Here is a 72,089-nt window from a genome sequence, read left to right as displayed (position 1 = left end):
CTATCCTGTTCTAAATCACTAAAGATGGTACTGTATGCTCTCAGCCCGCTGTACTGCGTTTTGACCTGATTCAATTGAAATCTGCTTTAGGAAACTGCTTTTTAGCACACTTGTGATGTTTCTGTATAGTATGTATTACCCCTAATGACAACCATATTGCTTTTGTTGGCTGTGGATCTTTACCTGAACAGTTATTTCAGTTTAATAACAGAAGAAGTAGGAGTAGAAACCTTGAAACAAATTGTTTTATGTGGAAAAAGTTATATTTGACGGTCAATTTGGATGCAGACATTTTTTAGGCTTCAGTTTATACCTGTGCAATGGATTTGGTTGCAAAAACAGAAGCCCGTAGAGAGGAATAAATGAAGTGTCTGGAACACAGTTTATTCTGATCACTGGTAAACGTGTACCTCGATCAATGCAGCAGCTAGACTATGTAATGTATATGTAATGAATTGGCATCTCAGCCCGTTGAATTGAATGCTTAATATCCATGAAATCATTTCTGCTGAGCTCGCCTGCTCTACAGTTTTGTGGATTGTGTTTTATAGTGTATTGAACATTGTTGTCAGAGTTCATTAAGTAGTATAAGAAATGGATTGCAGCAGAGAGCCTTCAGTATGTTGTTTTACTTACTGCACTTGATGCAGAGACTCATTGGAAGTGATATCACAAAATATAATCCAGACCTTTTTCCTTCTTCTATAGGAAATAAATACAGTGGTGAATTGACACGGTAGTTTACCATGCTTTCTGCATGCCCAAGCTCACATTCTTACTATAGTATATTGCACTAACACCACCATAGAAACTACTGCACTCACAACACTGATGAAGGCATACAGTAGGGGAAATGTTTTAGTTTTTAATCTTTCAGTGCACATGCTGCCGTGTGGTCATTTCAATTGTTTTCTACATCGTTCCTGCAAACAGGTTTATGATTATTGGGATGACTCAAGATGACCACTGTGAGGGAGGATGGTGACACATGGCCCTCCATGCAGGATAATAAGAATAATTACTTATCAGTTAAATGACAAATACCAAGCACTTTTTGCCTGATTTGATGTAATTAAATGTTCTAGCTGATAAACTATATATATATATATATATATATATATATATATATATATATATATATATATATATATATATATATATATTGTAGGCTAAAACAAAACATAAAGGTCTTGCACAGAAGTAGTTTTCAAGAAAACATTTTCACTACACAAGGACATGGCTTTTTTTTATTTCTGATGTTCTGATAAAAGCAGGATTTTAAACTTTCTAATTACTCATTAGATTCCTGCAGTAGTATTTGTTACAAATCTGGATGAGCTATTATAACACATTTAGCAATAAGATTCCATGCATCGTAGTTTATCAAATTTGACACCTCAAGATGAATATAGTACATTCAACACTGGTATGTTTTATGTTCTTTTTTTTGGAACATTCAATGAAGAATGTACACATTCTACAAAGTGCAGGCTGCATTTATTCTGTAGCTCCAACCTAGTTTGAGCTTGCATGGAGAATCCTAATAAAAAGACTGCAATGTAGTCAATATTGACATTCGAAATGACTAACTCTTTCAGTAAAGATTAGATCATAAAACCAATATTTTACTTAACAGAATATAGAATAAACCAGGGGGGGACCAATACCAGCTGCTTCTCAGGACCTTCTGATATTGAATGTGAGTGTCTTGACTTTGCAGATTACTGTGACATTACAGATTATTTACAAAAATAAAAAATAAAAACAATTTTGTTAACAAAGGTCAATTTATGGAAAAAAAACAGCCGATTATAATGTGCCACGGTTATGTCCTTCATTTGAGGGCATAAATAAATCCAATTCATTCATTTTTTAGATGAGTGAATGGCATTTCTGGCAGTCATCAAATAGTGTGACTTTTATCAAATCTAAAGACAGGAACTCATTTAAAGGTTCCATAAACAAGGTTGTGGTTTCATATCACATGAGAATCAGAGTAAACAGCCCCCCCCACCCCCTGCCCCCCCCCCCCACACTTTCAAGCTATAAAGCATCCTGTCCATTAATCTCCAATCCCATAACGACTCCATTAAAACAGTCTTTGTTTAAAGCATTGATTGTTTCTCAGTATGCCAGTCTGCTGAGTGCAGCTTTATGTAAATACTCTAAAAGTAAAAGCGAAGGGATATGAAAGCAATTATCGGATTCTCCCAGAAGAATGCATTCTAATGAAATTAGAAAGATGCTTGTGAATGGTGCTGAGCTGTGACACAAAATCAGGCAGGGCCACACAGTGTGACATTTGTGGTGCAGCACAACGTATACAGTACTGCAAGCAAAGCAAGGAAATGCCAAAACATTTTTTTTTCAAGACCTGACAGGAAGGTTGGACTATTTTGTCAAGCTGTCAAAAGTCCTAATTGCAGGTTGTCAACATTGTCAATTTGATTACTACCTAGCAACCTACTTTTAAAAGGCATGGGTGTTGATGGGTTAAAATGGACAACAGGTTAAATCTTATATATGTGCTTATGTTCATACAGTGCTCTACTGTAGATAAATGTTCAGAATATCAAATTTCCTGTGTGACCACTGGAAAGTGGATCACTCCATCATGAGTAGGCACTTACCCGAATGGTTTTAGTTGTATGCCATTTAAAATAAACAATCATTATTCTTAGTTTGGACTCCTAATGCCACTTTACAGTGATACATGCCTTACCAGTATATTTTTAGCTGCTCTGGGTAAAGCTGAGTCTTTGGAAGCTTGTCAGGACAGACGATGCTTCTATGGTAAAGCATCTCTGAAGACCACAGTAAGAAGATCAGATTAATGGAAAATGTGAAAGATTGCAGCCAAAGCTTATTTAAAAAATGACATCTGGAGAATATCAAGAGACGCAGTGCATTTGCATGTGGGAACATCGTCTAGCGATTCACTCATAGGCACTGCTTATTAAAATCTGAATACAATCATCCCCCCTTCTCATTGGGAACATCATCTAGCGATTCACTCATAGGCACCGCTTCATTAGAATCCAAATACAACCCTCCCCAGGGTTTCCATGCTGTCAGACGCTGAAGAAGGGACAAGCCAACATGTTTGTCTACTTGACTTTCTCAGTTTAGTAAACAAATGCAACGTATGTTTTAACAGTGTGCCACAACATTTACTGTACATGTTGGTGTGTGTTCTGCATGGATTCTACTGTACAAAATACAGCTGAAGGATTTTTTTTATTTTTTAACTTACAATTAAAACTAAATATACAATAATTTCTTCCATTTGGTATATAGAAATATGCACTATATGCCAACTAACTATTTAACAGGGGAGACATTGTTTGAAGTTTAATATTAATATCATATGATTTACATTGTTTGTGACTCATTTGTAATCTGAACTCCTACCACCTTTTGTCGAGGTTATGAAAAAGTCATGGCAAGGGGATGACATCACAAACGGAAGAAAACTGACACTAATTTGTAAATCCACATAGAGGTGCATGTGGAGTTCTACTATATTACTAAATAAAACCATCTCTTTTGTGAGTCCCAGTAAAACATGATATCAAAAACCTTATTACAGATCCTCAATCTCTCCAATGTTGAACTTGCATGGCAATAAGTATTGCGCTCTAAAGAAATGTTACTATGAATAATGTTAAAAGCACTTTTCAGGACAGAGTCATAGTCCATCCCTTGCTTTTATAGTTAATCCAGAATCACACAACTACCATGCAAGTGTATTATCACTTTAATTATTATTCTATTTCTTATATAGTGCCAAGAATAGAGAACAGTGGATCCAGCTGGACAACTGCAGTGCATATTTTGGCCAAACACATTCTTTAATTTAGCATTTTGTTGGACTAATACTTTCACTATTGGATAGATGCTGATGTTCTTTGGTATTCAAAAGAGGTATATTAGTGGTGCACAGTGATTTGATTTTCTTCATCATTTGAATACATTCTTTCTGTTTTTAAATCCTAATCATTGTTTACATGCTAAGTTAAATTGTATACTGGTAAACCAAACAGGAAAAATTGTTTCCTTATTGTGAGACTGGGATAAAGTCCATCCCAGAGTCTGTCAATGCATACAGTGTGTTTCTAGACCTCTGTTTGTTTATCTGTTTCAGTTCATCTCTGATGGATGGAATTGCAGTGCTCAGGGGTGGCATGCTTTACTTGCTGCCATCAAGCACCTCTATAAGTTGACCTAATACTTCTGAATGTCTGACTGGGAAATAACGTGATTGTAAAAGACATTGAAATGCACTGACCCTTCCCCACCTCCTAAAGGAGCACCAAGGGGTTAGAAGTATTGACTTGTGCATGCATAGCAAATTTAATAGAATTATTTCAAAGAATCAGCTTTCTTCCATTTCTGAAGACCAACTAGTTGAGAACAGTCCTCACACATAGGGTCCTTTCCATGTGACTTTGGGCCCCATCTTCCACTGTGTTGTAATGATAAGGCATTACTCATTTCATTTTGTGATGCTTTAATTACACTTTCTCTAATTACACCTATTTAACATTTTCCTTTTACTCTTTAATTACATTTAGTTTCATATTGAATGTCCTAATAACTTCAATGAAGGGGCATTTCCAACACAGCTCAGTACATGTCTACTATTCATTAAGTTACAGAATAACACAGAATAAGTTACTGATACTGTATAAGACAACCCTTTATAGTGCTTCCACTCTCCACATAATGCCATTTCACTTGGACATGAGCTTGCTTTCTCACACATTAATTCCACTAACTGTTAAAATGAACACTGTAATACATGCATACAGTATTAGGATACAAAAATGTGTACTGTCAAGATCAAATGAGGTCCTGATCCTATGTCCTTTTTTTGTTAGTACTGAATACTGGATCCTAGTATTTCAACTGTTGTGCTGTGTGCTGCCTTTCACAGGTAGTTTGGTACAATGAGAATTGAGCATTACCTTGCAATAGTGCATCAGCTCCTGTCAAAAGCAACCTCGAGAAAGTAACCAAAATATGGATTTGTCATCACTTTAGCATGAAGCTGAAATTCCTGATATTTATGTTTGTGATTGAACAACGCTTGTCCTTAAATTATACAAATTAGCACAGACTAAGCATAAACATATCCCACACAATACAAAAAAAAAAGCCTTTTCTTAGTCGTATGCCACTAAAAACATTTGTTTTTGGAGTTGACCACTTTTGTTCTCATCTCTTAAGAGCTTTGAGACGTACCCTTCGGAATACCTTTTGTGTCTTGCCTTTTAAAGTCAACTTTTGGCATGACTTTGGAATGAGGCTATCTGCTCCAAAACATTTCCTCATTTATGATGTTCTCAGTTTGACCATTATTGCACAAAGTCGCAATTCAATCATGTTTTTTCTATTTACAGTTGATGCCAAATCCAGGCATATCGCTTGATCACAGAGCAGGAAAATCACATTGTCTTCATCAAGTTTCCTTGGAAACCAAACATTGTAGGTTCTCAAACATAATACAAGTCTCAAATGAGTGTAACTAATTAAAAACAAAAAAAATGATCTTGTAAGAAACGAAGGCTTATTATACTGTGCTTTGACATCAAGGCAAGTACTTGGGACTTTTTGAATACAGTACTTCTCATTGAAGATTTATGAATAGAATGCTTTTAAAATACTGAAGAGTTCACCAGTTTGACTATGCAATGATCTTTGAATGTATAAAGTTACATATATAAAAAATGTATTCTCTATTTTAAAATCATCAAATCAAAAAGTAGCATGATGCTGCCCTTTCACTGCAGTTGCACTGGAATCACCTGTGTAGAACTGTATTGTAGGAAACATGAATTCAAATTTAAATTCTTATAATTGAACTGTTGTAGTAGATGGACTTTTCAGTCATTTCACTGGTCACTTACACTATACAGGATCCAACTTCAAAACCTCAAGTTAAAACTATAAGAAACAAACCCACTTATGAAGGTCGAAATGTGTGTCTATTTAATTGTTTTCTTGAGTCTGTTATAGTTATTTCCTCTGGTACATGCAAGTAGTAAGGGACTGGGTTAGGCACATAGAGCCATCATGGGTATCGCCAGTGCTTTATAACTTCACCCTCAATGGAATTATGGAAGAGCACTAATGATCAAAGTTATAATACATTTACAAGAAATATTGGCCAAGGCTATATAAGTCAACATTAAAAACTGTTTGTATCCAATATAACATAAACATTTCCTGGCCTCGCATGTACTGTATCACAAATATTTGTCCTTTATGTAAATCTCTTTGATTAACACATCATGAGATTTTACATTTTAGTGTATTAGGTTACCAAGAATTCTGGCCCTGATGGAGGAACAGCTTAAATGTTCACTACTAAACCATTTTTTTTTTTACCAGGTTTCAGTGCGGCAAGATTTGTTCTCTTTTAAAATCAATGTTTGCATTAGATTTTAAAATGTACACACCATTTATTATTCATTGAATGTATAGCATTGCTGCTATATCTTAAAGATATTCCTCTAAAGTTTTGAGTGATGCCAGTAACTTGTCCTGGAGCACACTGTTCTCATTTTTCATAGCACATTTTGGTATGCACTATGTACTGAATTGCAGTCCTCTTTTTTTTGCTTTACTAAAAAGGCATTTCCTTTCTGTTGGCGTGGGGGAGACGACCTTCTCCTTAAAACATCCTCTTCCTTACTAGCAGAAAAGTTGCATGCAGTTTTTAATGTGTTATGTTAGAGAGAGAGAAAAAAAAACTGGAACATGATTCATTTTTTGTTATTGCCATAAATATTGCATTTCCGTGATTGAAATACCTTCAAAGACTTTTTGCAAAGGTTTCAGAATCCACCAGCAGCAATTCTTGTGTTCTAACCAGGATCGGTTCTGGTATGTGTGATATCCAGACATCACAGGATGTTCAAAGAACAGAGAAATGCTTGTTGGATGCACATATTTGCAGTACAAAAAAGTCTTCGGGCAGAGAAAGTTATCTTATACTTACTTTATTCATACTTTATTCATTTGAGTCGTAGGGCCTTCGTTAATGAAAGTTTAAAAAAAAAACCAGATGGTTTAGTGAAAACTTCATACGGATGCATGAGCACATTTAATTAAGAAATGCATTTTACAAGGACAATGTTAAAGGCAAAACATTACCAGTAGAAATGCATTTGAATGCAGTTGCTATAGAAACGCTTTGAAACTTATGACGTATTTTAAATGGAACTGTCAAAATTGGTTCAAACTGAGAAGCAGAACCATGAATTGTTACAAAGCCAATTATCTGAGTAAATGTCAAGTAGGTGGGAGATGCCTATTTTACCTCATTCAAACCACTTGATTGCTACATTTTTCCCAACCATTGCTAAAGATTTGAATGAGCTATGCGACCCATACTGTGCAGTTTTCCTTTTAAATTTGGCTTTCTCCTATAGTGACTGTCAAGATTGGCCATATCAGTTTTTGTTATAAAATGAATTCCAGATTTTCCAGATTTCATTCTACAGTCATACCTCCTTTGTTGTTGATGAAGAGTATTGTACATTACTTATTCAAATTTAAATTATACAGAATAACTGTCATTCTTTTGGCATATTCTTTTTGAACTGTCAAGCTAATTACAAAGTGCTAATTACTGAGCTACAGTATTACTAAATGCCTCCAATGTTTCTTTCAATTTTCTGTTTACTCTATATGCCATACTAGTACTGTAAAATACCACTATCAACCATCCTCTATACTAGAATCAGAGTGGTTAAATTATACAGCTATCTGGTCAAAAAAAATACATTTATTATACTGGGATCATATCTACTGTAATTGTATTTGTAAAAGATTTACCTTGGAATGGTTTAGAATAAGCAGTGTGAGTTTCTCTACCCTTTCCCAAGAATAAGTGAAAGCAGTGAACTTTATGTAGCTTATTACACAAAATCCACTCTAATTATTGACTGTACTCTAACCTTTTGTGATGCTATCAGACTGAAATGCCAGAAGCTGACCTTTCCTAGTTATTTGCTTCTGTATTAATGTTTTGCAGTACCCAAAGTATCAAAAGCTATTTGTCCATTAGTGAGACTTTTAGTCTTACCTGTTATCTAATCTTTTATACAAAGTCCTGGGATTTCCTCAGCAGTCCTCAGTTTCAGGGATTTTTACATTTGCAAGACTTGTCATGACCTGCAAAGAAATCAAGATTTGCATAGGTAAAAAGAAATAAGTACAGGGTGTTTATAAACCCAAATGTTCCCAATCTGTTTAAAAGGTGGTGTGTGACCCCAGTGAAAATGCTGCATTCCAGTGTTTTAGTGTGATTTCAATCATGAAAGTGTAAGCCTTGTTGGATTGCTCTGGCCATTTGTATATGGCTTTAAGAATCAAGCACAAATTTGTGTAACAAACCATTCCCCCAAAAAACAAAGCAAAGCAAAATGAGCATAATGAATTGGATATGACGACATGTACTATGAATTAGCTTATGGCACATTTCACTGCCCATGCCAATAGCATCAAGTGCTTTAGAATATGCCATTAGACTCACTAGCTACTGGGGGAGACCTGAAGCTTGACCAGTTTTGATCAAAAGTGTTCCATGAATAAAAAAAAACGCAGCTCCAAAGTCATGTGATGACACGGTGGCTTTTTGTTTTTTAATACTATCCCAATGAGTTACTTTTATTATTCTGAGTCATATGCCACATGACTCAAAAGCCTCAGTAAGTCCTGCGGATACCTGTATTGAAGAAAGAACCTCTGCAAGAAAAATCTCAATTCATACAGAATAAGACATCTACTATGTGGATTTCATACAGGATTGACAGGACTAGATTTGTGTCATGCTTGCCATGCATCTTCAGTAGATCTCTGGAGAGTTTGAGAAAGAACATGTTATTAAAAGTGCAGAAACAAGGAGGGATTTCATTTGGCACTGACTCAATGGGTTACCTCCAGGGAGAATCAGAAAAAGCACTGACCTTCAAGGGAAACTGAAAGCTTTATATGAACAGTTGACTGAAAGTTACAATATTGTCACGTCCATCTTCTGTTGACTGACGTCTCTTCAGCAACCATCAATTCCAAAAACTCCAATGAAGTCATTGCAAAACTTTACAAGGCTGCTGATATCTACCACATGCGGTTGCCATAGCGCTGGTATTATACCGTGTATGTTAATTAAAAAAAAGAAAATTCTACCGTGTGGTCATTGTAAGATTAATAGACATGAAACCAATAATTCCTCCAAGGTACTTACAGTAAATACATCTTGTGATGATGCAAAAAGAAAAGACATACTGTTCTGGTAATAAATTAAATAGTTATCTGCATCTTATAACAGCCTAAAAGTCTGAACAAAAGGTACATTTTGCTATGATGTAATAGTAGTCTTGTCTTAAATGAAGCTGTGTGGGAAACCGTCTGTGTTGGCTCTGAGTTGCACTGTGTAGCAATTAATGATTTCAGGGCTCGGCTTTTTCAAAAGCATTTTTTTTTGCCACTACGATTTTAGGGGCAGCAATACTTATTTAGTTCTGGGGGGTGGGGATGTTCAAGGCTGTACAGTTCTGTTCTGAAATGCAATGTAATCTTTCTAGGAACTGTTTTTATTTCAGTAACATCTCAAAAGCAAACACATTTTAATAAAGACATTATGTATATCCTAAATGTTTTTCTTGATGTAATTGTCAAATAAGGCTGTAGCTTTGAACAAACATTTCAAAGAACCAACAACAGATGTCTACTTCGTGCATATTTGTGATTTAATGGCCCTGTAGCTGACATGCATTAAGGCGCACTAATGTTGGGGTATGCACGAAGCCGAAACCTAGAGATGTTTGCTTTGAACAGAAGACACTTTTCTATGTGACAGGTTGGTTGTTGCACATCACATAATAGTTTGGAATATGAACAGCCAAAAAAAAAAAAAAAAACTGTAACATCTCCAAACTTTTTCTTAAAATAAGATTATATTTCAGCTCCTATACATTTCCTAGTTCATTTTAAATTGGAACCATACAGGATAAAGTCATTTATTAAAACAGTTTGGTTTGACCATCAAGCATTTCTAGGAAAGAGGAGGATTACATAATTCACATGATCCCATTAGGAAAGTGTAATTTCACATGTGCTTGGGATATTGTGAACTTTTTTTAAAATCTGATTTTCACCTGACAAGGTTCCTTTACTATGATTTAGAAATGTTGCGATTCACCAGGTATCCTATGTAGGCGAATTACTTCCTCATTTCTATATTTCATTACACTGCCAGCCAGTAGTTTTAATACATTTTATGCTTTTAAGCACGACTGAAACTACATAGAGGATGAGAATGCCAAAATAATATGTGATGAACCAAAGAGAAGTGAAACCAAACACATGCTTTATTTTCTAGTTCCATGGTGAAATTGTACAGAAATACAGTATTTCTCCAGGACACTGACAATGAAACCCTGAAACCTCCACAAACATTTAAATAAAATGCATTTCTGCTCTCAGGGTTTCAGTGCTGCTTTCTTGTTTGAGTTGTAAGCAGAGTTTTTGATGTGTTATTCAATGTCTGAGTGAGTCATACTATGTTAATGTGAAAAAAAGAGTGGATTCTAGCATTCTAATTAGAATTTCATATGAACAATTTTCAGCCCTCAGCTTCTCCAATACCCACTTCTAACAAAACACACTATTGAATTAGCATCTCCTCGCTTTCTTCAGAGCCAATCTCTAGACATATTTTCCAAGCCTCCAGCCCATCATTAAAAACACACACCTGTTATTCTAGAATACTTAAGGATCGCATTTTCATAAGTATTCGCTTGATGTCACTTTAAACAAAACAGATGATTATAAAGCATGCCAGTAAATTCAAATCACAGTATTTACAATGCAAAACTTAAAATGTAATCTGTTCTGGAAAACGGATTCTATGTCTAAAAATATACTTTGAGTATTAACTATCTATCTCTCTATCTATCTAATGATGTGTAACAGCCACCTGTCTCCTCACTGTACGTTTCAGCACAGATTACACAATTATTTTAGTTGCTTAAGATGAAACTACCACAGCCAGTTTAATGATCTAAAGATGGTAGGGATCTTACTTTGTTAAAACCTGGGGAGACTGATTTATTTACCCACATATTAACATAACTGCATATAATAAAAATACAGTGAAAGGAGGTCCATGACAAACCAGGTGTGTGTTAAGATCTGCCACGGTCTAGATGATTAAAATAGACCCCACTGGTCATAAAATAACATTGCTCTACAACCTTTTCTCCAGTGAAAACAATGTTATCATGAAGGTTAGTCCGAGTTGATTACAGCCATTGCTATACTTGTTCTTTCTGTAGTTACACTATTTACATTATTCAGTGAAAGCTGGACGAGATTTTCCCATGGATTCTTTTTAATAAATCAATTCAGCTCCAGCACATTCAGATAAACGGTGGTGTGTCCATCACCTCCAGATGTTTCCAAAGCTTCCTTTCTCAAATGAAAGCAGTTTCCAATTACTCACTTTTTCTTTGTATTAATCTTACAAGAAACTTATAGCGTCCCACTCTATAAATCATGCTGTGTTATGTTTTCTCATGAATTCATTTGGGAGCATTTAAAGTAACAACTACCATTATTTAAACTGTAGTGCAATTAATAAACCGCTGTTCACTTTTTTATATATACAATTGACAGTGTTTGGGATAATTACACTTCATAACTTTATTGTTTTTTTAATTAAGTGAAAAGCAAATCTTACGTGGATATAATGCCGTCAAATACCCAGCATGTGAAAGCAAATATCGATTTCCAAGAACTTTCTCTATTTCTTAAATCATGTCTGTTAGGTTGAGATCAGCAGGTTTATAAAAAGATGATGCAAACTGAGTAGCGTTAACTGTATCATTGGGTGAATTAAAACATTTATCCTGGACCAATGTCCACTACAACGCTCCCCTACGCCATGTACTGGCAGCTCTGTAATAATAATAATAATAATAATAATAATAATAATAATATCTTCATATAGCACCTTTCATAGTGGACCACCATCACAAAGCACTTTAGAGAGGTAGGCTTTGAACTGTGCATTATATGCAGAGTCATTTACAATAGGACATTGATTTAACATCTCATCCACATGACGGAGCACAAGGAGGTTCAGTTTTTATAATTCTGAACATCCTATCCTTTTTAATGAGGCAAATGTCAGACACCTCCGACAACACTATATTTGAAAAATATATAATAATAATAATAATAATAATAATAATAATAATAATAATAATAATAATAATAATAATAATAATAATGGTTGTGTTTTAGATTTAAGTTGAACTTGCTCAAGACATTAAACAGATCATTTGCAATTTAAAGGAGCCATTTGCAATTTGATTTTGGATTAAACTAATTTCACAAAACCGTGGACATTTATAAGCAATGTGCTCCAACTGCTTTCGATAATTAGTGTAATCGGAATGCAAATGAATATATTTTGCAGCAATTAGGAAATGGGAATGAAAGGGTGCCCTTGAATTTAGGCGAAAGAGAAACAGATGTAATTTATTGGCTGTAAAATGTCTGGAATTACTTACCAGCTGGTTCCTGTATTTTGAGTGGGATTCATATTGTTTATTCAAAGCCCCTGTGTACAAAATATGATTCTTATCAGCGAACAATATGTGGCGCGCATTGCTCCACTGGCCGAACTAGGAAGCAATAATAGTGGGAAGCAGTATTTCTGATCCCATTACATATAAAATAAATAATGAGTACTTTAAATTTCAGCATCGGCGACTCCAACCAAAATTTTTCTGTAAATAAATGCCTATACATATTCCTTTCAAGAAATAATGCACATAGTATGCACATGTTGCAAATGTTACAGTATGCACATGATACAAAAAAAACCAAATGACAGGGTGCTCGTATTTATGGGATATGCAAATGTATTCCTTTCTACAATTTCTTTAACAGCAATTTCAGAAATGTCAGTGTCTAAAAAGGCAAGTTTAAGCCTGAAGTGCAAGTTTTTATTATTAGAAGCGGACAGGATAATGCTTTCCTTCTACCAGTCTCCTGAAATGTAAATGATGAATCTGTAGATAACAACATCCCTGAGTGTTTTACTAAGGGTATGACAGTGCGGTTTTCCTCTGTAATGTATGCCTTTACATATAAATTGAACACAGCTGTTGCACTATAATAAGAGGACCTGAGAGAAGCTGCTATACAGAGAGCCACACAGTCTGTATATTGGATTTCAATGGTCCATTTAGCCAATGACACACCACAGTGGAGACCAATCAGAATACCATATTTTCAGGCACACACGTTAGACGCACATGCATTAAGAAAGTGAATTGGAAGTAAAATCTGTGTGTGTTTTTTTTTTTTTTTTTTTTTTTAATGGCCATCCTTGTGTGATACCATGTTGAAACACGCCAGTGTCTGCTATCTATAAAAAATATTGACTGACAAAATGAAGAGAAATACGTGCCAAAACTGGCATGCAGTCTCCAATCTCATATGATGAACTGCAGCTGGATGTTGACGATGTTAAGCGACAGGTGATGTAGCATCTCATTTTAAAAAAAAACACCTCTGCCCTCTTATACTTTACTACTCAATCTCCATTTACTAGTCATTAGCTGTTAGAACAAACAGATGGGAGACACAGCCTCCCTAACTATGTATTGAACCAGCTGTCTGGAATCCATATTGACAAAGTAAATAAAAAATGTATATATATTGTTTAAAAAGCTCTGCTCTATGTAAATATGCGATTCAAATCATTATGTTGAGATGACTAGAAGGTTGTCAACACAAGGTTTACTTTTTGCAGTCATTTCCTGTTTGGATTTTTCCAGAAACATAATAGTGTTTCACAGAATTCTTTAATTTTGAGGCTTCAGTTTCAAAAACACCCAATCATAGATCCCAAGGCTCTCGCTGAAACGTTTGTCTACTTGCCTCTACTTTTTTAATACTATAGTTTTTACCTTTCTAAAATACACCATGGCAGTAGCTGAATGCACACAATCTTAATACCTAATTCAAATACGTAACTTGTTCTTAATAGATATTATGCTTGGAAAATGAAAATGCACAGAAGAAGCTGGATCTTGGATGGTTGCTAATGACATCCTTCAATTGTCTTGTCTTTGTAAACAATACACTATCATACGATTTTGCTCTAAATTAGCATTACCATATTGCACATGCACTTGAAAACTGGAATTATCTGAATGTCATTTTATACTGTAGGTCTGCCTTAACCTAATGGTACATCTCTTTATAACATAAACACTTAATATATTTATACTTTATACTCTAATAACTATTTGCTGACTACTTCATATACCCATTGTGAGGGTGCACAGTATATACTTGGATAAGTGAACTTGGCACACTTTAATGCTGATTAATTTTCTTTGTATTTATTCTGGCTCTTTTTCACTATAAGATTGCTACCATTTGAATTTGATGCTATTAAATAATCATTATACTTACTAGTATTTAAAATGCAAAGCACACATTTGAAATTACAGTACTGTAAACTAATATGGTTCATTGCTGACTTGGACCAGAGAATAATGTCGTTATGTTATATCGGGATCACAAGGTAATTATCTAAGAATCTAAACAGTACACTTTGGTTTTGTCTAGATTACAGTACAGTCTGTATTATAGTGCATCATAATCACTCAGGTAGTTATATGGTAACTGCAGGGTAATAGCAGTGCAATTAGTGCTTCCACAGCCCTGCTTGTACAGGGCTTAGACAAACAATTAGCGACACCTGAGAAATGTAACATGCTTTCGAGTAAATAGACTGTCCCACATATGACTGAGAAACGTATTACGCAAATGGCATCCCTGACATGTATTTTCAGAAATACATGTCAGTAAAAAAGAAGTTTGATAGAGAGCTCACAGTTGATACACAGCTGACATGTTATTTTGCATCCAATGCAGCTCAAATGAATGATGTTTCATTAAGAATCATCTGAAAAGTCTTTACTTGAAATCTGTTTAAATTGGATAGGAAAGCGAACATAAATCTTTTGTGAAACTATATATCTTTTTGCAAATGAACCAGGAGTTTTTTTTTTTGCTTTTATGAAGTTCATTCCCCTGTCACAGGAGTGGAAGCACACGGGACGCACGACCATCGGTCATTTCTCTACAAGGCAAAATAAAGCTAATTGTGAGCGTTTTTTAAACTGTATCATGCATTTTGTTTTGACATACCTTTTCAAGTGTTGATTTCCTCACCTCTAATGAAACATGCATAGTGTCTAGTGAGCTGCAAGTTATTCAATTGCAACCTTACTTCATTTTTCAATCGTTAATTATTACCACAAGCAATTATTTTTGCAGTGGCATAGATATTTAATCTTTTGTGAGCAGCTGGTGAATAATTTCCACCTATTTTGCAGTTGCTGAAATTATCATTTCATTTTGCATTCATTGGGAAAGACTGGCAGTTTCTATTTTTTTTTTTTTTTGGCAGATTTAAGAAATTCTGGCACGTTATATACTTTTTATAAAAAAAACCAAAAAAAACATGTTGTTTATATTCCAGAAGATATGTTTAAACTAAGAAGTGTTTTGGCTTAGGTTAATAGAATTCTGTTGTACCATTATTTTTCACATACTTTTTAAAATGACCAATATGATTATTCATTGTACAATGTAGTATCATTTCCATGTAATATGCACCAATCGATATTTTGTTCCATTAGATTTTATTGTAAAAGGTCTATGAATTGAATACATTATATTGCTGGGATGGCATGTATTTTTAAAATGGAAGAGCCAGTCCACATGCAAATTGTACTAATTTAGGAGAACATAATAATTATAATACTACTTGATAATTCCATTGATAAATTGATAATCCTGATAACCCAGAACTATATCCCTGTTTTTTTTAATATCTATTATCAAAGCAACAATGGTTTTGTAGCAACACGTAAACTTGAGGAAGTCTCTGGTACGCAGAGTTCTAATAAGAACGAGGTCAGTTTCGGGTATTCAATAAATCATGTTACTGACTGGATCTGCATACTTCAAAAGTGAACGCCATGTTCACACAGAACAGAACAGCAGTCTATACTCTAAACCACTTTTATTTACAGTGCCTGACGTCTCAATGTTTTTCTGTTGGTTCCCGCTTACTAAAACTGTTGATTGAAAGTGATTTAAATGCCTGTAGAATGCTATTTGCTAGGTCTGTATAAAAACAGCATACTGGCATTTGTAACATATTAATATGTTGACTGTTATAAAAGCAGAAACATGAAATATCTATTTTAGTTCACTGAAGTAAAACCTCTAAGTTACTTCTGGTTTAATATAATAGAAAAATATGTATTTGGGTGTGTTTTTTTCAACAAGCTATGCTAACCAAATTATTCCAGGCTTTTATAGGATTTTCTTGAAAGCAAACTGTACTGCCTCGATGATCAGTGTGTCCTGAAAAGGATTTCCAGTCTGGTACATGCTCACCTCCCTCTCACCTTGTGTTCCCGGGGAATAAGCCTTCCCCCTCCTGATCGCTGAACAGACTGAACCTATCCAGGGTTCTTTAGTTTTTTCTGGATAGTCTCCAATATGTTCCAGGCTATGTGTGCACCTACTGCAGCTGCTACCATTATTGGTCTGGAACCAGATCAATGGTTAGGTGAGCACATATATCTGAACAGTAAAATCACAATACAGTTCAATGAAACAAAGAGGGGTAATTAACTGTAGTTTTGAGGGAGAAGGGTGTGGTAAGCCAAGACCTCAAACATTAACATGGTTCACATTTATCTCGTTTATATGCACAATTGGATCTAATCAGACCCAGGCTACCAATCTGATGAATCAATTCCTAGTTTCTTCATACAGTACATTCTGCATGTAAACCCATTTTCAATCTGGAGTCGGTAGGGGTTTAATCAGATTCAAGTACGCAGGTTCAGAAGCATTGATTCATCCAATTCAACTCTCAACATGTTTATAACCAAACAAAAGCTTTTCCATATGAATGTAGTAAGGTATGCCTCTGGAATAATGCCATGCATTCTTAGCTGGATTCACGAGTGGACAGCGTGGTCTGCTTTCATTCAAACTTCCATTCAGACTCTAGCTGTGGCATAAGGCTAGTCTACAGTAAATGAGTACTAGTCTGGGACAATCTAGCCACCTGTTCGGAGGCTGGGAGGATTCCCTGGGACCAGACATAGCTGATGAGTCCCAGAACTCTCTGCTGCTGGAGAGGGGGGGGCTGTCGTTCATTTATTCCACTTGGTTTGATTAAGAGTATGATGTGTATTGTGAAATGGCCTATGGGAACACAACTCTCTGATTGGCTGTTATTACAGAACATCACACTGGTTGGATCTTGACTATGTGTTTTTCTTACACCCAAAGTGCACATTTTCTATTCCAATAAGACTTATTCAAAATTGCAATAAACACTTCAATAAGAAGACGCGATAACAGTCTTCATAAGACTAATCACAGCAATGCACACGCTATCTTATTAACTAAACCCAATAATTCCCATGTGCCCGGATGTCTGAAATCTACTTCCCCTATCCTCTTTAATAAAATATAAACACATTATTTGTATGTATTTAACTCCAGTTGTAATTACAAAAAAGGATCTGGAAATCGTAACTACAATGTAATTACACATGGCATAACATTGTAGTTACATAATATGCTGTTGCATGTGTAATAACAGTATAAGAAATGATACAAACATTGCAACAATATACACAACAATACATTTTCATTTTAACACACAGTTAAAACTTCCTAATGAAAGAGATCTTAAAGAAACAGTTCAGCCACTTTAGCACTTAGTAAGAACCCTGTTTATTTTTAATAAAGTTCCATAAGTGAGTTGTGGGCAGTGTCTTGCAGTGAGCTTTGTCACAACTTACCACAAATACCATAACTCTTAGTCTTTCAGCTGCAGACAAACGCAGATTGGTTGGGGTAATATCTGCCTCACTGTTCTCAAATCAAAACTATTTTTGTGGGAATGTACTTATCTGTAGCTCCTTTGGAATATTCTTATTTTAGGCTTAAGTAAGCTCACGTGAGAGGTCACAGAGCTTACAGAGGACAAGTGATCTGCTGGGTAAAAATTTACTTACAAACTATACTCAGCTCAAGAGATTAATTTTCCCACAGTGCTGATGTCATGTAAGATACATTCTCACAGCTGCATTACAAACTGTAACCTTGCAGAATCGGCTGGGTTTGTTACTGTTTAGATTTTTTTGTTAGGAAGTATTGTTATTTGAAAAAGGGATAAAGAAAAAACTGTTGCTCATCTTCAGAAATATGCTGCCTTTCAAAAGTGCATTTAAACAGCCTAGCCAACCCAAACAGAGTGTTTGAGGTCAGCATCATGTCATATCCAAGCCAATAATGGATTATTTGTTACTAACACAGGAAATAACACAGAGAAACATTGACACTGCAAAGTCACCAAGATGAACAAGTCTGCCCAGAACAAATCCTCTTCTAACCTTATCATCCATACTAGCCTGGGAACACCACTTAATTATAGACAAGCTGTACAAGTTCTCTCATGTTAAGGGTTGAGTTTGTCCACCCAATGTCTGTAGAACTTCATCTATGCAGTATGGAATTGGTAGGTTTGTAAAAAACCACTCCCTTAGTGAAGGCATATTCTGCAATATTGCAAAATGATGTTGATAAAACTGCCATAGTAAATCTGCATGCAGTGTATTATGCTTTTACTGCACTTTGCCATGCTTATCACACTTGCTGACTGTGTAAGGAGGCATACCTTTTACACATTTTAGAAGAATCTCCGTGCGTTATGTACAGTTTGCATGTTATATGGACCAAAAGAACAGTATATACAAGGAGACATGTAACTCAAAAAGGCTCAGTCATGTGTGCTACATGTGGTTTACATTATACACAGGGTGCTTGCTATAGTTTAAAAAGGACAGTATTTTGGAAACCAGCAGACAGGGCATTGGAGTAATCAATCCTGGAGAAAATGAAAGCATGTCATTATTTCTCAGCATTAGGTTTAGTGAGACAGGGTTTTAACCAGATGTACTGTTTGAGAATGCAGAGCCGCAAATTGTTCCCAGCAAAAAATTGCATGTTAGCCTGTTCAGGAGTGTGTAGAATACCATCATCATTATCCAGCAAATCTGTCTGTGTTTATATTAGGGTACTTCATTTCCCCCGGTAATATTTACAGCAGTTTGACCTTGTGTGGATTGCTGGTGTTGAATCAGCATTTCTTAAAATGTTTTCCGCAGCTGTGATTGCACTGGAGTTAATTCGGTGTAAATTTGAATCTATAAATAATTGAAAATCATATTTTGCATCATTGGAGGTCATGGCACTTACTCTGCAAAGAATGATGAGAGATTTAAGCAGCATTGTGACGTGACTTCAAATATAGCCATTCTGCACAAACCAAAACAGAAACCCTGCAGATAACTCTTGCAATATTGCACGTAGCTGCCCTCCAAAAGCTGTCCATGTTTTTGTCCACCTAGACTTTTAACCTCATATTTTTAGTTTCTCTGGCTATATATAGTAGCTTCAGCACAAACTCAGGGATCTCAGAGGGACACTAACATCCAGGGATGAGTGCAATAGAAGATGCAACAAACTCATTTAGAGTGCTGTTCACATGGGTCTACATACTTCATTTTCTTCTTATCAAAACCAAACTGAAATAAAATATAACAAGCAGCAGTCACATGATCGTTTTAAAGTAGGGAACTATCAAGTATATTTGTGAGAATACAAAAACCTGCAGGATTTCATTATTTTAATCGTATATTATTTGTAGCATATTTAAATTGTAATGCAAGTGAAGGACCAAAACATGAAGAAATACAAACTTCATGGATGATATAGAACCCTAATGAGTTGAATAATTACTTTAGTTCACATTCTCAAGCTGTGCATGTATGTATCCACAACTGCAGGCAGTATGTATGAAGTATGAAGTATACACCTGCAGTATGTTTATTCAAAGAAAAGACTTTCTGAAACTTGGAAGCATTTTTATTAGAAAGCCATAGATAAAATCATGAACTCAAGGCTCATCACTTACAGTAATTTACTGCAAGGTTATTGGTTGTTACAGTTGAAATGAAAAGGCAAAATAACGAGAAAAAAACAATTCAATCCTCTTTAGCCATCGACTTTGCAATTCCAAACTGCATAAAGAGAACGTGCATTTCAGTAATAATATGTTCATTATTGTTTTACTCATCTCTGAGTGCTTGCATACTTCATTAGGTTTGAACTGAATCATCACAGCATCAACAAAATGTACAGATAAAATGTGATGATCAGGTCTGGACTCAAACACAAAAGAGCTATCTACTGAGAAACAGCAGTCTGTGGGTGTATAAATGGGAAACACTCTTGATTACAAGCAACAAATGTGCCACAGTTTGAAAAACACAGTCATTTCTGTTTGTGATTTATGAACTAGATCATTTTAAAGAACTCACTTTACAGAAAGCAATCACACATAATGAATCCTGTCTGTATGACTGGATTAATATGAAGTATTTGCACACAAAATATTCTCAACAGTAATAACGTTACAAAAGCCAATAATGAAGTAAGAAAATGGAAAGCGTTGGAAAGCAGCCCTTTAGCTCATGTCACTCATGAGTACTTTACCATGCTTTCGTATGCTTTAAGCATTTTCACTACTTGGCTAATCCAGCCTGTGAGTTACTGCCAATGCTGTGCACGGCACAGTATCAGATTAGGAAAGATCTGTATGGGAATCAAAACAAAGTTTTATGCAATTCCATTTGAATTAATGACACTTCTTATAAATTGTTACCAATTTATTTGACCCTTTTTATAGCCAATATTGATCTACTTTTACCCAACTACAAAAGCAAACACAAACGTAGTGATAAGAATCTTGTTGAAGAGACAGAGGAGAGAGGCTAACTCTGCAGGACACAAAGCTGTCCAATGGGTAGCTGCAGCTGTTCCAGCGGAGGGTATCTGAGGCCTGCAGTGAAAAAACAAATAAATCTAGGGTTGTTCCCATCAGCGGGCTCCATGGAGGTGTCACTGTGTCAGTAGCTTCACAGAACAACATTATCAATGGTCACGCATGTTCCCACTCTCTCAGTAGCCACAGATACACAGGAAAGGCTGGGGACAGCCAGAACTGTCTGACCCTGGGGCCTCAGAGAAATAGCTATTAGCAACCAGGAGCGTCCTGGGTGTGTGAGCCGCTGCATGTGAGTTTCCTATAATCTGTCAAGCTGTTTTATCAGCAGTATATCTGGAGTCTGCACATGCAGGGCCTGATTCTCAAGGTCTGGTAACATTTCTTGTAGTAGCTCTTCCTTTATTAAGCTTGGTAAACAAATGAAGTTGCATTTTATGTAAATGTACTAAAATGTCTTTAATTAACTACACAAAGCAGACAATAATTATAGAAAAAAATTTGATTTTTTTTTTTAATTAATAAAATTAATAAATTGCTTAAAAATACATGAACACAATATAAATGTTAAAATGGTCCATACGCTTGTGTTATGCATTCATCATGGTTACTGTACTGCAGTTCACCTTGGCTTTCAGCATGCTTTACCACCATTTTAACACTTTCACCGTGGTATTTTGTACTAAACAGTACAGTTTAATTTAAGCAATGTACATTCTTGTTGTAGGTCCAAAACCCTAGTAATAAAAACAACATATAAAGATACACACAAGTCTATAAAACATATAAGAAAGTCAGGGACACAGCAGAAGAAACTGTTTATGCCAGTTACATGGAGGATATCTGTGTGCAACTCTTAACCCAACGTTGCCACGTGTCAAGTAGTGTACAGCAGTGTATTTAATAATCATTACGAGGCACACAGGTGCTGAGCAGAGTCACTTTTTATTGTTGTTTGGTTGCAGATATAAAACAGCCACCTACTGTAGTTCACAATATCTCCACAGAGAATGCTGCAGAATTTATAACGAGCCACCAAGTAATGCAAATACTCGTTAATCTCACACTATGAAGCTGGAACCAAAGCAATTCATTAGCTGATCTCCCATATGCCTTACACAGCGAGACCCGGAATAAAGTTCACAGTTAAATATGCTGTTCCAAGTTGGTTTAAGAACGCAGCTACTTTGTTATTTAATCAGATATCTTAGAAGTCAGAGCTTGATGTGTTATGAATGCTAAGTCACCAATCAGCACTGTTGACTTGGACTGAGGAATGAAGAATACTGTTATAACGTTATAAAGGCTGCTTTCTAAAGAAATAGTATCACGATGATATATTTTTAGCCCACATTTAACATACTGTCATAGCTACTATATATATAAAATATACAGTAGAGCCAAAATACCCATTATATTTGTATTTTTAGTACTGTTTAAAATATCAACCTAAAATGCAGTTTAAAGTCAAACTCCCTTATAAATGATTTATTTTGAAGTTCCTATTGAAATGTCATTGTTTTTTGTTAAATAAAGTTGTGTCAGAACCAGCAGTGTTTTACCTTTTTGCTGCTTCCTTCTATACAGTGAACAATGTTTAACCCTTTAAGGTACAAAAGACGTGACCCACGAAGACAATAATGTTAACGTTCTTATTTTTGCAAAGATGAGCACGAAAAAGAGTTTCAAATGTATTGACAGTTTGGATTTGGCCATCCCAAATGGTCAGTTTCCTTGTGATATTTGAGTCACTCTCAAATGTGTTTTAAGAAGAAACCGTTTGAACAACCTCTCAATCCCTCGCGTACCTTAAAGAGTAAGTAGCGGGGTTCAGAAATATAGCATTCCACGTCCCCACGTGTTGCTACAACTGTTAATAATGTACCTGTCGTTTTTCTTTTCATTGTTAACATCCTGACAACTTATTACACTTATAACCTTCAAGGGGTTAATTGGGGGTGGGGTGGGGAGTGGGGGAGAAATGTTTTTTATAGCCTCATTCCTCTGAGGACTATTTTTTAGATCGCCCCCTACAATCTTTTTAGAAATAAAATGTACAGAAATTACAAAAAAGCCGTGGGAAGGTAATGCTGAAGTCCACCACCATTGTATAATTGCCTCTGCTGTTCTATTAGATGCCACACAGCTTGACTCTCCGAAGCTAACCACAGGCCGCCACTACTGTAGATTTGTTATGGAGCAGTGCAGATGTGGGGAACGCCCTAGAGGGACCTGGACTTGCCGTTTGTGGGACTTGGCTTCATACTGAATGGTCTTGGGTTGTGGCCCATGGTGGTGGTCTTGGGAGATCAAGTTGATGCTGTGATAAAGAAAAATTCAGGCAAATTTTTCCAGACCCTTTGGAGAATTTAATTTTCTTCTCAAAAGTAGTTCTCAGGAGGGTCAGAGTTTCCGTGTTTTCCCCCGGATCCCACACATAAATAGCACAGCAAGAGGTGTACAGTATAAACAGCTTGCTTGATTATGTAGTTTGTTTTCACAGGGTATTTCAATAATAATTGTGTTTTTCTTACCCACCACTGTCCCCCTCTATTTTTCTGGACATCAGTTCTGGAACTTCAAGTATTATTTAACATGATACCATTCTTGGCAATTACCATAACAGAAACAATGATCTGGGATAAAATGAAGAACACATGCCTCACTCAGTCATTCTGCATTGATAATAAATAACATTAAGGGAGACTTGTTCCGTATTGAAATCTTTGACCTAGTTTTTGAAGAAGGGATTGTTATCCAGGGATGCAAAGATATTTACTGAAAAAGGCCACACCCATTGTAATTGATCACTCTCAGAACATAGATGCAGTTTAGGGAACCACTAGATGGCTTGCTCACTAAGGGTGTCTACTATAAACCTCAGTAGAAACTCTGTAGCTTTTTAATTTGCCAAAATGATTCTAAATTGTAAAGACACTCCAAACAGAGATACAAACACTATGTTTTCTTGAATGAAATGTGTACGTGAAGATTTATCCCTTCAAACAAGTCCCTTGATGTTTCTCCATTCAACAAGACTGAGCTCAGTACAAGGGCCATGAAGGAATAGAACTATTTTCAAAGTTCCAGTCTTCCATGCTTCTGTGTTAAAGGGGATGGGAAATGTTCTGCACCAGAAAGTTACCATGGTTACGTGTGTGGTATATTCCAGACAGTGTGTAGATACGTCCTGTAAAGTATACATATATATATATATATATATATATATTATAGCTTTTATTATTTTGGTATACAAAAACAGGAGCAAAATGTGCGTTGGAAATATAAAAAAATATTATAAAAAAAAAAAGTTGTCCTGCCAATGTATAATTATGCAATTGTATGGACATCAGTCAACTGGCTGCAGCTAATAATAAATACAAGTGGAATAAAATGTATTTCTGTTTTTGCTCTGAGAGATTACGTTTTCAGATGTATTATTTTGTAACTCAATTATATGCAGCTGAATGCTTTCAGGATCCTGGTGGGTTGTCAAAACAAACATACTTGATGTGTACTGCGGGGTAAAGTTTAAGTAAACTTGAGGGAACTGTAGAAGTTAAAAATCAAAGTAAGGGTTTGGCTTCTCAATTACATCTCTGCCAGTAGTCAGGAAGTCAGGGTTCATTGCGAAAGGATACTTGCTTTGCAGATTTCATTTTCTCACTGTATATGTAATGCTTGTTTGTTGTTGCTCTGTGTATGTGTGTTAATTGGCCCTTTTTATTAAATATTATTAAATTTTGTTTTAATATTACTACTGGAGCAACAAGAAAGTACTACATTATACATGACTTTCAATGTAATGTTTGATTAATTATTAATGAACATACAGTATTTTACTGTATAATGAACTCCGTATAGGTCTATTGGTTTAATAATTCTGTAAACCTTAGAACTCCTTATTTCAATTGTTGTAAGCATGCATTTGATTTTTTAGAATGGTATTTTGTTTGACGCAAATGGTGAAGAATAATAGGTTCCTGCTCCTTGCACATATTTGATGCCTACTCTTTTTGATAGAAGGCCACTTGAAAGAATGAACCCATTGTAGCTAACAGACGCCTAGCAGAACAAGCAGCACAGGAATAACAGTAAGAGCTCAATTAGTTATTGAGGTGGAAAGACCAGAGTGCAGGAGCTGAAGACATCTGAAGACATTTCTAAGGAGGAGGTTAGCCGTCTTGCATCGGCTATAATTTAGAAGCCCAGTGTTTAAAGAGCCCTGTCCTGCCAGGAGTTTGAAAAATCCCAATTTTAGCAGCTTCTTCATAAACACAGCAAGCCAGTTCACATTCCAGTATAAATCACGATGCACCAGGGAAAGTGCAATGCCACCTAATTTCATGACCTGTATGACCCCAAGAAACATGATATATAGTACCTGCAGCCCAGAGGAATTCACTTACAGCCCTCCAAGCTCCTTTACTGCAAAACTTTAAACACATTACAGTCATTCTAAAGAAAATAAACTAGCCAAGATAATGTATGGCCAACAGTCTTCTAACAAGACAACCATAAGACCTTAAGTGCAGGCTTACAGTTGAAATAATCAGTGATGTTACTGAGGGGCTGTTATCCAGTTATACTGACGGAGAAACACAATTCCAGCTTCTAAATTACAGGTACACCTCAAATGCAAGTTTTTGATACTTTTTTAATCAGTGTTTTTTTTTTCATTTGGGGTTTTGTTCAAATTCCTTCATGTGGGCAAACTGTGTGGTATGTGTAATATTAACCTAATAATAGTTAAGATACAGTACTTCCTACTAATAAGACTACAGTATCGATGTCTATACCCCATCTACTGGCCAGATCAGTAAATCACTTTTTCTTGAGAGACACTATTTTTTTCCCCCCCTTAATCTTAAACTGTAAACTGTGTAGCAGTGACATCTAGTGGAGTAAGTAGAAAGACTACCTCACTACTTGAGAAAAACAGGATGTGTTCACCTTTGTGTGGCAGCATATGCAATACAGTTTACATATCAATATATACTGTAACAGAATAGACAGATAAGGATCATGTGCAATGGTGAAAAAAAAGGAACTGTGACTCCTACAATAAAACAATAAATAATTACCAGTAAATTGCGTAGTATGTATGTGAGCTAGAGGTTCAAGCACTGACCACAGGCTGCATGAGTGCATAGTGTGCACTGTAGCAATGCAACTTGAATTGACACAGTGCAACTGAATAAAGCTGGAGAAGTGGTGTTTTTGTTTTGTGTTTCCTCAAGTTTAGCGATACAATACCTGTGCACACAATCTCCTTTTCAATCAAGGAGTCTGCAATGGCTAATATCTGTTAACTAACTAGACTTCAATTTGAATATGATAAATTTAATTTTAATCAAAACTACAAAGAGAAGGAGATAAGAACTGCAGCGAATGTTAGTGTGGCAACATTTGAATCCGCTTCATTTCTATAATTGATTTAATAAAAAATGTATGAGCACATGCATTTTGTTTTTATAATGATTACTTATTGTGGAGGAGCTGAGTCTCTAAAGAAACACAATGGTTTTAGTGTTTACTAACATGTTATCTAAGGATACGCACTACATTTAGATTTAATCCAGCAGGAGACCCAGCAAAAAAAAGTTATAGGAACAAGCAATTCTTAATTTGCAAGAAACACCAGGCTAGTCCTGTAGGTGCTCATGTGGTGGCCCTGCGGTCACAAAGTGGAAAAACTAAACTACAATAAAATAGAAAAGGAAGTCACGTGCCAAACAAAGCTAAAGCCCAGAGAAAGCCACAGAGTGAGAGCCGAGCTGGAGCTCACATCAGCTCTCATAGCTTGTGGACTATCAGTGATTCAACTGCAAACGGTATGTTAATGATCAGTAGGAATCCATCAGTCTGTTTTCTTGATTCAAAATGAAGATGCTCTTCAGTTACGATTCATTGTGTTGGCTCCTTTTAGTCCCGATGCAAGGTAAGCATGCTTCTAGGGTTAATAACTGACTGAAGTTACAAAAAACGAAATATTGAACAAGTGGGTGTTTTTTTCATATATATATAATTAAAATGTTGTGAATGTTGATAATTAAATATTAAGGTGAAATTCATATGAACAGTACGATGCTTGTCAATGTTGCACATTGTATTTCCTGTCCAGTTCAGAGAGCACACTTCTGTGTTTCCTGCTATCACAAGTGAAAAACGTAGCGCTCCAGTTCACAAGTTTGAAATGGACATGCACTGTAGCTGTAGTTTATTGCACAGACTATTTGCTTGAATAGGGAGTGACAGTAGCAGGTGCAGTGGGCTAACACACTAGCCTATCTTGCCATTAACTGTTGGGCATCACAAGTTAAATGAGTAAGGTAGTCTCAAGCCAGCCTCCACAATAGTTCTCATCACAAAACCATGACACAGTTTGGCACACTAGGCTTGAGAGAGACCCTTAATGAATAGCAGGGGGTGTTCAGGTAAAGTGATGTGTGCTCCCAAAGCTCAGGGGAGCGCCCCCATTATCTACCCCTGGCAGAAGACATGTAATCTAGTTCCTTCAGCATCTGCTTGTTATGTTATGATTCATCAGTTCATATTTTCAGAATACTGCACATTGTTTTGTCTTCTTGTTGTTTCCAGTGACTTGTAACTCAGCCCAGAAGGTCAGTGGAATGCTTGGACAGAACGTGACTGTGCCGTGCAGATACTCTGTTGAGGGTCGTGTCATGGTAATGTGCTGGGGTCGAGGAGAATGCCCTGCTTTTAAGTGCACACAAACAATTATTTCAAGTGATGGAAACAGAGTGAACTATAAAAAATCAGACAAGTACGGTTTATTCGGTAATTTACAGGAAGGCGATTTCTCTCTGACTATACTACACGCCAGTGAAGAAGACAGTGGGACATACTGCTGCCTTGTGGAAATACCAGGATGGTTTAACGACCACAGACATAATACACAGCTGATCATTGAAAAAGGTAGCAGTTTTTTTGATGCATATGATTATTTGGTGAAAGTGATCTAAAATCATCTGCAGGCTGGCTATAACCTGCACTCTAATTAGAAGTTGCTCTAGTCTAGTGAAGGCTTTATTGTAAATAAATATCAGATGTTTTTGGCTAACAAGTTCTGGTAACCCCCATGAGACCACTCAAATCTTTATATCAGTTGTAGTCAAATGTAATATTACATTTTTCACTTTAATAACTTAAAGGTTATTTTTTTTTGCAGCTCCTGCTACAACCACATCTAAACCAGTCACTGCTCGGGGGGCTGACACTGTGAACACCTCGAAAGGTCAAATAACCACAAGTAAGATCTACCACTGCTCTGTAGCACTGGCTGTGCAGTCACACCTGATATTTAACACACAATTTTAAATAAATGCGCTTCCCCCTAACTGTTAACATGACTGATTTGCTGTATTTGTTATGGAAAGGAATCACCGACATATATTCTCATATACAAGCAACATTTCCAGAGTGTGTATAGGCAGTCATGGTATTAAATGCAATCTATTCAAAAGAAGCAAGAGTTATATCATTTTTACCCTTTGAATCTAGAAAATCAAATGTAAATGGAATTCATGAATATAATTTTAGCTCATTCATTTTTTAACTGTTTAATTATGTATTTATTTATTCATTCATTCATTCATTCATTCATTCATTCATTCTTAAGGCTTTTGGAATGATACTAATTCTACATCAAATCACATTACATCTTCAGAGCAGGACCCTAATTCCACACAAACGACCACGGCTGTGAGTATATCCTTGAGCATAAGGCAGAAACAGAGCCCATTTCACCTGTGACTTAAGTTGTATTCAAACACAGTTCTCTAGATGTGCAGGGCCAGTACACAAACCACTAACCCACCCTGCATTCAATATTTATTATAGAATTGTATTTTGTCTGATGTATGTACAAATTACAAGGACCTTAAGAAATAAAAGTCCACAGCACCAGTCACGTAGACGTATTAAGTGTACTTGGAGACAACCTAGCCAGTATAAAATCCACTCAGAAGACTCTTCTCTCCTCATACACTCAATGCACTGTAGTTATTGATATATACAATCCACTCAGAAGACTGTTCTCTCCTCATATACTCAATGCACTGTAGTTATTGATTTTAAAGTATCATATGTGAAAGTGGAACATTTACCATGACTTCTATTTTTTCCCATTTTTAGCAAAGTAAAGCGTCTATTAGGATTGGGATATCAGTTACACTAATGGTTTTATTAACGGCTGTGTGTTTCCTCTTCATTTTTAGAGTAAGTACTATAACTTGAGATAAATGACTGTATTGCACATTTTCGCCAATATGATTTAATACACTTGCTAAAAAACACAGTGAAGCGTGATTAACACTTGTTTTTCTGCTTATTCTTTTTAGATAAATGTCTGTAAAAAACTCAAAATATGGAACTGTAAGTATGTTTTTAAGAAACGTAGCCCTATCCTCCAGAAAATTAATTCAGGCTAACCCAAAATCCAAAGACATGTTAAACTCTTCCCTGGGGTTCTAGCAGCTACCCACCGGGGAGCACTTTCCTGGTAGCAGTAGTACTTGTGGCTTCAGGGTTATTCTTTCTAGTAAGGTGACCTGCTTACCGTCTATCTTGATGTGTGTTTCCCAAACCCCTGGATGTTCTCATGAGCTTTTTCAAGTATCACTTAAGGGGGTCATTGGGGCAAAAAACAATTCCATCTTGTTGGATGACTAAAGGGTTAAAGACTCTTGTATATTAAAGTTAGGGGTTGCTGAAGAATCAAATAAACTATTCTTTGTTAAGCAGCCACGATGTAGACACAAATTGTTGTGTATGTGTTCTCTTGATTCTAAACACTTCAGTTTGCAAAAGTTGTATTTACGATGCTCTCACAGAGTTGTAGGTTAAAGTAGCTTTTGAGAAATGCCCCCAATACGGTATGTCTGTTTAGTATGGTTCTGTTATTAAAAATGTATCTGATATGGATAAAAAATAAAAAGAGAATGGGGAAACTAACAGTGGCATTAGTGGTTAGCAGTACCTTATCTTTGATTATTTATTTTCCATTTTTTTTCTGTGAAATAGTAATACATTTACTCAGTATTTGCTACTGTTTAAAACAAAAACTCAGTATTCAGGATAATCCCATACTGTACAGTATATATTCCCTTTTAATCTTCAAAGGCAAATAGTATAACAGAGCCTAAATGAATCACCACCTATAAAAAGACTATTTTATAGTGACAACATAACTAATATTTACTGCATTAACTGTTTTGCTTCAATCAGAGAATCCAAAACCATCCACGAACTGCAAATGAGAACAAACGTGGATGAGAACATTTACACCACCAAAGAACAAAGCGATTATGAAGTGTGCCCCTAATGGTAGAAAAAGAAGAAGCAGGAGACCACGAAGTCTTCACTTTCCATGGGTTTATTTATGTTCTGTTAATGTTAACAATGCAAGATGGATATAGTTGTTGTATTATTATTATTATTATTATTATTATTATTATTATTATTATTATTATTATTTACTACCATAAACCTCTCATGGATGCCAGAAGTATTTTCAGTATTTTGACTTCTTTAAAAACATTTTTATTCCTGTTCTATACATTTGTATTACAAAAAAAACCAAAATAAATACATGGATATGTCACTGTTCACCTTTTCACTGCTCTTGTGTAAATTTGATACATGTGGGGTGTGTTTTCCACTGCCATGTTTCTCTTTGGTTTTAAATTAAAAAAAAAAAAAAGTTATTTCTGAGTAATGGAGCTTGAAGATGCATTTTATAACCTTTACTGTCATGACTACAGTAGTAGCATGTCTGTCTAGCTGAAGGACTGACAGTGTCAAGCATGTTTCAAGGGAGAGGAAGCTTGTGTCCCTGGCTATGGTACAGCTGAAATTCAGAAAAGTCAGTTAGGTGATTACACTCACAAAAAATAAAGCTTCAATTTGAGTTATAACAAAATAGAAGATAGGATTCAATTAGGAAAGAGGTTCGGTTAGTAACCTTAGTGGTTTACATGGATCTGTCTGTTCTTCTACTCATAACAGTAGGCAGCTGTATGCTGCCAAAATAAATGCTGTCAACTACAGTTTAATGTGCAGTAGTTTTGCTGTGCTGTGGCTCAAATGAAATGGTTAAACACCTTATGTGATTTCATAAATGTGAACAGCAGCAGGAGACCCTGCAAAACAACTTGAAGAATTAAAAAAAAACTAAGTTGTTAAAATTAGCAGTATGGAAATCCACTTCTCTTTTTATCTGTTCCATTTTTCGTTTTCGGAACATGTGATTCTTCATTTGCAAGAAACAGCAGGCTAGTTCTGTAAGTGTCCACCCCTTGCTAAACAAAGTTATTAACCAACATTTTGTCAGAACATAAAAATATAAAAGGAAGTCACGTGCCAAACAAAAGCCCAGAGAAAGCCACAGAGTGAGAGCCGAGCTGGAGCTCACATCAGCTCTCATAGCTTGTGGACTATCAGTGATTCAACTGCAAACGGTATGTTAATGATCAGTAGGAATCCATCAGTCTGTTTTCTTGATTCAAAATGAAGATGCTCTTCAGTTACGATTCATTGTGTTGGCTCCTTTTAGTCCCGATGCAAGGTAAGCATGCTTCTAGGGTTAATAACTGACTGAAGTTACAAAAAACGAAATATTGATACCCCAGTGCTAAAACAAAAACTTCAAACTTAACATTGGAATATCAATATTCAGTGAATACAGTCCAATGTATGTATAATATGTTGAGAATTAAATATTAAGGGTGACTTTGTTTTTCATAAAAAAAACTAAAAAAAAACTAAGGAATTCAATTCAATGACTGTTAGTTTATTTCTAGTTTGGTAACAAGTGGGTGTTTTATATATATATATATATATATATATATATATATATATATATATATATATATATATATATAATTAAAATGTTGTGAATGTTGATAATTAAATATTAAGGTGAAATTCACATGAACAGTACGATGCTTGTCAATATTGCACATTGTATTTCCTGTCCAGTTCAGAGAGCACACTTCTGTGTTTCCTGCTATCACAAGTGAAAAACGTAGCGCTCCAGTTCACAGGTTTGAAATGGACATGCACTGTAGCTGTAGTTTATTGCACAGAATATTTGTTTGAATAGGGAGTGAAAGTAGCAGGTGCAGTGGGCTAACACACTTGCCTATCTTGCCATTAACTGTTGGGCATCACAAGTTAAATGAGTAAGGTGGTCTCAAGCCAGCCTCCACAATAGCTCTCATCACAAAACCATGACACAGTTTGGCACACTAGGCTTGAGAGAGACCCTTAATGAATAGCAGGGGGTGTTCAAGTAAAGTGATCTGTGCTCCCAAAGCTCAGGGGAGCGCCCCCTTAGCAGCTCATTATCTATCCCTGGCAGAAGACATGTAGTCTAGTTCCTTCAGCATCTGCTTGTTATGTTATGATTCATCAGTTCATATTTTCAGAATACTGCACATTGTTTTGTCTTCTTGTTGTTTCCAGTGACTTTTAACTCAGCCCAGAAGGTCAGTGGAATGCTTGGACAGAACGTGACTGTGCCGTGCATATACTCTGTTGAGGGTCGTGTCATGGAAATGTGCTGGGGTCGAGGAGAATGCCCTTATTCTAAGTGCACACAAACAATTATTTCAAGTGATGGAAACAGAGTGAACTATAAAAAATCAGACAAGTACGGTTTATTTGGTAATTTACAGGAAGGCGATGTCTCTCTGACTATACTACACCCCAGTGAAGAAGACAGTGGGACATACTGCTGCCGTATGGAAATACCAGGATGGTTTAACGACCACAGACATAATACACAGCTGATCATTGAGAAAGGTAATTAAATTAGTTAGCACTTGTTTGATTTATATGATTACTTGGTGACAGTGACTCTAAAATCATCAGAAACTGAAGCAGGTGCTGCAGCTTGGTTATAACCTGCACTTAGAAGTTGCTCTAGTTTAGTGAGGGCTTGATTGTAAATAAATATCAGATCTTTTTGGCTAAAAAGTTCTGGTAACCCCCTATGACCACACCAATAGAACCTGGAACTTCATTCATTGTCCTATCCCCAGTTGTGAACACTTGCACATAAATATCTTGGGATTCCAGCAACAAGTGTGCCATCAGAAAGGCTGTTTAGCAGTTCAGGGCAAATTGTTAACCACCAACAAAACAGAACGAAACCAAAAACCGTAAACAAAATGGTTTTCCTGGCAAAAAATGTAAAGTAAATATGATTTCAAATTTGTACCTCTGATCTGATGTTTATTTTTAATTTGATGGTGTTGTAGGTAAAGACTACAGAACATACTGTGTGAAATAAGTTCTAAGGGAAGCTAATAAAGGCTGAATTATTATTATTATTATTATTATTATTATTATTATTATTATTATTATTTTTAGGGGGGTATTTTTTAGCACAGGTCAAATATTAACATTTTTAAAGATGTTTTAAAAATGTTTTGTTTAAAATAAAGCTGTTGGAATTGTAAACTTTCAAAACTTTTTTTTTTTTTTTTTAAAGAAAAAACTACCAAAATAAATGATTGCGATAATAGCAGTTATCGTGATCATTTTTCAGACGATATTCGTGGTACAAAAATTCAATTATCGTCCCAACCCTAGTTCCAAAACGTTAAAGTTCGCAGCATGAAAAGAAGCAACAAACTACAGTACCAAAAGAGAGTTGCCAGTACTGATGAAAGAACTATACCATGCTTATCTTACTATTTAACTTAAAGGTTACTTTTTTTGCAGCTCCTGCTACAACCACATCTAAACCAGTCACTGCTCGGGGGGCTGACACTGTGAACACCTCGAAAGGTCAAATAACCACAGGTAAGATCTACCACCGCTCTGTAGTACTGGCTGTGCAGTCACACGTTTTGTATTTGACACGCACTTTAAAATACATGGGCTTCCTGACATGACTGATTTGCTGTATTTGTCATGTAAAGGAATCACTGATATATATTCTCATATACAAGCAACATTTCCAGAGTGTGTATAGAAGACTGTCATGGTTTTAAATCCAATCCCTTCAAAAGAAGCAAGAGTTACATCATTTTTAAACTCTGAATCTAGAAAGTCTTTTTTTTTTTTTTTTTTTTTTTCAAATGTAAATGGAATTCATGAATTTAAGTTTAGCTCAAAATAGCTCAAAATAAATAGTGTGGGGGAATGTAAGGTTGGCAGGGATGGGGTTAAATCTGTCCCTGCCAGCAATCCAGGTGTGGCCATTACCCAATTAGGTCATTTATGCTAATTGGGGAGTGGCCACACATGTATAAAACAGGGAGAAATCCTTTGTTTGTGGTTTGAGTAGGTGGTATGGGTGGTGTGGATTTTGATTTGTTTTTGGAGAACTTGGTCAGTGAAGGTGAATGCCTAGCCTGACAGCAAAATTGTTTTGTTTAACCTTTTTTTCTTTGGTCCTTGTGCTGTTGTTTGTTTGTTTGTTCCTGTTTTTTGTTTGTTTTATAAAACGTGCAACTGTCCTGCACTGCAGCTTCTGTCTCTGAGTCTCTAATTCCTGCTGGTAACATACTGGGTCTGTATTTATTTATTCATTCATTCTTTCTTAAGGCTTTTGGAATGATACTGATTCTACATCAAATCACATTACATCTTCAGAGCAGGACCCTAATTCCACACAAACAACCACGGCTGTGAGTATATCCCTGAGCATAAGGCAGAACCAGAGCCCATTTCACCTGTGACTCAAACACAGTTCTCTAGATGTGCAGAGCCATTACATAAACCATTAAGTCACCTTGCGTTCCATATTATTATATAATTTAATTTTGTCTAATTGTACATACAAATTACAAGGACCTTAAGAAATAAAAGTTCACAGCACCAGTCACGTAGACGTATTAGGTGTACTTGGAGACAACCTTGCCTGTATACAATCCACTCAGAAGACTCTTCTCTCCTCATACACTCAATGCACTGTAGTTATTGATGTATACAATCCACTCAGAAGAGTCTTCTCTCCTCATACACTCAATGCACTGTAGTTATTGATGTATACAATCCACTCAGAAGACTCTTCTCTCCTCATATTCTCAATGCACTGTAGTTATTGATGTATACAATCCACTCAGAAGACTGTTCTCTCCTCATATACTCAATGCACTGTAGTTATTGATGTATACAATCCACTCAGAAGACTGTTCTCTCCTCATATACTCAATGCACTGTAGTTATTGATGTATACAATCCACTCAGAAGACTCTTCTCTCCTCATATACTCAATGCACTGTAGTTATTGATGTATACAATCCATTCAGAAGACTCTTCTCTCCTCATATACTCAATGCACTGTAGTTATTGATGTATACAATCCACTCAGAAGACTCTTCTCTCCTCATATACTCAATGCACTGTAGTTATTGATGTATACAATCCACTCTGAAGTCTCTTCTCTCCTCATATACTCAATGCACTGTAGTTATTGATGTATACAATCCACTCAGAAGACTGTTCTCTCCTCATACACTCAATGCACTGTAGTTATTGATTTTAAAGTATCATATGTGAAAGTGGAACATTTACCATGACTTCTATTGTTTCCCATTTTTAGCAAAGTAAAGCTCCTCTTGGGATTGGGGTATCAGTTATGCTTCTCCTGCTTTTATTGGCTGTTTTGTGTTTACTCTTCATTTTTAAAAGTAAGTACAGTATGTTGAGATACATTACTGTATTGCAAATGTTGGCCACTATGATTTATTACACTTACAGAAACATAGAAAGCGTGATTAACACTTTTCTGAACTTCCTCTTTTTAGATAAATGTCTGCAAAAATGTCAAAAACTGTAAGTATGTTTAAGAATGATTTTTAAAGTATTAGCCCGATCTCAAAACAACCCGAAGACATGTTAAACTCTTCCCTGGGGTTCAGACAGCTTCTCACCAGGGAGCACTTTCCTGGTAGCAGTAGTACTTGTGGCTTCAGGGTTATTCTTTCTAGTAAGGTGACCTGCTTACCATCTATCTTGATGTGTGTTTCCCAAACCCCTGGATATTCTCATGAGCATAGCTTGTTTTTCAAGTGTCACCGTGTATTCTAAACACTGCAGTCTGTAAAAGATATTCTCATGATGCTCTCACAGTGTTGTAGGTTAAAGTAGCTTTTGAGAAATGCTGAAAACAAACAGTGGCAATCATTTTTTTTTCTTTCTGTTTTTCTGTGAATTCGTAAAACATTTACTTCGTATTTGTAACTGTTTAATTCTGATAGAACAAACTTGGCATTCACGGTAAAGGATTCTATACTGTATATATTCCCTTTAAATCTTTAAAAGGCAAATAGTATAACAGAGCCTAAATGAATCACCACCTATAAAAAGATTATTTCATAGTGACAACATAACTAATATTTATTGCATTAACTGTTTTGCTTCAATTAGAGAATCCAAAACCATCCAGGAACTGCAAATCAGAACAAACGTGGATGAGAACATTTACACCACCGAAGAACAAACCGATTATGAAGTGTGCCCCTAATGGTAGCCAAAGAAGAAGCAGGAGACCACGAAGTCTTCACTTTCCATGGGTTTATTTATGTTCCATTAATGTTAACAATTCAAGACGAATGACACTTTTTCTATTTTTATTATGTACTACTATAAACCTCTAATGGAAACCAGATGTATTTTCAGTATTTTTTACTTCTTTCTAAATGACTAATTTTCCTGTTCCATAGCTTTTGTATTATAATACAATGGATACGACACTGTTTACCTTTTCAATATATGGGGGTGTTTTTCACTGACATGTTGCTCTTCGTTTAAAAATCAAAAATCCATTTAAAAGGGATTTTTAAATTGATATATTGCTATCTGTTATTGCTTTCATTCTAAAATACATGTATTAACTGAGACCATTTTAAATATAGATTGTATATTTTGTATATTCTTTCAATATTGTTTTATATGTATATTGTATTGAACATGGATTCTACTTTATAAATATTATTTCTTCAAGTGTTTCTGTATAATCAGTACACAACATCCAGTGGAGAAGGGGGATGTGGTTGTATTTGTAAGTTCTTTCTGGGTAATGGAGCTTGATGATGTATTTTATAACCCTTACTGTTGTGACTAGTACGCAGAACCAAGTCTGTCCAGCTGAAAGACTGACAGCGTCAAGCATGTTTCAAAAGGGGGAGGAAGCTTGTGTCCCTGGCTAAGGTTCAGCTAAAACTGCTTTTGGAAATGTAAGCTAGTCTGCTTTTTAATAGAGTAAAGAGCACCGAAGGCTAAGACAGATAGTACATGTACTGCAGTGTTAAACTGAAAATCACTTTAGGACTACATGCATCTTTAAGTAAAAGAGTATGTATTAAATTATTGAATCCTGAGAGAGAGTTTAAAGCAGAGATCTCCAGTCCTGAGAGCCCCAATCCTGCAGGTTTTCTAGCTTTACATCATCAATGGCTAAAGATCTGGAACATATGTTAATCTTGACTAATTAAGCCAATAGTTGGTGCAGTTAAGTAACTGAGAGCTTGGCTGAAATGAAAACCAGCAGACCCAGTAGCTCTCCAGGACCGGGATTGGAGACCCCTGGTCTAAATCAACTGGTTTGCTCCCTAAAACAGGGACACATTTAATCCTGGGACATTAGAGTGAGGTAAACCTTGACTAGTGATGATATCACTTCTGTTCTATCCACCAGGGCCCTGCTGTTACTGGGATTGAGGTTACTATCTGGAACATGGACTTCTACTCGTGTTATAGCACCAGTTACAAAAGGTCATCCCGAAGGAGTTTGCATTCTGTTGTAGAATTATTGTATTATGTATTTTTGATAAAGGAATCTAGCTGTCTCTATGATCTAAGTTATTATAGCACAATAAAGATAACAACTGTATTGATACAGTTTCCTTAATTTCTGATAGCTAGAGTTGCTTTCTTAGGATTTCGCACATTGAGAAACCTGTGAGGGGTTGCTTTGATCAACATACCTCTCGAGGATAAGTCACAGCAGTTTTTTTTTTTACCAGGAATCCAACTGGCTTGCATTAACCACTTATTGTTAATCCCTGTATAAACTCGTATAAGTGGTTAATGCAATCCAGTTCTGTAAATAAACACAACTGTGACTTATCCCAGGGGGAGTATAGACTGATCAAAACAACTTATCTTGCACTTTTAAGATGACATTTGCTGTTTTATCACTCTGAATAACTTCAAGTTAACAACATGACCTTTCCTATGCTTATGTGTTAGCAATACACAGTCACGAGCAGTATCATAACAATATTACTGATATGAGTCAGAGGGGTCGTTACAATGCATTCTCCCTGTGCGGAGTCATCTTAGTTACATATAGTTTTATTTGGATGATCGATCGTTGATCGAGCAGAAACAAGATTTCTTGCTTGAGATAAATTTTAAATTGACCAGAAATGTGCTGGGGAAAGTGGAGCTCTAAAGACACCAAAATTAGCAAAGCTTTTTATAGCTCACTGTACAGTATTACAGATGCTTAAAACCACGTGATCGGTGGTTTCCTCAATTTGTAACGCAGATGCAAGAAGTAAGTTAAAAAAAATACATAAAAAAAAACATGGTTGTAGTTTCTCTAGCATAACGTTCACTGTCTGAAGTACATTTTAATAACACTGTGCTGTAGAATATTTTAGGAATATAAGTTATGTGAAATAAGGGAGGCATGACCAACCACGGTACTGTGATATGACTAAACTGTGGTTGTGGAGATTTATTTATATATATATATATATATATATATATATATATATATATATATATATATATATATATATATATATATATATATATTCCATTCCAGAACCGAAAACAATGGCTGTTTTGTATTCGCACTGGGAAAGGTTAATGTGACATGTTAATGGGTCTCTGTGAGTCACTGCAGGAGATGTCACAGTGGAGGACCAGCAACAAGCATACCATTGAAGCTGCCCATCAGCACACGGTATAATACATAGAAACTCTAGTATTCTACAGTCACTGAGTTTGTTGTCGCCTGACACCACTTGCTTGAAGATGGCCCTGAGCAGTGTTGTTTGGGTGCACTGGATTCCTGCCATTCTCGCGGGTAAGATGCCTCATACACATGTCTTTACCGGTTTATTTATTACTGTTTTTATTTATTTTATAAATAAATAAAGAGTGAACTTTGCTTACAATATATCAGAAGTGGAGTGGAATTAATCACAGGCACCAAACAGAACGTTCATACAGAAGAACATGAGGGTCCTTGAAATGCTGTTTATTTTTTTTTTTTTTTGTTTTGATTTAAATAACCCATTTTGACTGTCTTTAACCATCAGGAAATTTGACCATGCGTCAAAATTATATTTGTTATACAGAATTGAGTATTTATTTACCAGAGCTTAGAAATGAATATTTTAGTTTCAGATCTGTTAGAGATAGAACTTTTACTGCAATTCAATTGTGAAAAAAAGTGTCTGTCTTCTGTGAAAAACTGGTAGTATAAGCTTTAGTAGCACAATCTCTCTGCCATCCACTTTCATTCGAGATTCCACATTAGGGTATAGAGTTGGGGAATACGATTGTGATTTATGAATTGTTCTTTACATGCATTATGGATTTTGCTTCATATAAACTAATATGAGGCACGCCTAGTAGAGTAATTATGTACAGGCGCAGAAATAGTTTTATATATATTACATTTAAAATGCAGAAATGTTCAAATGAAACTTTCATTTAATTAGTATAATACTATACAGTATGTGTGTGCCAGTATTGTAGTGACCGTGCTTGTCTCTTGTAGCTTGTGTGGCCCTTGTGAATGGGCATGAAGTTCTAGAGGGACACTCCATCACCCTGCCCTGCAGTTACTCTGTCAGAAGGAATGGATTAAGCGCCGCGTGCTGGGGAAGGGGTTGTGGCACCATGTGGTGCAGTGATGAAATCATTCAAACCGACGGGAACCGTGTCACCTCCAAACTGTCAGAGCGGTACCGCTTAAATGGGAATATACTGGATGGTAATTTGGATCTGACTATACTGAACACAGGGAAAGCAGACAGCGGATCATACTGCTGCAGGGTGGACATTGCTGGATACTTTAATGATCTAAAGGTATCTTTAACTTTAAAAGTTGTAAAAGGTAGGTTTTATATTATATATTTAATGTATGATTAAACAATGTGCTTTTGTATTTAGTGTATCCAAGTTAATTCCACTTCCAATTCATTATTGCAGGTGGGTCATTCTAGCTCATATGGGTTTACCTGAGCTTTTACAACAATTACTTACAGTGATATATATATATATATATATATATATATACAGTGCCTTGCGAAAGTATTCGGCCCCCTTGAACTTTGCGACCTTTTGCCACATTTCAGGCTTCAAACATAAAGATATGAAACTGTAATTTTTTGTGAAGAATCAACAACAAGTGGGACACAATCATGAAGTGGAACGAAATTTATTGGATATTTCAAACTTTTTTAACAAATAAAAAACTGAAAAACTGGGCGTGCAAAATTATTCAGCCCCTTTACTTTCAGTGCAGCAAACTCTCTCCAGAAGTTCAGTGAGGATCTCTGAATGATCCAATGTTGACCTAAATGACTAATGATGATAAATAGAATCCACCTGTGTGTAATCAAGTCTCCGTATAAATGCACCTGCACTGTGATAGTCTCAGAGGTCCGTTTAAAGCGCAGAGAGCATCATGAAGAACAAGGAACACACCAGGCAGGTCCGAGATACTGTTGTGGAGAAGTTTAAAGCCGGATTTGGATACAAAAAGATTTCCCAAGCTTTAAACATCCCAAGGAGCACTGTGCAAGCGATAATATTGAAATGGAAGGAGTATCAGACCACTGCAAATCTACCAAGACCTGGCCGTCCCTCTAAACTTTCAGCTCATACAAGGAGAAGACTGATCAGAGATGCAGCCAAGAGGCCCATGATCACTCTGGATGAACTGCAGAGATCTACAGCTGAGGTGGGAGAATCAGTCGTATACTGCACAAATCTGGCCTTTATGGAAGAGTGGCAAGAAGAAAGCCATTTCTTAAAGATATCCATAAAAAGTGTCGTTTACAGTTTGCCACAAGCCACCTGGGAGACACACCAAACATGTGGAAGAAGGTGCTCTGGTCAGATGAAACCAAAATCGAACTTTTTGGCAACAATGCAAAACGTTATGTTTGGCGTAAAAGCAACACAGCTCATCACCCTGAACACACCATCCCCACTGTCAAACATGGTGGTGGCAGCATCATGGTTTGGGCCTGCTTTTCTTCAGCAGGGACAGGGAAGATGGTTAAAATTGATGGGAAGATGGATGGAGCCAAATACAGGACCATTCTGGAAGAAAACCTGATGGAGTCTGCAAAAGACCTGAGACTGGGACGGAGATTTGTCTTCCAACAAGACAATGATCCAAAACATAAAGCAAAATCTACAATGGAATGGTTCACAAATAAACATATCCAGGTGTTAGAATGGCCAAGTCAAAGTCCAGACCTGAATCCAATCGAGAATCTGTGGAAAGAACTGAAAACTGCTGTTCACAAATGCTCTCCATCCAACCTCACTGAGCTCGAGCTGTTTTGCAAGGAGGAATGGGCAAAAATTTCAGTCTCTCGATGTGCAAAACTGATAGAGACATACCCCAAGCGACTTACAGCTGTAATCGCAGCAAAAGGTGGCGCTACAAAGTATTAACTTAAGGGGGTTGAATAATTTAGCACGCCCAATTTTTCAGTTTTTTATTTGTTAAAAAAGTTTGAAATATCCAATAAATTTCGTTCCACTTCATGATTGTGTCCCACTTGTTGTTGATTCTTCACAAAAAATTACAGTTTCATATCTTTATGTTTGAAGCCTGAAATGTGGCAAAAGGTCGCAAAGTTCAAGGGGGCCTGTCACAAAGACGGCCGGAGTGGGTGGCGTCAGACCAGAAACAGGAACACAAACAGACAGAGACTTGGAGTTTGGTGGAGCTGAGCGAATGGTTTCGCTCAGCATTTAATAAAACAGCACAGAAAATAAAAGGTTTGAAACAACAAAACACAGGACACGGCACTTGTAGCCAAAATAAAAGGACAAACAAAAACGGACTAGACAGACAAAACACGGTGAGCAGATTTAACTATTACTATTATTATTATTATCTTTACCTCCGTCTCCAATCCCGTTCTCCACTCACCGAACACCAACCCCGACTGAGTGAAACTGTGCATCTATATATACTGTTGTGCTGGGATTCAATTACTAATTAATTACTCACTTGAATCCCAGCACGTGAATTCATTACGTGCAACCCCGTGCCACACATTATACACATTTTATCTGCACGTGAAGTGATGTGCCATCCTCGTGCCTAAATATAATTATACACTTTAAACACACGTGAAACACAGACCCGTTTATATCCCGTGTACCAATCTATACACCAACATTAACATACGCACGCAACATACATACACAGAACACACAAATGCACACAGGGGCGGGGCACTTTGCCACATATACCCCCCCTTGTGCGCAGCACACATGGCCTCAACGGCCACCTCCCCCCTTAAAAATCCAGCAGTCCAGGACAAAGTCTCGGGCTGGGAAGGGAGGCTCCAGTGGGCCCATGGCTGGCCATGCTGTCAGCACCCCTGCCGGTAGTGGCACGGCTGACAGCCTGTTGGTCCTGTCCTGCAGCGAAAAAGCTGCGGGGGCAGGTGGTCCCCCGACCTCCCCCTTCTTCGTAGCCGGCAGCTCCCTCCTGTGGGGCTCCGGCCACAAGAACTCCTGCAGCGAAACTGCTGCTGGGGAAAGTGGTCTCCAGACCTCGTCCCCCTTCGTGGCCGGCCACCGTACTCCCTGCGGAGGTACGGGCAGCAGAGGCAGCTCCTGCTCCTCTGCTCCGGGCGGTGGCGGAGGCAGAGGCAGCTCCTGCTCCTCTGCTCCTGGAGGTGGTGGAGGCAGAGGCAGCTCCTGCTCCTCTGCTCCTGGCGGTGGTGGTGGCGGAGGCAGAGGCAGCTCCTGCTCCTCTGCTCCTTGCGGTGGTGGTGGCGGAGGCAGAGGCAGCTCCTGCTCCTCTGCTCCTGGAGGTGGTGGAGGCAGAGGCAGCTCCTGCTCCTCTGCTCCTGGAGGTGGTGGAGGCAGAGGCAGCTCCAGCTCCTCTGCTCCTGGCGGTGCTGGCTCCCTCTGCTGTGGCGGCTGGGCATGTGCACGCCGTGCTGCCTTCAGCAGCATAGCGAGAGGCTGCTGGGGGACACCAGCATCCTGCCCTTCTCCCCCCCAAAAATTTTCAGGGGGTTGAGCCTGTAACTCCTCCCCTTCTGGCTCCTGGGGCTGAACCAGCAGGCATTTTCCCTCTGCTGGTGGCTTGGGTCCCAGGGCTGTGGAAGCCCCGACTTGCCTCCCTTTGGGCTGTGGACGCCCCGACTCCTCCCTGTTGGGCTGTGGACGCCCCGACTCCTCCCTGTTGGGCTGTGGACGCCCCGACTCCTCCCTGTTGGGCTGTGGACGCCCCGACTCCTCCCTGTTGGGCTGTGGACGTTCGGGCTCCCCCCACTCAGGCGTAGGACGTTCGGGCTCCTCCCACTCAGGCGTAGGACGTTCGGGCTCCTCCCACTCAGGCGTAGGACGTTCGGGCTCCTCCCACTCAGGCGTAGGACGTTCGGGCTCCTCCCACTCAGGCGTAGGACGTTCGGGCTCCTCCCACTCAGGCGTAGGACATTCGGGCTCCTTCCGCTTGGGCTCCTCCCATTTGGGCTGTGGATGCTCAGGCTCCTCCCATTTGGGCTGTGGAGGCAAAACCAGCAGGCATTCACCCTCTGCTGGTGGAGATGGGGACAGCAGGTACTCACCCTCTGCTGGTGGAGATGGGGACAGCAGGTACTCACCCTCTGCTGGTGGAGATGGGGACAGCAGGTACTCACCCTCTGCTGGTGGAGATGGGGACAGCAGGTACTCCTCTGCTGGTGGTCCTGCTACCTGGGCTGCTGTTCCATTTATGGTTGCCTCCAGGTAGCTGAGGACAAACTCCACACCTTCCTCCAAGGTGTTTGGGGTGTGTTCCTCCTGATAGGCCTCCCATCTCTCACAGTCCATCATCCACAGGGCCTGGACGACTATGGGCAGAGACTGGGCCTCCAGCCCAGCATTCTCCAGCATCCAGTCCCGCACTTTGATGGCGTCTTCTGCCATTTTTTTTTTTTTTTTTTCTCTTTTTTTTAAATCCAAACTGCGGTTCCTGCTCTGGCCTGAGTCCTGGAGGCGCTGTCGATCCCACGCAGGACACCACGTGTCACAAAGACGGCCGGAGTGGGTGGCGTCAGACCAGAAACAGGAACACAAACAGACAGAGACTTGGAGTTTGGTGGAGCTGAGCGAATGGTTTCGCTCAGCATTTAATAAAACAGCACAGAAAATAAAAGGTTTGAAACAACAAAACACAGGACACGGCACTTGTAGCCAAAATAAAAGGACAAACAAAAACGGACTAGACAGACAAAACACGGTGAGCAGATTTAACTATTACTATTATTATTATTATCTTTACCTCCGTCTCCAATCCCGTTCTCCACTCACCGAACACCAACCCCGACTGAGTGAAACTGTGCATCTATATATACTGTTGTGCTGGGATTCAATTACTAATTAATTACTCACTTGAATCCCAGCACGTGAATTCATTACGTGCAACCCCGTGCCACACATTATACACATTTTATCTGCACGTGAAGTGATGTGCCATCCTCGTGCCTAAATATAATTATACACTTTAAACACACGTGAAACACAGACCCGTTTATATCCCGTGTACCAATCTATACACCAACATTAACATACGCACGCAACATACATACACAGAACACACAAATGCACACAGGGGCGGGGCACTTTGCCACAGGGCCGAATACTTTCGCAAGGCACTGTATATATATATATGTGTGTATATATATATATATATATATATATATATATATATATATATATATATATATATATATATATATATATCTATCACTGTAAGTACACCTGCTAAAACATTGAACAAAGTAAAACAAAGAACAAAGAATGCATACTTGGGGACTCTGGTTAACTAGTGACCAGGCTGTAGATCGCTCCTATTAACAAAGTGCATCTTATCATTTTCTCCATTTAGCTCCTGCATTGACGACAGCACTGCCAAACCCACTTCCCCCAACCTTCAGAGCTGAGAATCACAACACATCAGAGCCACATCCCCCCACAAGTACGTGAGCATTTCCAAAGTGCTCTCCGCTACAGAATGCGGTTTACTCAACCTGATTTAGAAATGCTATATTCTCCATGCTGAACAGTGTGAAAGGCTATACTGCCATGATTGGGTTTCCTGTAGATGAACCAAGAAACGAAGGACTCTGCAGCTCACAATAAGGATTTTGCATTCTCTATTTAACAAAAGTCAAAACACAAATCTAATCTCTTCCAAGGAAATTAAACTTCCAAAGGCACTGCACCCACATTCCTTTGTCACTTACAGTGCCATCCCCCATTATCATACAAACTCAGGGGCTTATACTACAGCTCTGCTAATGTCTTAGTTAATCCAGGAACAAATCCAGACCATGTATACATTTACATGGCAGTAAATACAGAGTACTTCTAGGTAAGGTTATATTTAATTTCAACGCCTTTGCACTACAAGTGTTATTACAAGACACAACAATGCTTCTACACAAGCATGTTAATGTGTAACTGAATGTGTAAATACAGTGTATGTCCCTAAACCAGTTACTGATTAGTAATTTAATTAGCTAACTACCCAACTCACAGAGAGTTAGCCGTGACTCAGGTAACAAACATGTCATGAAACAGATAAATACACATAGCTTATAGCTGGTTTTTTTTTGGTCTCAAACACATGAGCAGTTTGATTCCGTCTCAGTCAGCCTCCTCTTTTCTTAACTATATAATATGACCACCTTTATGTTCTGCTTTGTTACATATTCAGTTTCACTCTAGCTCTGATGTGCGATGATAAATGTGTGGGTTCCTGCCTGTTTGAATTACAGCGGTTAACATTAGTCACAGCAGACCCCGTACTGAGCCAGCCTGGCATATGTGACTAAGTGGTTTGGGTTACTGCTGATTCCTCGGTAGTGAGCTATTGTTAAAGAACATACGTGACTGGAGCCAATTATATTTCAAACCTTGCTTGGGTTTTTTTCTCATATTAGCTATTTATGTATTTATCTCTTGGTCTGGGTAACAGGAGAGGGTACATCACACTTGGTCCTTGAAGATAGCATAAATATAAAGATAAAGATATTACCTTGAGGATGTTTAAACCATTACACAACTTTCTTTCCAGGCAGTTGGAGTGGTGGACATTCTTTCCAACTGTCAGCAACACCAAAGTGGAATTCCAGTCTTCTGCAAACGGGTGACATTGTGAGTACTGGAATCAGAAAAGTACCAGTTAACATAATGAAGAGAAAATACTCCTTAAAGTAAATTTAAGGGAATATGGGTTTTTGCACTTTCTTGAAGTGAATGCCATGAATTGGATTGTGTGTGCCCTGTACATAAATAATAGAGAACATGGAAACTAACATGGTCCATATACCTTTTTATTTTTAGGAAGGAAGTGCTTTAAAAAGTGATTCATTCAACGTTCCTGTTGTGGGTCTATGTGTATCGGCAGTCATCTTGCTCTTAATAATTGCTCTAGCAATTCTTCTTGTTTTTAAACGTAAGTAATACTACTCTACCAGTCCCTGACCACATTCCGGCGCCTCCTTAAGACTCACCTCTTCAAAGAGCACCTGTAGAACTCCTCTGTTTGTATCCTGGGACACTATCACCCTTCATGTAAATGTGCTTTATTTTGCTCTTATCAGCCCCTATTTTACTGCATTTAATCCTGTACTTCAGAATACTGTAATCTGCCAAGTTTTTAACCTGTAGTACTTTGTATTTAATCACATCCTGATGTAACTATCACTATTTAATCATATCCTGATGTAACTATCACTATTACCTGCTGTATTATTGAATTGTGGTTTGTCAAACTTGTACTTTACTTGTTTTATTGTATTTCTTGCTCTTATTGTATTACTTGTATTGTAACGCTTGAAATGTTTTTGCTTACGATTGTAAGTCGCCCTGGATAAGGGCGTCTGCTAAGAAATAAATAATAATAATCAGCATTACTAAATAGAGCCCAATATTCCAGAGGTTTTTGAAGGGTTGGCTGGGTGGTACCAGTGGTTAAAGAAAAGGGCTTGTAACCAGGAGGTCCCCGGTTCAAATCCCAGCTCAGCCACTGACTCACCGTGTGACCCTGAGCAAGTCACTTAACCTCCTTGTGCTCCATCTGTGGGGTGAGACGTTGTTGTAAGTGACTCTGCAGCTGATTCACACACCCTAGTCTCTGTAAGTTGCCTTGGCATCTGCTAAATAAATAAATAATAATAATACTCAGCTTCCCACTAATTTGATTAGAATGTGAACTGAAGAGTTAAGTGAAAGATGTTCCTTCTTTTCTTTTTAAATACACATGACCGATTTTTGTACTGTCCCCTTCCTTTTTACAAGGTTTTATTACGGCTCTACTAGGCCCTACATGGCCTTGCTCCTGCTTATATAGCAGACATGCTTGTTCTGTTTGTCTCTAGCAGTGCCCTGTGGTTGTGAGATCTCTACCTAGGGAGCACATGTCTTCTCAAACTAGGTGTCTAAGCTCTGAAGCTCAATACCCAAAAGGGTTAAGGGCTCAGATCCTGTTCAATCCTTCAAAACGAACTTAAAGACGTATTTATATAGTTTGGCCTTTGCAACTGCCAAGGCCTGTATCTTAGTGTTTTATCAGTGTAGCTTTGTACTCAACATGTACAGCACTCCAGGGTGTGTCTCACAGGAAAAGCTCTTTATAGTCTAAGTTTGTGGGTGGTTGTTGTTATGTGATGTTAGCAATCATCACTTTTTCTTCACTTTTTGATATCATCTGTGTTCAAGAGCTGTTCTTCTGTTCTGGTTGCTTGCTGTAGGCATATGTAAGCCAGGCTAGATCCCAGCTGTGCACTTGTCCTGCTATAAAGACACTTTGGCTGATTCAGGCTGGGTTATATGTGCCTATACTAGGCAAGCAGAGCAGAAGAACAGCTCCTGAACTTGGGTTAACAGAACTTAAGAGAAAGTATTAACCCTTTCAGTCTTGGCAGGACTTCTTAAAGTACTGTCAGCACCAAAATATATGTAAAAAAAAACAAAAAAAAAAACTTTTTTGTCCTGTTCTCATGTATATTCAATAAAGGAGTTCCTTTTTGAATTGTGTAACTTAATTTTGTATTCTTGACAAAAATAATTCAGGACTGAAAGGGTTAAAAAAAGGCACAGTGAAAAAAACACAAGGACTATATAAATCGAGGCTGCTTACTCTGTTTTAACTGTAACCTTATGCTACTGTATGCATTTTGATCATATATCTTTATAATTGTATTTTCTTTTAGGTAAACTTTTAAAAGGAGCTCAGAAACACATTGGAAGGTAAGCAGATATAGTTTTTCATAGCCCTCTCTGGTACACCTCAAGATCTTCAAGAGAATAAAACATTTTAAAAGTATGATTGTTTATTGATTTTAGTCTAGGGAATGTTGAGGGGGAAAAAAATCCACAAATTCAAATAACAAAAAAGATCTCTGAAAAGCTCTAGTGATGTAAGTGCTTTCCTTGTAAGAAATATTTATGTTCCCAATAACATTTTCCATTTGAAATAATAACTTTATACAATCTTTCTTTCTTTCTTTCTTTCTTTCTTTCTTTCTTTCTTTCTGTTTGTAGTACAAGGCCTACAGTAACACTGGAACCCAAGCACATCATTTATCAAATGCAGACAGGCAGACAAGTGGAAGAAAATATTTACAGTTTGGATTAGCTGTCTGTCTACCACAGAACCCCACCTTCCACCAACCTGCTTCCAGATCACCTTTACCTTCGTCCGATTGAATCAGAACAACTCAGGGTTTCTTAACCCAGCACTCACATCAGCATTCTGATTGACCACATGCTTGTGTTTATTATTTATTCATTCGGTGGGTTATTTTATTACATCGATTACAGATTACAGACAACTTACTAAATCCAAACTCACACACAGCAGGCTATTTCAATTTATTATTATTCATTCTTTTCATAATTTGCACTTTCTCCAGCATTTTGGCTGAACAGTCGAGTGGCACATATACTGTTATAAAAGTAATGAAGAAAAATTATACAATTATTTAAAACACTGTTAGCAGCAGGGTAGCCTGAACAGACAGCAGTTTACAGAAAACACAAAGTTACTATTAAACTACAGTCTGTTAGTCTGTCAGTGCTCACAATGTATATACAATTCGTTGAGATTACTCAGTGCTGTGCCTGGGGCAGCCTTTTCCTGGTACAGAATAGGTCAGGCCCTACAATAAAAAAGAATTGCTAGTGTTATGAAACTAGAGCGCATGCAGAGGGCATGTTCTAAGACAAGGCTGTCAAACTCCTGGAGGGCCGCAGTGTCTTCCATTCCACCCGAGCTCTCAATTACTGAATTGGTCTAATTATTTGATTAATTGGACACATTTTACACTTCTCTCCAGGCCTCAAAATGTTTTATAGGTTGTGTACCTTGAATTAAGAGCATTGAAAATATATGAAATATATCAAAAAACGTGATCAATTATGTTAATTGAGAGCTTAATTTGGAATGAAAAACCAGAAGACCCTGCGGCCCTCGGACTGGAGTTTGACATTCCTGTTCTGGCTTTAGCAGGATTTTATTCTATTTAGGAAAAAGAAAAGCAAAAGTGTGTAAACGTGACCAATTCCTCTGTATTCCTGAGTAGGCAAATTTAGTGTAACTATATTAATTACGAGACCATTTTAGCTTCATGTTTGCTTCCAAGCTTTATGTATACCGCAGATCCACATGATCATCAAATCTTAGTTTTATATCTAACCAAAGTTTTTCTATTAAAAAATATTGTTGTAGTAAACAAACACATGGATGTCTGTTTTTTAAACAACTGCAATTTTGGAGATAAAACCAGGTCAAACTCAAACACCCTCCTTATTACAGCCTGCCAGCAACCCAGTCACTGATACATTTCCTGCATGCCCACATTAGAAAATACAACATTTAAAGGTGTAGTTCCCCATATTTTATCTGTCTTACTAAAGACCACTTTCCATTCTTTTTTTCCTTTGTAAGGTATAGCTTGCCACTGGTGCAGATAGATACAGTGGTATGTCTCTTATCCAGGCTGTCCAGTGGTAAGCAGGCTTCAATAGGAGGAAGCTTGTGCCTACTGAATTAAATCACAGTAGTTATTATTATTTATTATTATTTGTTTATTTAGCAGACGCCTTTATCCAAGGCGACTTACAGAGGCTAGGGTGTGTGAACTATGCATCAGCTGCAGAGTCACTTACAATTACGTCTCACCCGAAAGACGGAGCACAAGGAGGTTAAGTGACTTGCTCAGGGTCACACAATGAGTCAGTGGCTGAGGTGGGATTTGAACCGGGGACCTCTTGGTTACAAGCCCTTGTCTTTAACCACTGGACCACACAGCCTCCCAGTGATTTGTATTCGTTGTTATTAGGTGAATGCAAGCCAGTAAGTAAAACAAAGGTTAACCACTGGGGTGTGGTGTGAAAATGACAGTTAAACCCCACTAGAATGTGTGTGGGTGTAGGAGCTTGGACACTGACCATTATAAATACAATATTGCCACCTAGTGGTCATTAACCATACCGGTTCAAAAGATACAAGAGCACGTTTAAGTTTTTAATCCAGTACAATGAAATATTTTTTATTTACAGATATAAAACCAGTCCAGACACCCTTATCTAAGTATCCTACCATCCGGACAACTGGTGTAGTAGAACGAGGGAGTCATGAGATTGAGAAATGTCTACAATAAAACTGACAGGAGGGAGATGGAAGTACCAGTGTTGTCATTAAAATAATGTCCACTGGGTGGCGACAGTTTCACAAAAATGCTATGGTAAAAAGCCTTGCTTCAAACCGAAATAGAAAACTCTGGGAGAAATATGATAATAGGTTGGTTTGTTTTTTAATATATGTGTTCTCACATTCAGAGCCTGTATTCTCAAATCTAGCAAGTCAGTGTGGTTGGCGTGTCTTGTGCTGTTACAGGTCAGTCCATGTTGCTGGTTAAGATCAATCGCTCAGATTGATCTGCTTCTCTTCTGCCTAATCAATGAGTGCTAGTCACAGAACTCTAAGAAGCCTGATTAATGGTGACGCGTGTAGCTATTGTCAGAACAATTATTCTAAACATAAATCCAATTCCAATTATGCACCCCAAAACACACACAGACCCACAAAGCAGGCTAATACGAATGGATTGGAACACCTTGTATACTCTACTTGAAGTTGCAGAAGGTGTTGGGTGTGAACATGTGTTTTCAGTGTGATAATCCCAATTTACTGCATAGGGAACTGCCTGCTGTGGTGCAGCCCTGCTAAACAGTAAACCTGTATCTGCAGCAATGTTCGACCCCAAATTGCACAGGTTTAGGATGGGTTTGACAAGGTTATTGTAAGACACTGTCTCTAGGATAAGCTTTCTAATTGCAATGTACTGCTCACCTGCGAGGAGGTTCGCAGTGTTTAGAGTGACAGTTTTGTTTTTGACCTGAGTGACTGAAAGCATTTTTATAACATTCACACCTCTTGGTTCTATTGTGTTTCTAACTCAGTCATTAGAGCAAAGCCAATGGGCTGAATAAATGGTTATGCTTGGCTTAGCACCCTCTTCTGGTGGAGTCTAGAAAGTATTGTGTTGGGCTTGTTCCACATACTTTAAAATTGAGCACACTTGTATGTGAACATTTCAGGAGTGAAACAATTCTGATAAGTGCTGTATTTTTCACTGTGACGTCTGTATTTGTCATTGTTTTCTGTTAGGCCAGCATATGACAAAGCCACAAGAAAGTGGAACGATCAGTGTGTTAGAGTCTTTATTATTACCACACATAATAACAATACACTGGGCCTTCTCATAAGCCTGTCTCTCCAGGGCCTATTACCATTAATACAATAATCATTAGATTCCGTTTTACTTTCTGAGACAAAAACATGTCTGTGGTAATTAATAAGTAAAGCATAGCCTCTTACAGTGGTTCTTTCCCCCTCTTTAATGTTTGTGTTTACAATAAATGCTGTTGTGTCAGAACATATTCGGTTTTCTTTGCCTCATTAATATTATTTTAAGATTACATAGGTAATTATATACTACATTGATATGATTCCGTTGTCTCAAAATTCACCAAGAAAAATACACCTGTTTTCCACATCATTTCTTTTCATCATTACTGTGGGATTCATAGTTTTATTGTGTAAGTCATACACCTATCCTATAGGAATCTTAAATAATGAGATTCTCTAGGGGCAAGTTCCATTGTTACCGGTATTCAGTGTAGCTACAATGTAATTGTAGGTAATTAAGTTCAATCAGAGCCCCATACCATAGGCATGTCAAAACTTAATAAACAGAACATATCTGCATTTGAATAACATGAACGAGAGCACTGGGGTTGCAATATAATGACATTAAAATAAGCAGATGCAACGTATCCCTGTGAATTATAATTATGATTGGCTGTGGTGACAGTTATTATTATTATTATTATTTATTTCTTAGCAGATGCCCTTATCCAGGGCAATTTACAGTCGTAAACAAAAATACATTTCAAGAATCACAGTACAAGTATTAATACAATCAAGAGCAAGATAAAATACAATGACTTTGGTTCTAGCAAGTACAAGCATGACAAAATACAATTCAATAACGGAGCAGATAACAGTGTCAGTGATAGTTACATCAGGATATAATTAAATACAAAATACTACAGATTAAATAACACTTGTGACAGGTTACAGTAATCTAAAGTACAGGATTAAATGCAGTAAAATAGGGAGCAGATAAGAGCAGGTAAATTAAATTAAGGAAGAGTGATAAAGTGTTCATGGGGAAAGGAGGAGTTCTACAGGTACTGTCTGAAGAGGTGAGTCTTGAGGAGGCGCCGGAAGGTGGTCAGGAACTGGGCAGTCCTGACATCTGGACTGTAATACCATACTAAGAGAGGTCTTTCAGTACATTATGCTTACTTCGATTCAACTGATTACTGTTTTGGAAGAACCCAAGCAGCCTGTGCCACACAATGGCAGCTACATACTGCTCACACAACAAGTGTTTTAGCTTAACTCGCTGTCTTAAGGCATGCCATTTAAATACATGATAATGTGTGAATGTTCATGCCAGAAAATATGTTAATTTCATGGTAAAGTTATTTATTTATTTATTTATTTTTTCTGAGAGGAGCTTTAATTACCAGGATACCAGTATATTAAATGCATAACTCATAGTGTGAAGCATCAGTGGAGACGCGATGTGTGTTTACAGGGTTAAGTGAAATACAGCTTGTTTTATTAACCAGCATCTGGGTAAAGGTATGAATTATTATCTTAACTAATCATGCTTGTTGTTTAGATTCATTAGACTGAAAGGGTTAAATAGAAAATCTACAAAGTCACTCTTAAACAACAATAAGAATACCTTAGTTAAGACAGCGTTCATCTCCATGCCAAGTTCCATTTTAATTTCATATCAGAAGGGTCCCTTGACTTCCATTTAGAGTCCTGGAACAGTTTTAAATGCAGAGATAGCATCATTAACAGCAGGCAGAGTGCAGTTTGACAGAAACATTTAGAGCATAACATGAATGTTCAAGTTCAATTACTGATAGTAATATATCAAATCTTCATATCATGAAAAAAGGTGCTCTTTGGAGTCAAGGGTTTCTTCAAAAGTTTAGTAAGAAATATAGGTGAAAAAATACCTGTAAGTCCATTGTTTTCTCTATAGATTCAAATGAATCCATCAGGCTAATCACCAAAAGCCAAGGCAAACTTATAGGTAAAATACCTTTATTAATGGGGCATATCCAAAAACAGAATGTTAAAAATAGAACACGGAACCAGCATGTTCTAATAAACCAACAAAGAGACTCCCAATGGCAATCCTAGCCTTCATCAGGGTATAGTCTCAATTAGCAACACTGCAATACATAAGCAATCACATTCAATCAATTAACACTCAATTAGTAACATGAATTACATTGATTACACAAGTTAATTAATTAAACATAGCTTAATCAAAGAATTAGTGGAACACCAGTCAAAGGAATAAATATCGAAAAAGATTATACCACAAAATCAAAACAAGCCTATTAGAAAATAACATTCAGTTCATAGGTAGGGTCTGTAATCTGACTCTTCATTTAATCCTGGAAATTCAGAGGCTTTTAGTTGAAATATCCAAAATGTTTCCTGTTGTAAAAGAGATTTGAGTCTGTCACCTCCCCTTATTGATTTATTAACCATTATGAAGCCTTGGTGTACTTCTTGACAGCAACCTCTCCTTTGATGCCCACATCTCCTCCATGGTCAAATCTTCCTTCTACCATCTTCGAAACATCTCTAAAGTCCGTCCCTACCTTTCCCTCCCGGATGTGGATTTACTCTGTCATGCATTTGTCTCCTCTTGACTCGACTACTGCAACTCTCTACATGGTGGTCTCCCGGCACACACCATGAACCGACTGCAGCTAGTTCAGAATGTCACTGTCAGGATCCTTACCAGATGTAAAAAACGTGATCACATCACCCCCCATCTTGCCCAGCTGCACTGGCTACCTGTAAAGTTATCTATAATGCCCTTCGTCACACAGGTCCTGAGAACCTCCTCAACCTGCTGACCCGCTATGTCCCTGCCTGCAAGCTGAGGTCCTCCGACTCTGGCCTGCTTGTTATCCCCAAGCAAAAGTGCACCACACTTAGAGAACGCTTGTTTAGCTTCATGGCTCCAACTCTCTGGTACTCTCTCCCAGCTTTGGTGCGTGATTCTCCCACCATTGCTCACTTTAAATCAACTCTCAAGACCCACCTGTTCTCTCTTGCTTTCCATGCTCTTTAAGCCTGATATCTGCTATTAGCTGCTGTGTTGCTGCTACTATTTCATGTATTATGTTACTATCATGTATTATGCACTTTCCACTGCATTTAATGTACTATGCATTGTTTGTTTTTTTACTGTACATCATGTATTATGCATTTCTCTGTATTTAAAGTATTATGGATTTTCTTGTTGTTACTGCACCTTGTAAAGCGCTTTGTGATGGTGGTCCACTATGAAAGGCGCTATATAAGATAAAGATTGATTGATTGATTTCAATCCCTAACACTTTAAGGTTATCAGAGTTACTTCCATGAGAAACTTTATAGTGTTTAGCCATGGGATATTTTAAATAACCCGTTCTAATTGCGTATTTATGGTCCGCTACCCTTTCTTTTGGTTTTCTTTCAGTTCTCCTTACGTAAAAACAACCACATGGGCATTCCAAACGACAGCTGAGCGGCTAATGATTAATACATACTCAAAAGAGGATTTCCACTCGTATTAATCATCCGCAATGTGATTCATACCATCCTTCTATTCGTATCACCTTCTGTATGTAGAAATCCACTCCTGGGCAAGTATTAATGAAAGCTTAGTGGACCCTTAAAATGAAGAGGACAAGTGTATTGCAGGCACACGCATTGGGCATGTTGATGTTTTCTTCAAACTGACATGAGATTTCAAAAGTTGGTCTGAAGGAATGATCAGTTGCACTTCAAATAGAGGTAAGAGGGTTTTTTTTTGGTTTTTTTGTTATAAAACAGCTGCTTCGCCTGATGAACAGAAGTGAAGTATATGTCTTAACTGAAACAGAGCACGCTTATTCCCTACTTTAGGAAGCTGGAACGACGGTGTTTGTGATTTGAACAGTGACCAGGTGGGCTGGAGCCTGCTGTCAGCTGTGCAATCAGAGAAGCCGGGCTGCACATGTGCGCTGCCTGCTCCACTCTGCTCTGACTGATGGAAATCCAAACTCCATGAGGTTACTGTGATGTGGCCTCTTTCTTGTGGCTTGTTTGAAACAGTTGTGTCTGTTTTATTGGCTTTGAGGAGATCTGGTTTAAACTATGTGAAGTATTTGATTTATTTTGCATTCTCAATGTTTAAGGGCACATGTGAGTAGTTGGTCAACATTGCTTACAGAAAAGGCCCCTGTATTTATAAGAAACACTTTAATGCTATGTTTTTGTTCCCTCCAAGTTATAGTATTTAACCAATGTTCCACCAATGTTCCAGTTTTTTATTATCATTTTACATTTTCATATATCATATTAGTGGGGCAAAATAACGGTGTCACATTTAATAATTATCTACTGTACAGTACTTATTGCCCACGTTATCATGCAAATGGTTCCTCATAGTGCATGCTTGCAATGCCCTCTTTCTGTCAGGTCTTATTACCTAATGGCTTATCATGATTTCATTGTGAATGTTAGTACTGTATACTATTATTATAAAACAGGGTGTGTAAAGCAAGCAGTAGTATAGATCAATCCATCTGTCTTAGCAGAACCAGGACAGTTTTGATTCTGTAAAATGCAAAAGTATGATGTTTTGTAGATCTTTGTACTCTACTAAAAAAAACACAAGGTAGGAATGAATGGATCTGTAAATCTGGTTACAATTCAAACATTCAGTCTGGATAAGCTTTCAGTAGCGAGATTTTCTAAAAGTTGTCATTGTTTTTGAGCAATTGGTTACACCGCCTCAAAACACACGAGCTTCCCCTGACTGAAGAAACACAGCAGCTTTTGTGGGTGCAATAGGAAAACATAAATAAGCAAATAAAATAAACATTTTGTTTAAACAAAAACAGCTCGAGCAGTACCATGTGGGACAAGCAGACCCTGCACGCTTTTATAAAAAAAATTAAAACATTTAAAAAAATCCCACATGAAACAAGCTGGTTTTGGAGGAAATACCACACACATTAAAAACAACATCAAACCCATGCTGTCCTTGCATTCTCTGAACAAAGCAGATTTGGCCACATGTGCTTCCCCTCAAAAAACATTTCAAGAACTCTTAGAATGCAGATGGCAGCACTCTATAAAGAGAATTGGGAAGTAATACAATGGTAAGAGATTAAAGAACTAGGATAATACCACTTCCCCACAAACATAGCCTTGTGCGCAGTGACACCCTCTCCTTTTGACTCTTGCCCCTTGCCCTTTGACCTTCCCCTTCACCTCATAGAACTGAATAACACGTTATTACAAGTTGAACCAAACCTCAAAGTCACTAGAAGACAGATGAAGTAGTCATCCACTAAGAGCCCTAATCTCAGGAAAGACAATGCATGTACTATAGAAGGATCAAAGACAATGTTGAGGGGTGTCTCATGTTTATCAAGTAGATTCCACAATGTCAGGGTGAGCTGAACGTGAACTAGATGTCAGCTAACTCAGCATCCACGCTGGTTATAATGACTCATTTGCTGAGAGCACTGTTGCAGGCTGAATCTAGAATGCGTGTTCATTTTATAACAGACCCTTTCCTTGCCATGTGCTAAATGTGCAGGATGATTGTATAGTTTACCATCACTTCTCCATTTACTGTGCTTTAGGGTGATTGACCATGTCTTTTACAATGCTTTACCATGCCTAACCGGTTTAACAATGGAGTATTGTAATAAACTGTTATTGTTATTATTAGTCATGCCCTCACTTAGTAATAGCAAATACACTTGTAAATAACTTTCAAGTGTTGTCTTGTTCACAAATAATTAAATACAGTTCTAACGATACCCTTATTTGACTTGTAACATAAATGGAAACAGCAAACTATGAGCCTTCGTACAAAGAATGCACAAGACAGCATTCATAAACCAATAACAACTACTACTACTACTACTACAACTACTACTACTACTACTACTACTACTACTACTACTACTACTACTACTACTACTAATAATAATAATAATAATTCAACTGATCAGCTCACCCCTTGTCAAGCCAGCCGGAAAGGAAAAACACCCCACTGTTTCCTGTATTCAGTGCTCTGTAAAACACACTTCCTGTACACTTCCTGTATGTTAGCAAATGATCCCTTTTCCCCATCAATTACTGCAGAGCATCTGAGTTATGGGTTTTCATATGTTAAAGTAAATCAGGACCAGAACATGAAAGGCCACAAACATTTGCATGTCTCAACCCTACCAATATTCCACAACGGTTAACAATGGTTCAGTAAATCAGAGTGTAGATGCCACCCCTGACACACAGGGAACCGTCTGTAGCGTTTTCAACCAAAGCCTTTCACATTTACTTCAAGTTAAATGTTGTCAGCTGAGGCACTCCATTGTATGTATTACTGTCTGCTTGTGTATTTATTAGCTCACGATTTGAATGCGAAATATATATATATATATATATATATATATATATATATATATATATATATATATATATATATATATATATATATATACAATGCACCTGGATTTTGTTGCTGCAGTTTGATAGTGTTACTCCTTGCGAGGTTCTAGCCAGAAATATCCCTCTTCCTCTTTTAAACAAATGATCAGCCACTGTAATGCTTTAAAATCCTGTAAAAGAGAGCAGACGACTCAAGGTTGCTAACTGACTACTTATTATGTGGATATTAGATATACAACACAGCACTGAAGGCTAAGGAGATAAAACAAAAATAACCAGACTCTTGGCTAGCATTTGTGTTCAGCTTGATCCCTCTTTCTAAGGGAGTAAGCCCTTATTTCAATCCTTTTTCCATAAGCAACAGCAAAGTGTTGTGTACCTAATAAGATGATAAAGATTAAGCTATTTTAATAAGGTTGCTGAGGCCTAGCCATTACTAGGAAGCGGTGCATAACTCCAGCATTAATAGCACAGAGGTGTTTCTATTTTTGTCACATTTTTTTGTAATTATAGTGTTTTTGCGGTTGTTGTTTTCAAGCGAATGAAAATACCTGGTTTGGGTGTGTTTTATAAACAGCTTGTGCAGAGATAATTATACACCGAGTGGAAATATAACTGAACTCAGGATCACATACATGTGGAATTACTATACTTAGACCAGCAAACTGTTTAACAATTCATTTGTATGGCATGGATTTCATTGAGAGAACACTTATATAACTTGTTTCCTTAAATGTACACAGACACCTTTCCTTGCCCTGTGTCGTTGGAAGTAGTGTAATCAGGGTCAGTTCAAGGTTTCTAGGACACCTACAGTACTTGAATTATAGAGAGTTATTGTGTTAACCTGTGCGTTGGGTGGTCCGAACTGAAAGCAGCTGTAGAACTTCAAAATCATAATGTGTGAAACGTTTAAACAGCCTCTGCATTGGGTTAATATTAAAATACACTTTTAGTATAATACATATTCCTGTATGTATTAAGGTGGATATGATCGGGGCCAAACTGGTTTCAATTAGAGACAATCTGCTCGGTATATAAAAGCAAAGAATATACAGAACATAATTGAGGGTATACACAACATGAGTCTGAATTACAGAATGTCAGACAGGAGGAACGTGGTGTGTGTGATTGAAGGTCACAACTAATTGTTTCCATGGAGATGTAGCAGTGTAAGCTACAGTGCAAATCCCAGCGAAATTACATTTCCAGGAAGAATTATCTTTCAGCTTTAACATCTGAACCAACACTATCACTTTTTACAAAGATAAGAATACTATTCCTACTACTACTAATAATAACTAGATCCAGTTCAGCATGTTCTGTAAAGGTGCCAGACTGTATAGTCTTAAAAAAAAAAAACATTTTGTATAAACACAGCAAATATTGGTCAGTAAATACATTGTGTCCCAATACCAGTAAACACTGCTTTTCCATTATAGATGTGCCAAACTGTAGATGGTAGACTTTTTGTGTTATACATATTGTTTCATTCATACCACATCTAGCACAGCATTGTTCCCTATGTATTAAGATTACAGTGCCTTTGAAGGGAGCAGGGTAGTGCAGTATTGGAAACAGACTGTTATGGTACAGGCTGTGAGACACACTGGAGCTGCCAGGACTGGATGAACCCAGGCTTCCATGTGGGAGAGGCTGAACGAGAGGCACCTTTTTGAATTGTAAGGAGTTGTGTGAACGAATGCATTCTTCTTGTTGTATGGACATTCATTCTGTTTAACTGTTTAAAGCACACCTGTGGCTTCACTAGAGCTCTTAGAACCATGCCTGGTAAATCTGGCACACCAGAGTGTGGTCATTAACCTGTCCATGTGCGACACTGCCTCTAGTGGATGTTAGAAATACAACATTTAAGACACGTGGTATTTCTTACATCTATGAAGGGCAGAGAGTGCCGCGGGGGTACAGGTTAACGGTTACACTCGGGTGTGCCAGATTTACTTAGACATGATTCTGAGAGCTTTATTGAAGCCACAGGTGTGCTTTAAACAATTTAAAACAATTATATACTAGTACTGGGAGGCCAGACATGAGTCTGAGACTTAATGTACATTGAGGCCACATTGGGGCTTGAAACTACGCAATGATGAGACAGAAAACGACACAAAGTGAATCTCAACACCAAGATTAATACATTAGTTAAGCTAACCCTGACATTGCATATATCAAATTGTGCTTTAATACAATTATGTAAAAAAAAATCAAATAAAAATAAAACCGAACCAAAACTTTTTAGATGCAAGCTAGGTTATTTAAGCACAATGCATACCAAACAAAGGTAACCTCCATACATACATGACTAAAATCTGACAAAAGTACCACATCCAGTTAATAAACAGCCTCGAACCTTGAACAAAGTGCCTTTCCGATGTGAAAGGGCGGCAGTGACATTGATGTCTGAAATGTCAAAGTTCAAAATGACCTCTATTTGATTCCTTTGAGCAGCTTCTGTGTGATGAAGGCATGTATACACCGGAGATTAGACAATGCCTTAAGGGAAAGAAAAGCAGCATTGGAAACGCACTGTATATATTGTGATTATTTTCTGAGCCTTTTTTTGGCATCTTCTGTATGTGAAATCTGAATTGGCCATGAGCAGCTAAGATACATCTTCTCATTTCCATGAACAGGGCTACGCGTAACACAAAACCAGTATGTACAGGGCTGGCATCCACCATGAGATTCAGAGCAATCTTCTTCTGAAAGCTTTTATTGAAGTGTCATGACAACAAGTTCGGTAGAACAGTTGTTATTTCTGCAGTATTCTATTGGTATGCATTAAACTCTTCAGGCCATTATTGCAACTCTTTGTATTGTGTCTAATTGTGTACATCTCAAAATGCAATGTCATAATTAGAGAAAGGATGAATCAGAGTTTTATTTACCAGATCGAGACCCATTCTAGCTGATAAAGAGGCTGATTTTATTGTTAAGTGCCCTGCCAAGCTAGTTGTATTGTATATTGTTTTTTGGGAGTAGAAGGTAGGAAGTCAAAATGTGTACAATACAGTCAAGTATCAGAATATAAGATAAATACTGTATTCTTCACAAACTGAATACATGCACCAAGCGCATTTCCTGATGCCTTATCAACTGGCATTAATAACAGAGAAACTGATTCAACAAAAAGAAGAAGACATTGCAAGGCTTTAGATAACCAGGCCCTATAATGAAGGTCCCTATCTGTAAATGGGTATTTTTTCAGTGTACACCGCAAAAGGAATGATGTGACCCCCCTCACCCCCCACATGAAAAAAAAAATCATACATTGGAGAAAAGAAGAAAAGGAGCCATTTTGAAATTCAACACTGTCAGTGCTCTCTTTGTGTTTGTAAATGTAGTTCTCTAAAACAGATTCAAGGCCTTGTGTATCCATGGAAACTGAAAAGATTTCATTGGTTATTAAGTGGCAGTAAACTATGTGCAGGCTACCACAATGTCATAACTATCATAGAACTTGGGTCTGACAATTAAAAACAACAACAAAAAAAAATATTTATACAGTAGGTTTTCTGTCATCAAAACTGGGCCTTAGTTAGTTTATATTGAGGGTTACAATCCTCACTGCAATAAAATGCTTGTCTTTTTAAACGTCTTAATATGTAGAAGAACTTCAAAACAATGTTATTTTTTATTTTTTACAAACAAGACTACAAGGAGTCTTTATCAATGTCTTACATTCTCAGAAAGGCAGAAACGTATTAAAATTTAATTTAGAACTTAAAAGAGAAAAGAAAAACGTCATTCTCTTTGTGCTCAGAACAATGTCAGGCTTGAACAGGGCTGGGTAATAATAATAATAATGGCGTTCAGATCTCACTAGCGCATTATTCGTCATGATGAATGAATGGCATGTCCTATGTTCTGCAGAGCTGCTGTGTTTTATTTGATAATTCAGTTATGCAGCTGGTTCTTACTGACATTACATTTCTTCAAGCAGACTTTAGCCTCTGGCTACAATCGAATTTGATGAGCTTTAATATTTTTGCAGCTTTATTGCAATTCCTTGATCTGTTGCTGCTTATTTTAGGCAGCTCAAGGTACTTAAATTTGGGAGCAAAGTTTAATATTCCCAGCCGGCAATAATCCTGTTGCAGCAATTTCACTTACCGCGGATTCTTTGTAGACAGTTTAGTGAGGCCAGAATGACTACATCGGGGGAAAAAATTAATTTTAAAAATTGGTAAATTCTGTAGGATAACGTAGGTGAACATAAAACTCATGTATAAATAAAACATTAAACAAATGTAAAGAAAAGTTATAAAAGACAACAAAGAATTGAATTAAAAAAATTGATTCTCTCTGGTTGTGATTTATGTGTGTATGTACCGTATGTATGTATGTATGTATAATTTTTTCAGTGAAAATAACATATTAATTTTCCCTGCAGCAATCAGGCCCAGTTTGTTTTATGATTGCTATCTAGTCTTTATGCAATACCTTCAAACTTGCTTCACTCAACAGCAATGAGATACCAATGTACCATAGCATTGGTATTTTAATGTAACACAGACTCCACAGTGAAATCACCGGTCATACAGTAGGTTGAATCATTCACATACTATTATAATACTATACTCTAATGACTGATAAAGATTTAAAAAAACAACCTCGCCAGTCTGCATGCCTAAGCTTAATATCACCTATGCACGCAGATGGCTTTTCAATATGATTTTTAATGCTCTTCCTTTCAAGTGTGCTACTGCGTTGTTTCTTGCCTGTAGGTGGCGCTAGAGCAATAGGCTATCCCGATTGAAACCTCCCAGTGCTAATGACCTATCTCAAAGCAAACCCTGTAATTTGTTACATTGGTTTAAGAGGTTTTGTGTCTGAGCTTTCTGGTTTACACAATGCAGTGTGGAAACTTCCCCCCAGTATTATTATTATTATTATTTATTTCTTAGCAGACGCCCTTATAAACAAGCTGTGGCTTCACACCCAATAACCTGTTGCCCGTTGGCCAGTCCCAGACTTCATAGGAAATACAGGGGAGATTTCCAGCATTATTTCCCCAGTTCAGTGGAGACAGCCAATGACATTTTTGTATGGAAGGAATGCATTATTTGAATCCACTCCAAACTGTAGTACGTGACTCTGAAGTGAGAGGTCATGACTCTGGCACCCGAGTCGAATTAAGAGCAGTTTCAACTGACTTATCTTTGGGGAAATGTTTTATGAATGAACAGGAATCTTTTTCAGTATTGAGTAACAGTATTTTAAACGGAATCCATTTCAGATATTCTAGTTTCCTGCCATACAGTAGGATGGCTCCAGTTTTATGTCAATACTTCCTTTGTCAATTTTCAGTGTAAATGACATTCACCTTCAGAAAGACTATAGAAATATTATCATTTGTGGTGTTGCTAAATTACTGCAGTAACCTTTACTTGCATATTAAAACAAGTGAACATGAAAATTCATATACAGTATTATCTGCATTTACAAACATTTTTTTACTGCAGCACACAGTAAGCAATACATGGTCCAATCACTTTAAGTTGTTATTTTTACATAAAACAGCACTGGGTTTTATGTAACAGGGCGGAGGCTGGGCGCAAACCGGCGGCCCTGTGCACCGCAATCGAGCGCCTAAAGCACAATAGAAAAGAACCAGAACAGCGACGTATCAAACAACACTGCCCGTTTCACATACCTGAATGGGGAATAAGTGATAAAAGAAAAACATACAATTATATAAATGTTACTTTTAATACTCCACTTTATTTAATTGATGTATTTTCTTTTGTTCAGTAGCCTGGAATATTTATTAGCAAACATCACTTTTAATTACCGGATTATGCCGAGTCAACGCCCCAGGTTGAACGATCGACCCACCTCAACTTTAGCTGAAAGTAAACATTTTTACCTTTCATTTCCATTTTTTAACAACCATACATCCAGGAATTGTTAATCTAGGAACTATTTCCAAGCACTAATACAGCTTTAAAATAAGAAATATGAAATACTGTATATACCATGAAAATGTCATAGCTTACATATTGTTCCAACCCGTAAAATCATCCATAACTTTATTTGAGCACTCAATTATAAAATATATGCAGTATAATAAACTATACAAATAAAAAATTATAAAATATGTCATTAACAACATTAGACAGTAGTTAATAGTAATAGGAGAATATAACAATATAATCTTGTAAGACTTAAGTCTTTACATTAAAATGTTATTGCAATAAACTTGTATTCCTTATTGACCCTCAAAACCTTTAATAACACATTTTTAGATGTTTTTAGAAAAAGGGATCGACATTTTTTTCATTTATAACAAAATATACCTGTAACATGAGTGGGTCATCTCTGAATAATGAGTCAGACACAGAGCATTGGGTGTTGATATGCCACACATGCGCACAGATTTAATAACAGAGCGCTAGCCTTATTAAAAGAGATGTCATGCTCCAGGAACACACTACACTACGAAACCCTCTCTATACTGGTTGGGATCGACATCCCATAAACTAACATAGTGCTGCACACATCCACGCAAGTGAAATGCTGAAATAAGTAATATCTTGGCATTATCATTACATTTATCTTTAGTTGTTGCATTTTGATTTATGTTTTGCTGGATAAATTATGAGCTTATTATAATGAATGTAACAATATGCCTTTGCAAAAACCCTGGAAAATTAAAACATATGGTGGCACAGCCCCCCAAAAATATAACTATTTATGAAGTACCCTCCTTCATAAATCTTAGAAATTCAATTAAAATGCCTACCACTCGCCTTGCACATAGTTTCGACGAATCAGCTGCAGGCAGAGAGGACATTAACAATAATATGAAATATGGCCTTCCTGTTTTGATGACTTGAGTAAAGAAAAGTAATTGTAAAACAACATTTGATTTGGGGGCTGTTTTCGATGCCATGAAGGCATCTGGGTAGGCCTTACCCAACTATAATTGTCCAGACTTGTTAGATCATTAATGTAGGCCTCTTTGTGTGAAAACATTCCTAATACGTGAGTCTCTTTGGTTTATTTTTGTCAGTTAAAGTATTTTTGACAAAAAAGCCAAGCTTCAAACAAGTTAAACTTGGTAATTTAAATTAATTATCGGTTAGCTTAACTTTTGTAGAATCATATATAATTTTCTGTTTCAGCCATCCTCCTGATATCCTTCAGCTCTACAACTGCCCCCAGCAGATATATCTATGACTATAATCCAGTAGAGGCAGTGTTGCAGGGGCGGGGACAGGTTAATGGTTACCCCCTGGCCAGAACTTAAAGAGAAGACATATTTGAGAGCTGCACGGAGGCCAGGAGTTTTCACTGATGACTGAAACAGAAAATGACATACTAAGTGAATCCACACAAAATGAAAAACACAATACCGGTAGTTAATATAACTGTGATGGTTCATACTCTGTCCAGAATCATTTTTAAAAAGCTGGGCAGGGCTGTGGAAGGATCCCTGGCACCCTTAACTTGAGGCAGTATTTGCATCTAGCACTGTTCATGTCATTTAAACTGAGCCTTCTGCGTGATGTGTAGGTCCCGCTTTCTTCTTATTTTTTACGGCAAATATGATTAAGCATGTTCTGATTAAAAAATAATAACAACTAAATGCTCCTCAAGGACGTGAGTCAGAAACTGCGTATACTGTGTTGGCGTAGCGCAGAAAAAGAGATAATGCACTTGAAACAACTTTTTCACTGCTCTTCGTTTATTATACTTTAATCCTCAATTAAATGCTGCAAATGTAGGCTCTTCACATATATGGGTCTTATTAAATGTATTAACTAATGCGTTCTGACTGTGTTGATTCTCCGCCAAGTGGAAAACTGGATTATCCACTCCTAAAGCAGATTAAAAGGAACAAGTTTACACTAGAAATATGCAAGTATTTGTCGACTCAATGAGTGACTTTCAAGAAAGCCTCACACAGAAAAACCAGTAGGCAGCAACAATAGGGCGCTAAAATTATTTCTTTCATCACGTTCATATTTTTCTTTTCCAACTTTTTGTTATTCCCTAGCTTATTAGAGACAGGTGTGGCTGTGCTGGACCAAGTCTCCTAGTCTACTGTTCTGACTTATCTTCAGATACACCTACATCGAAAGTACATGGCAATGGAAAAATAACAGCATCCAAGAGATTAGTTTTATGTTTTTGTGTTAGTTTTGTTAAAGAGCTTATTTACAAGGGATTGAACAATTAGAAATGCACATTTAGTTTTCATGAACCGCATTTTACAGTGCTTTCATTTCAGTCTCAGAAGGGGACAGCACCAGTACAGTACAGTAACCAATTAGTAATGGATCATTACAACTGCCTAAATTAAGTATGGGTAGTTTGGCACTTGTAGCCTAAATGATTAGCCTCAAATGCCAGCTCATCAACTGGTCCCCACCTACCAAGCTACAAAACTGTACACCAGCATATATCTTTTGCTATCTGTTTAGCCAGTTCATGTTAATGCATGTGTTTGTGTTTCTAGATCTTGAGATGAGGTTGAAAAGAGTTTAGTTTAATCATCTGTGTCTTCCATCAGGATCTTCAGACAAGTCTCCTTCACTCTGCCCACTTGGATGCATGCCTCAAGCTGATGGGTTACTTATTGTTTCTGTTCACATGTATCTGTGTGGCTTATCTTCAAAATATTCTACATTTGGCAGAGGAAACCTAAATTCGCTGCTTCCAGTTTTATTAAATAATTTGAGAGCCGTGGGATCTCACGTAGGACAGTGACGCATTGTCCTAGACCTGGAGCAGCACTGGATACAGAGCTCTATACAAATAAATACGCTCTTTATGACTACAGTGGTGGTATAACCAAATCTACGATTTTTTTTTTTCTGGATGCAAGGTTTACCTCAGAAAGGTCACTTGTCGGTCATGCTTTTCTACAGGACACAAACACAGAAGTGTCCTTATGGCAGCTAGGCTAAGAGAAACAAATCCTGTTAAAAATAAGAGCATCGAGGAGACAGCATTTTTCACATTTGGCGCACTAAGGTCTAAGCTTTTTGTTTGTTCTGTATTCCCAGAAAGATAAATTGTCCCGACAGAGGTAAACAGGCCTGAGCCAATGTCTCTGGGAGCGCTGCCAGACTCCCAGGAAAACATTCTGGGAAGGATGAGCCAGCAGGAAAGGAGGAAGGGAAACTTGCAGTCTTTTGTTCCTCAACCAAGAAATAGTGCCAGACATTCAGGGGAAAACTGTCTTCTCCGGGAAATCTTTTTCACAAATAGGCGCTATTCTATTAACCCTTTATAGTGGGATACTTTTTTAATGTAATCAGCTGTCATCAAGGCTGTGTAGCTTCATTTATTTAATAATTGTATGAAATATATTTGTCCCTGTAAAGCACTGATGTATCTGGTAGATCATTAATCAGGTAAAACATTTATTTCAACAGGTAAAACCAATGTACAGTTGTGACATGGCCAAGGTTTCTAAGCTGTATCCGTGTCCAAAAGAAAGTTGGAATACATACATACATACACATACATACACATAATACAGTATAATTATATTAATATACTGTAGGGATTGAAGCCAGGTTTTAGCTCCCGTTTATGTCATAAAGATAGTCCCTGTGCTTGATGAGACATCCCTTGAAATATGTAAATAGTCTACAGTTTATGGATTCAAATTTGGGTACAAGCCATTCACTTTCTAGTAACTCATCTCCCCTGTCATGTTAATTGCTTCATTGCTTACGTCTCCAGTCTCTCGTTGAGGACACCACCTACCACGCAGGTATGAATTGGAGCAGACTAATTGCGTGATATAAGTATCTTATATGTGCCTGAGGAAAAGCACCGCATTGGGAAATAATGAATTGCCATGTTTACCATCAATGAACGGGTGAATTGAGTCATCAAGCTTTTAAATACAAAAATAATAGTCACCTTAAGACTTGGCATTGCTGAGTTATGAGTCAAGTCATGTTGAAATGTGCTTTTTAATTGCTTGCAAAAGGCACTCTTACTAATTGTAGAATATATAGGACCTTGCTATTTTGTTTACATGGTATTCCTCTGATGAGATCATCTATTTATTGCTGTTTATGTTTCTATAGTACAGCTTTCCAAGCTAGCTTGGAGTCAAAGATCTTTCTGATTAGTTTCTGGATAGGAAAGGTACACCAGCTGCCTGTTACTGGTGCACAGAGAGCAGAAAACAAGACTGAAGCTCTCAATTAGAAGAGAAAACCTGGCAAGTTAAGTGTGACTTGAAAGCAAACAAGGAAGCCTTCTGCGATTCTGTTTAACCTTCACCCCAGGATGAGTTTTAGACCTTAGAGTTTTAGGGCATTGTGTTTCTTAACCACTTCAAGCTGAATGTCCACAGCTTGGCTTGGTCCAGACCTTAGCACCTAATATTGACACACCTTTTTGTATGTGAAGTTTGTTAAAATAAAACTCTGGATCATTCAAATGTTTTATATATCATTTCCATTAAAATTATAATGCAACAAGCATTCCTTAAATGCCATCATTCATAGTTGTTTACATTTAACTTAAAACTAAGGGGCAGGTGTACTACAGTGTTGCAATGGTCTTGTGTGAAATGTACTAAACAAGCGCAATGCTATTTGCGACTTTTTAGGGAATGCTTTGCGGTAGCAGTTTCTGTTTGCGGTTCAAGCATAGATGAATATGTAATTATAGGCATTCCTGGATAATTTTGCAAAAAGGGGACGAGATAGTGCCGATGAGGGTTCTCAAATATTATAATGAGATGTACGAAAGCTGCAGGCAATTGCGACACTTACAATTAACAACTTTTGCAAGCATGTTTTAAACAGTCGCAATTTGCCAGTTGTGCTCAATGCATTTTTGAGGCGAACAGCCAAATACATATTTTTCCCTGAAAGCAGGGCGTACTTACAAGCCTTGAAAACAAATTTCTATGACATTTCTGGTTTTTCCCAATGTGTTGTTAGCAATAGACTGCACACATGTGCCGCTAAACCCCTCCAGCTCATTCTAAGCATCTTTATAGGAATAGGAAACACACCTATTCTATTAATGTGGTTTGTAATTGTGCACAATTTAGCACTGCATCCCTGAATAACTTAAATAAAAACAAACAGTATACATTTGGCTTATAGGCTACTAATGATAATTCAAATTAGTGGTATAATGCAAAATTTGTTACTGGTCCTTTCAAATTTGTATTAACAAAAATGCTAAAATCATTTAATTTCAATTTTAAATAATATTTTATCTTTTACATCAATGTGTACAATGCAGCGGCATGATTTATTTTGTGTTACCATACCGGTAGCCTACAGGCTAAAAAGAAAGTGCGTTAGGTGTTCATTTGATTTTATAGACGTACTGTACAGATTTATATTTTTACACAATGTAACCAAAAATACATTGAGCACTATAAATGTATATGTGTGCGAGCTGGCCCATCTTAGTACACCTACCGCTAAATAGGCAGGCGATTAATAAACAACACACCATAGGGAAAACACATTTTTGGTAGGTCTTTTTCTGTTTGTTTCTGACTTTCAAGTAGACAGTCATGGCGGAAAGGAACGTATGCAGAGTTGATAAACCTTGAGTTGATTTGATCAACCTATACTGCACTGGGATATGCCTAAACTGGATGTTGTAGAGCATTGTACAGTATCAGTCTCCATCTGGATTGCATCAGCCATCAACCAGGATACCCGTGGATAGGTGGTTGATGTAATCCAGGGTGTTTTCCCAGGGCTGTTAAATGCTCTAAAATCAACTAGTTTTGGCTTATCCTGTCAAATCAACCCTTTTCATGTATGCAAGTTATGGGCAAAGCATGTGTGTAGCGCAGTACACTTCCTTGTTAAGTTTAGGCAAATTACGATGTGCCTGGCCAGGGCTCAATTCAAACATGCTCTGTAATAATGATCTTCATATGGTTTGTTGTTGTTTAAGAATCATCCTATGTAATAGATAATGAATCGTAAGGAGGTTTCTAAGTTATCAATTATATTTGCATTAAAAGAGATAATGACATTCATAATGTAATTTCCTCATGCCTATTTATATGGATAGCATCTAAAGAAACAAGTGCAGCAATAGTGCTTGACAGACGACTTAGAGATTTTTTTATTTTTCTTCCCCAGCAGTCACTAGCAATAGTTTTCAACCCAGGGGTCTATTACTTGCAGGTCTTGTGACAGTGACAGAGACAAACTACATTTTCATAATAAGCTTCATATGCCCTATCATGCTGCTGTATACATTTCACATTACATTTCCTCTCAACATGATGATTTTAAATGACATGACCTGAAGTATTCAGAACTGATTGAAACCGTTGGCTAGTTTTTTCCATTTATCTGAGATACAGTTGTGTCATTTGTATTTGTATGTGTCAGAACCTTTGTAACATCTAATTTGAACAGAAACCTAATCCCCCTGACATTTTCCATGAAGATAAACTATATTGTTTACTGAGAGCGACGTGTGTGAATATTATGTAACTAAAATACCCTGGATACCCTGGTTTATCTAGACACCACATCCTTAATAAACCAGCCAATTTTTATGATGCATTTTTTTTCTAGCTTGTTAAAGCTGCGTACCTCATAAAATTATGAAAGCACTTTCTGTATTCAAATAACAGTTTACTAAAAGTAATTATAACATAAAATGGCTCCCAAATAAATGAAAGGTAATGTATTTATAAGGCTAATGAGTTTCAGGAAAATATACATGTATTTCACCTTGAGTTATTGAAGAAAGTGGAACAATGATTCTGCACAAAAAGGTGGTCATAAAAACAACTCCTTGTGTAGGGCAGGAATTTGTGAAAAGAATAACTGAAGCCTATTAAGTGACAGCCAGTGATCACTAGAAACACAGGAGAGTGGTACCAGCTGAAAACACTCCCCATACTCCTCTGGCCATTCCAGTTAAACAAGCCTGCATTCCTTCCCATGCCTGAACCTGTCTATTGACGGTCCTTGTATGCAAACCAGCATTTGACTTCCCATCCATAGAGAGGCTATATTTCTACATGTCAGAGAGGTATCCCCTAGCAGGTTGTTGTCCGACTCCTGCATCATTTACACACAAACTGAACTGCCTGTTATGGGAGCATCTGTGCCTCCAGTTGCATCTCCATTTCTTATAGCTGATCATGTCATGGCAGCTCCAATAACACAACAACTCTGCATTCCTCAGGATGCTGCTGGAATATGCTGCGTTTCAATGTTTTCTTAACCTAATCTTCTGAATTGCAAATGTAACTAGCTGGTTCTCTTCCTCTAACTATGTTACTGCGGGAAACCCTGTTCTTCAACTCCATTTTGCTAGAAAAGGAATTACAATATAGTAAAATAAAAAGTAAGTTTCTTACTGCTTTAATAAATAGCAACCCCATTGTACCCAGTGGAACAAACGAACATCAACCTGAAGCTGAAATGTATGAACCTGACTCCTGAGTAATGTAAATGTGTAGATACTCCTGAAAACAACTGCTCTTCGAGTCCAGTTAGAAAAAAAAAAAGCTCTATGGAGTTCTTGTAGGACGTGATAAATGACATTCAGCACTGGTTCCTCCATCCAGGAACAAGATTAAATGTGACAGTATACAAAGAAAGCCTTTAACTGGCTCTGACTACTTTTCAAAAGACTGTCGCTGGACTTTCCCTTTGGTGTTTCCAGCCTCTGAATCATGTCTGTTACTTTCAAGAATTTGTCGGGGAACCCATTATGCTTCTTTTAAAATACAAACAAAAAATGCAGTGTGCCAGAAATCACATTGGC

General features: G+C 37.3%; 3 protein-coding genes across 4 annotated transcripts; all 3 read left to right on the top strand.

The window, feature by feature from the left end:
* The first annotated feature begins 26,738 nt into the window (after positions 1-26,738).
* LOC117412726 (hepatitis A virus cellular receptor 1 homolog) lies at positions 26,739-30,576 on the top strand. The gene is made up of 7 exons (XM_034908842.2): positions 26,739-26,918; positions 27,578-27,916; positions 28,170-28,250; positions 28,620-28,702; positions 29,135-29,218; positions 29,341-29,374; positions 30,227-30,576. Coding segments are annotated over exons 1-7 (681 nt in total). The 5' UTR covers positions 26,739-26,860; the 3' UTR covers positions 30,229-30,576.
* Positions 30,577-30,917: 341 nt separating this feature from the next.
* On the top strand, positions 30,918-36,519 carry LOC117412725 (T-cell immunoglobulin and mucin domain-containing protein 4-like). Of its 2 annotated transcripts, XM_058996861.1 has the most exons (7): positions 30,921-31,565; positions 32,465-32,803; positions 33,728-33,808; positions 34,556-34,638; positions 35,556-35,643; positions 35,761-35,788; positions 36,383-36,519. In XM_058996861.1, exons 1-7 carry the CDS (start codon positions 31,508-31,510, stop codon positions 36,477-36,479), a joined length of 774 nt encoding a protein of 257 aa, XP_058852844.1. In that variant the 5' UTR covers positions 30,921-31,507; the 3' UTR covers positions 36,480-36,519. The 2 variants fall into 2 exon arrangements, with proteins under 2 accessions (XP_058852845.1, XP_058852844.1); XM_058996862.1 differs by lacking the exons at positions 34,556-34,638; positions 35,556-35,643 and having other exon boundaries at positions 30,918-31,565.
* Positions 36,520-37,063: 544 nt separating this feature from the next.
* Positions 37,064-52,285, top strand: LOC117412724 (hepatitis A virus cellular receptor 1 homolog). The gene is made up of 9 exons (XM_058996860.1): positions 37,064-37,191; positions 37,653-37,729; positions 38,790-39,053; positions 39,753-40,091; positions 45,108-45,197; positions 46,299-46,378; positions 46,568-46,679; positions 48,439-48,475; positions 48,770-52,285. Exons 3-9 carry the CDS (start codon positions 39,002-39,004, stop codon positions 48,861-48,863), a joined length of 804 nt encoding a protein of 267 aa, XP_058852843.1. The 5' UTR covers positions 37,064-37,191; positions 37,653-37,729; positions 38,790-39,001; the 3' UTR covers positions 48,864-52,285.
* The last annotated feature ends 19,804 nt before the right edge of the window (positions 52,286-72,089 follow it).

This window comes from Acipenser ruthenus, chromosome 23, assembly GCF_902713425.1.
Source record: "Acipenser ruthenus chromosome 23, fAciRut3.2 maternal haplotype, whole genome shotgun sequence".
Classification (NCBI taxonomy): Eukaryota; Metazoa; Chordata; class Actinopteri; order Acipenseriformes; family Acipenseridae; genus Acipenser; species Acipenser ruthenus.
This window is presented reverse-complemented; position numbering and strand designations above follow the sequence as displayed.

Bases quoted from the DNA above. Each gene is read 5' to 3' on its own strand.
- LOC117412726 (XM_034908842.2), top strand. From the start codon at position 26,861: ATGAAGATGCTCTTCAGTTACGATTCATTGTGTTGGCTCCTTTTAGTC. The intron at 27,917-28,169 runs GTAGCAGTTTTT...TTTTTTTTGCAG, and splicing joins ACAGCTGATCATTGAAAAAG to CTCCTGCTACAACCACATCT. The intron at 28,703-29,134 runs GTGAGTATATCC...TCCCATTTTTAG, and splicing joins CCACACAAACGACCACGGCT to CAAAGTAAAGCGTCTATTAG.
- LOC117412724 (XM_058996860.1), top strand. From the start codon at position 39,002: ATGGCCCTGAGCAGTGTTGTTTGGGTGCACTGGATTCCTGCCATTCTC. The intron at 45,198-46,298 runs GTACGTGAGCAT...CTTTCTTTCCAG, and splicing joins AGAGCCACATCCCCCCACAA to GCAGTTGGAGTGGTGGACAT. The intron at 48,476-48,769 runs GTAAGCAGATAT...TTCTGTTTGTAG, and splicing joins GCTCAGAAACACATTGGAAG to TACAAGGCCTACAGTAACAC.
- LOC117412725 (XM_058996861.1), top strand. From the start codon at position 31,508: ATGAAGATGCTCTTCAGTTACGATTCATTGTGTTGGCTCCTTTTAGTC. The intron at 32,804-33,727 runs GTAATTAAATTA...CTTTTTTTGCAG, and splicing joins ACAGCTGATCATTGAGAAAG to CTCCTGCTACAACCACATCT. The intron at 33,809-34,555 runs GTAAGATCTACC...TTCTTTCTTAAG, and splicing joins GAAAGGTCAAATAACCACAG to GCTTTTGGAATGATACTGAT.